Source organism: Lathyrus oleraceus, chromosome 5, assembly GCF_024323335.1.
Source record: "Lathyrus oleraceus cultivar Zhongwan6 chromosome 5, CAAS_Psat_ZW6_1.0, whole genome shotgun sequence".
In the NCBI taxonomy this organism is placed as follows: Eukaryota; Viridiplantae; Streptophyta; class Magnoliopsida; order Fabales; family Fabaceae; genus Lathyrus; species Lathyrus oleraceus.
The window spans coordinates 470,617,385-470,689,473 of record NC_066583.1 but is presented as its reverse complement, the minus strand read 5'-3'; the positions used below and the strand labels follow the sequence as shown (position 1 = coordinate 470,689,473).

The 72,089-nt window shown below is 41.2% G+C and overlaps 1 protein-coding gene across 1 annotated transcript; it reads right to left on the bottom strand.

The window, feature by feature from the left end:
* Positions 1-34,577: 34,577 nt before the first annotated feature.
* Positions 34,578-35,354, bottom strand: LOC127081385 (uncharacterized). The gene has a single exon (XM_051021646.1). The coding sequence runs from the start codon at positions 35,352-35,354 to the stop codon at positions 34,578-34,580; it is 777 nt and encodes a 258-aa protein (XP_050877603.1).
* Positions 35,355-72,089: the final 36,735 nt, after the last annotated feature.

The following is a 72,089-nucleotide window of genomic DNA, read 5'->3' as shown; positions in this document are numbered from 1 at the left end:
AGAGAAATGTTACAAAAAGAACCACTCCATTTGGCCTTATGGTTTGAAAGTTATGCCCTTTTGAAGTTCAAATTTATTTGACCATGATTGATCCATATCTTCTCAACCATACATGAGAAATTCATGTTCTTGGACTTTTTGGAAAGTGAGAGCAAGATCTTCAACTTTCATGTTGGACAAAATTTCATTTGAAGCTTGCTTGATGATGTAATCTTGAGGAGAAAACCTTTCCATTTTTGGCAATTTCAAATTACAGGTCACTTACTATTTTTGGAAACTTTTCATCTGACCTCAAATTCTTCATTGTTGATGTTTGAAATGTCAAATGAGCCTTGAATGGACATGAATGAGGCCTCTCCAACCATCTCCCACCTTCAAATCTATGATTGAATGCATAGTTGACTCTGGTTGACTTTCTAGGGTTTCAGATGAATTGCATCTTGACTGATGATCTCTGAACATCCAACCTTTGGCCAAACCACTTCAAAATGATCCCTAGGTCATATGAACTTAAAGAACCAATCCTAGGGCTTTGCTTCAATAAGAATTGCACTTGCTTGCTTGCACAACTGGATCTCCTGACCAGTCTTGACTGATGACTTGCATTGGACAATGCAATGCTAATGACCTAAACATGAAAATGTATATACAAAATGGGAGGTGCAAATTTGAGGTGCTACAACTGCCCCTATTCAATCAGCTGGGAACCCGAACGGATGAAAGCAACGACTGTCAGACTTTCAGGGTAAACCGGGATTGAATACCAAAGAACCGTAGAAATTTGCACTCTGCGGGGATCTAATAGTAACTTCAAACGGATCTGATATCACAACTAGACGTCAGCGGACGACTAGGAAAAACTCGACGTTTATCGAAACTAACGGAGAGGTAACCAGACATTAATGAATGACTGGAAGAGATACCACCATACGTCAACTGTAACACCCCAATTAAACTAAGCTAATTATTTAATTTAAATTAATATTTTATTTATTAATTTAATTGAATAATTGGAAGTTTGGATTATTATTATTTTATTATTATTTTGGAATAATAATTATTGGGATAATTATTTAGTGGAATAATATTATTGGAGTATATAAGTTGGAATAATAAAAAGTCCCAATTTTTGGAAAAAAAGTTTTCACGTGAAAGGGGAAAAGAGGCAGAAAGGGCAAAAAGAGAACCAGAGAACGAAGGTTGAAGGAAGGAGAAGCTTGGAGCTCAGAGGCTGCCGGATTAACTCAGGTAAGGGGGGTTTATCATCAATTAACGAGTATTATGGGGTGATATGTACTAGGTAGTAATAGACCATTTGTTTTACCTCTGATTGGATGATATATGCTGAATTGTGAAACTTTTGGGATGAACGAAAATTTGATTATAATTGACGAAATTCGTAGGAATTTGAGATGGAAAGGTTAGCAAATTGTGAAAATCGAAAGTGTATGATTAGTGATAGATGATAGGAATGAATTGTGTGTAAAATTTGGACTGTAGAAGGTTGAATTGGGTAGATCTCGTAGCAGAGAAAGCCATAGCAGATCTGAGAGTTCTGGTTTCTGGTCATACGCGTATGACACTAGGCAATACGCGTATGAGCTGGCTGATACGCGTATGGAGGAGGCCTTACGCGTATGGGAGAAAAAGATGATATTTTGAACGTAAATTGGTCTCTGTTGGTACGCGTAATGGGAAGTTGTTACGCGTAGCGTACGCGTATGGGATAGGTGGTACGCGTATGAGTTGGGCGAGGAAATGCGCAATACGCGTAAGAGAGTAGGCATTACGCGTATGGAGTTGGCCAGGTTTAGGCAATACGCGTATGGCATGGACAGTACGCGTATGGGCAGAGTTGGGATTTTCCTGAACTGTTGTTGTGCAGTTTTTGGTTGTTTAGGCTGAGTGATGTACTTAGCTGAGATATGATGTTGTAGGGATCATTTCCCGTTATTTTGAGTGGTATAGGTATTAGTAGAGCGGGCTAATACTGTGGTCGATCATGTGGCATGATATGATGTGCTTTTGTGATTAATTATAATGTGTGATGGTATACATGATGATGTGAATGTATACGTTTGTGAATAGACTGTATTATGGCTTAGAGTGTGAGCATGTGTCTATTCTTGATTATTGTTGATGTTGCATTGCTAGGTGATTAGCATGCATGTTGTGGCCCATTTGGGGTGGTAGCTAATTCCCATGGTGAGGAATTAGTGAGTATATCATTTGATTGTTGTTGTTGATGTTTGCATGCTAGGTGATTAGCGTGCATTTCATGGCCCATTTGGGGTGGTAGCTAATTCCCATGGTGAGGAATTAGTGAGTGAGTCACTATGTCTCAAATGAGTGGGACTAGTGAGCTTGGTAGCCGTGCCTGGATTTGGACGGTGAGGTTGAACTATATGTTCACAAATAGTCGGTACCGCATGCATAGAGTCTCATTGCATAATGAATGTATGGCATATAATATGAATGGATGTATTCCAGTATTATATGTGTATTGTGTGTTGTGTTATTGATGTTGAATATGGTTGAGAATCTACTGTTGAGTATGATATTTGAACGAATATTGCTGTTGCTGAATGCGTAGTCTAATTAGGGTGAATTAATGTGTTAATTACTTGGCATTACATGTTGTTCTATAATGCTTATTATATTGATTGAGGAACTCACCCTTACGCCTATTTTTCAGGTAACGAGAAATGAGTTGAGTAGAAGCTTATGCTTGGAGTCTAGAGTAGTTCTTATGGGTCATGCTCTGATAGATGTAACATCGGGAGGGGATGTTTTAATTAAATTGATATTGATTGTTGAATGATTTACATGTATTGTGTTACATGTTTTACATTGATGTTGAAATATTCCGCTGCGAATTATGCAAAAGAACCTTATTTTGATTTAAGTAAATGAGCATGACAGGAGGCTTGATAATTTTGTTAAATGATTGTGTGACACCCTTCGGGGCATAATTACTCTGATGAATATATTGTTATTTTAATTATAATAATTTGGGGTATTTTAGAAGGGTGTTACATTAGTGGTATCAGAGCATAGTCGGTCGTGTCGAGTCGTAATTATTCTGTTTCCCCTGTACGGGATAGGTGTTGTGTAACCCTATCAGTACTTATTTGTTTAGCTTGTTTGGGTTTTCAGAATAGAGATGGCTGGAAGAGGTAGAGATGATGCTGCGATTGCTGAGGCTCTGGGTATGCTAGCTGGAGTACTTGGAGGAAATCCGAATGTTATGGGAATGGGGGCTGCTCGTCAGTTGAGTGAGTTCCAGAAGAACAATCCTCCAATGTTCAAGGGAGCATACGATCCAGATGGTGCTCAGAAGTGGTTGAAGGAGATAGAAAGGATCTTCAGAGTAACTGAGTGTGCTGATAACCAGAAGGTCAGGTTCGGTACACATATGCTGTCAGAAGAAGCTGATGATTGGTGGGTTGCCACCCGCACTGAGTTGGAAGCTGCTGGAGATGCTGAGATTTCTTGGGCTGTGTTCAGAGAGAGATTTCTGAGGAAGTATTTTCCCGAGGATGTCAGAGGAAAGAAGGAGATAGAGTTCTTGGAATTGAAGCAGGGTAACAGGTCCGTTACGGAGTATGCTGCTAAGTTCACAGAACTGTCGAAGTATTATACTCCCTATGCTGAGGCTGCTGGGGAATTTTCAAAGTGTGTGAAGTTTGAGAACGGGTTGCGTCCCGAGATCAAGCAGGCGATTGGATATCAGAGGATTAGAGTGTTTTCTGATTTGGTTGACTGTTGCAGGATTTTTGAACAGGATTCCAAAGCCAGAGCAGAGAGCTATCAGCAGAGGGTTGATAGGAAGGGTAAGAATCAGATTGATCGTGGAAAACCGTATGCAGCTGGCAAAGGTTTTCAGAGGCTGAGTGGGATGAAGAGGCCTAGTGGGGGAGACTCTAGTGCTCCTGCTAAGTGTTACAGATGTGGTCAGGCTGGACATCGTATCCATGAGTGTACTAGTAATGAGAAGAAGTGTTTCAAATGTGGAAAAGGTGGTCATTTGGCTGCGGATTGCCGGTTGAAGACTGTGACTTGCTTCAACTGTGGAGAGGTGGGTCACATCAGTCCACAGTGCCCTAAGCCGAAGAAAGAGAATCAGTCGGGAGGCAAGGTTTTTGCTTTATCAGGTTCTGAGACTTTTGCAGATGAGCGTTTGATCCGAGGTACGTGTTATATTAATGGCTTTCCTCTTATAGCTATTATTGACACAGGTGCGACTCATTCTTTTATATCGTTGGATTGTGCTGTGAAACTTAAGCTAGAGATATCTGAGATGCTTGGTAGTATGGTGATTGATACTCCTGCGAAGGGTTCAGTGACTACTACTTCTGTTTGTCTGAGTTGCCCTTTGAGTATTTTTGGTAGGGATTTTGGGATAGACCTTGTGTGTCTTCCATTAGTGCAGATCGATGTTATTCTGGGTATGAACTGGTTGGTGTTTAACCGAGTTTCCATCAACTGTTTTGATAAGACTGTGATCTTTCCTGAGATTGAGGAAGGCAAGAGTTTGTTTCTATCAGCCAGGCAGGTGAATGAGGAAGTGGCAGATGGGGCAGAGTTGTTTATGCTGTTAGCGACTTTGGAGGCTAAAGATAAACTGGTGATTGGCGATCTAGCTGTGGTGTGTGATTTCCCTGATGTGTTTCCGGAAGAAGTGAATGAATTACCGCCAGAGCGTGAAGTTGAGTTCTCGATCGATTTGGTACCTGGTACTAGACCGATATCGATGGCTCCTTATCGTATGTCTGCTGTTGAGCTAGCTGAATTGAAAAGTCAGTTGGAAGATTTGTTGGATAAGAAATTTATTCGTCCGAGTGTGTCACCGTGGGGTGCACCAGTGTTGTTGGTTAAGAAGAAAGAAGGTACTATGAGGTTGTGTGTGGACTACAGGCAACTGAATAAAGTGACGATCAAGAATCGGTATCCTTTACCGAGGATTGATGATTTGATGGATCAGTTGGTTGGTGCAAGTGTGTTCAGCAAGATAGACTTGAGATCTGGGTATCATCAGATCCGTGTGAAAACTGAAGATATTCAGAAGACTGCTTTCAGAACAAGGTATGGACATTATGAGTATTCTGTAATGCCTTTTGGTGTGACTAATGCGCCTGGAGTATTCATGGAGTATATGAATAGGATTTTCCATCCGTACCTAGACAAGTTTGTGGTGGTGTTTATCGATGACATTTTGGTGTATTCGAAATCTGAAGAAGAGCATGTTGAGCATTTGAGAGTGGTTTTGGGAGTTCTACGAGAAAAGAAGCTATTTGCTAAACTGTCTAAGTGTGAATTTTGGTTAGAAGAAGTTAGTTTTCTTGGGCATGTGATTTCAAGAGGTGGTGTTGCTGTTGATCCTTCTAAGATAGAAGCGGTATCTAAGTGGGAAGCTCCGAAGTCAGTTTCTGAGATAAGGAGTTTTCTTGGACTTGCAGGTTACTATAGGAAGTTTATTGAGGGATTTTCTAAGTTGGCGTTACCGTTGACGATGTTGACTAGAAAGGGGCAAGCGTTTGTTTGGGATTCAAAATGTGAAGAAGGTTTCCAAGAGTTAAAGAGAAGGTTGACTACTGCTCCTATTCTGATATTACCGAGTTCGTCGGAACTATTTGAGGTTTACTGTGATGCTTCATTGTTGGGTTTAGGTGGTGTGTTGATGCAGAATAAGCAGGTTATAGCTTATGCTTCGAGACAGCTGAGGGTTCATGAGAGGAACTATCCGACACATGATTTAGAGTTGGCAGCTGTGGTATTTGTTCTGAAGTTGTGGAGGCATTATTTGTATGGATCAAGATTTGAAGTTTTCAGTGACCATAAAAGTTTGAAGTATTTGTTTGATCAGAAAGAGCTGAATATGAGACAGAGGAGATGGTTAGAATTTCTGAAGGATTATGACTTTGGTTTGAATTACCATCCGGGTAAAGCAAACGTGGTGGTTGATGCATTGAGTCGGAAATCATTGCATATGTCTATGTTAATGGTTAAGGAATTGGATTTAATTGAGCAGTTCAGAGACTTGAGTTTGGTGTGTGAGAGTACTCACAATAGTGTTAAATTGGGAATGCTGAAGTTAACGAGTGGTATTCTGGATGAGATTAGAGAGGGTCAGAAATCCGATGTGCTTTTGGTTGATAAGTTGACTCTAGTGAATCAAGGTCAAGGTGGTGAATTCAGAGTTGATGAGAACGGTGTTTTGAAATTTGGTAATCGGGTGTGTATTCCGGATGTTACCGAACTTAAGAAGAGTATTCTTGAAGAAGGACATCGTAGTGGTTTGAGTATTCATCCTGGGGCTACGAAGATGTATCATGATTTGAAAAGATTATTTTGGTGGCCGGGAATGAAAAGAGAAATTGCAAGTTTTGTGTATTCCTGTTTGACTTGTCAGAAGTCAAAGATTGAGCACCAGAAGCCGTCTGGGCTAATGCAACCGTTGGCTATTCCAGAGTGGAAGTGGGATAGTATCAGTATGGATTTTGTTTCTGGGTTACCGAGGACAATTAAGAATTTTGAAGCTATTTGGGTGATTGTCGACAGATTGACGAAATCGGCTCATTTCATTCCGATCAGAATGGATTATCCGTTAGAGAGATTAGCCGAGTTGTATATTGAGAAGATTGTAAGTTTGCATGGTATTCCGTCTAGTATTGTTTCGGACAGAGATCCTAGATTTACATCGAAGTTTTGGGAAGGTTTGCAGAGGGCTTTGGGAACTAAGCTGAGATTGAGTTCTGCATATCATCCGCAGACTGATGGTCAGACTGAGAGGACGATTCAGTCATTAGAGGATCTTTTGAGAGCTTGTGTTTTGGAAAAAAGAGGTGCTTGGGATTGTTATTTGCCTTTGATTGAGTTTACCTACAACAATAGTTTTCATTCGAGCATTGGTATGGCACCGTTTGAAGCTTTGTATGGTAGGAGATGTCGGACACCTCTATGTTGGTATGAGTCCGGTGAGAGTGTTGTGGTTGGACCGGAGATCGTTCAACAGACTACAGAAAGGATTAAGATGATTCAGGAGAAGATGAGGATTGCTCAGAGTCGTCAGAAAAGTTATCATGACAAGAGAAGGAAGTCACTTGAGTTTCAAGAGGGAGACCATGTGTTTCTTCGTGTTACTCCGATAACTGGTGTTGGTCGAGCTTTGAAGTCGAAGAAGTTGACACCTCGATTTATTGGTCCTTATCAGATTTTGGAGAGGATAGGAGAGGTAGCCTATCGTATCGCTTTACCGCCGTCGCTTGCGAATTTGCATGAGGTTTTTCATGTGTCTCAGTTGAGGAGGTACATTCATGATCCGTCACATGTGGTCCAAATAGATGATGTACAGGTGCGAGATAACCTGACTGTTGAAACATCACCTATGAGGATCGAGGATCGAGAGTTGAAGCAGTTGCGGGGTAAAGAGATTGCCTTGGTGAAGGTAGCTTGGGGAGGACCAGCAGGTGGCAATGTGACTTGGGAACTGGAGAGCCAGATGAAGGAGGCTTATCCGGAGTTGTTCGATTGAGGTATGTTTTCGAGGACGAAAACTCTTTTAGTGGGGGAGAGTTGTAACACCCCAATTAAACTAAGCTAATTATTTAATTTAAATTAATATTTTATTTATTAATTTAATTGAATAATTGGAAGTTTGGATTATTATTATTTTATTATTATTTTGGAATAATAATTATTGGGATAATTATTTAGTGGAATAATATTATTGGAGTATATAAGTTGGAATAATAAAAAGTCCCAATTTTTGGAAAAAAAGTTTTCACGTGAAAGGGGAAAAGAGGCAGAAAGGGCAAAAAGAGAACCAGAGAACGAAGGTTGAAGGAAGGAGAAGCTTGGAGCTCAGAGGCTGCCGGATTAACTCAGGTAAGGGGGGTTTATCATCAATTAACGGGTATTATGGGATGATATGTACTGGGTAGTAATAGACCATTTGTTTTACCTCTGATTGGATGATATATGCTGAATTGTGAAACTTTTGGGATGAACGAAAATTTGATTATAATTGACGAAATTCGTAGGAATTTGAGATGGAAAGGTTAGCAAATTGTGAAAATCGAAAGTGTATGATTAGTGATAGATGATAGGAATGAATTGTGTGTAAAATTTGGACTGTAGAAGGTTGAATTGGGTAGATCTCGTAGCAGAGAAAGCCATAGCAGATCTGAGAGTTCTGGTTTCTGGTCATACGCGTATGGCACTAGGCAATACGCGTATGAGCTGGCTGATACGCGTATGGAGGAGGCCTTACGCGTATGGGAGAAAAAGATGATATTTTGAACGTAAATTGGTCTCTGTTGGTACGCGTAATGGGAAGTTGTTACGCGTAGCGTACGCGTATGGGATAGGTGGTACGCGTATGAGTTGGGCGAGGAAATGCGCAATACGCGTAAGAGAGTAGGCATTACGCGTATGGAGTTGGCCAGGTTTAGGCAATACGCGTATGGCATGGACAGTACGCGTATGGGCAGAGTTGGGATTTTCCTGAACTGTTGTTGTGCAGTTTTTGGTTGTTTAGGCTGAGTGATGTACTTAGCTGAGATATGATGTTGTAGGGATCATTTCCCGTTATTTTGAGTGGTATAGGTATTAGTAGAGCGGGCTAATACTGTGGTCGATCATGTGGCATGATATGATGTGCTTTTGTGATTAATTATAATGTGTGATGGTATACATGATGATGTGAATGTATACGTTTGTGAATAGACTGTATTATGGCTTAGAGTGTGAGCATGTGTCTATTCTTGATTATTGTTGATGTTGCATTGCTAGGTGATTAGCATGCATGTTGTGGCCCATTTGGGGTGGTAGCTAATTCCCATGGTGAGGAATTAGTGAGTATATCATTTGATTGTTGTTGTTGATGTTTGCATGCTAGGTGATTAGCGTGTATTTCATGGCCCATTTGGGGTGGTAGCTAATTCCCATGGTGAGGAATTAGTGAGTGAGTCACTATGTCTCAAATGAGTGGGACTAGTGAGCTTGGTAGCCGTGCCTGGATTTGGACGGTGAGGTTGAACTATATGTTCACAAATAGTCGGTACCGCATGCATAGAGTCTCATTGCATAATGAATGTATGGCATATAATATGAATGGATGTATTCCAGTATTATATGTGTATTGTGTGTTGTGTTATTGATGTTGAATATGGTTGAGAATCTACTGTTGAGTATGATATTTGAACGAATATTGCTGTTGCTGAATGCGTAGTCTAATTAGGGTGAATTAATGTGTTAATTACTTGGCATTACATGTTGTTCTATAATGCTTATTATATTGATTGAGGAACTCACCCTTACGCCTATTTTTCAAGTAACGAGAAATGAGTTGAGTAGAAGCTTATGCTTGGAGTCTAGAGTAGTTCTTATGGGTCATGCTCTGATAGATGTAACATCGGGAGGGGATGTTTTAATTAAATTGATATTGATTGTTGAATGATTTACATGTATTGTGTTACATGTTTTACATTGATGTTGAAATATTCCGCTGCGAATTATGCAAAAGAACCTTATTTTGATTTAAGTAAATGAGCATGACAGGAGGCTTGATAATTTTGTTAAATGATTGTGTGACACCCTTCGGGGCATAATTACTCTGATAAATATATTGTTATTTTAATTATAATAATTTGGGGTATTTTAGAAGGGTGTTACATCAACGGACGAAATGGGAAAAACTCATCATTTACCAAAACCAACGGAGAGGTAACTCTACTGGGGACGACCAGGAAAAACTCGACGTTTATCGACACCAACGGAGAAAGGTGACCAGACATCAACGGATGAATGGGAAGACTCGACCAGACGTCAACGGACGTACGGGAGAAGCTCGACGTTTATCGACACCAACGGAGAAAGGTGACAGACAGGACGTTTACCGACGACTCTACTGGGGAACTCTGACTGGGGATCGACCAGACATTAATGAATGACTGGGGAATAGGATATACAATCAGACGTCAACGGACGAATGAAAAAAACTCAACGTTTATCGAAACCAACAAAGAGGTAAACTGGACATCAACGGATGACCTGCGGGGCAGGGTACAACTATACGCCAACGGACGCATAGGAACAAACTCAAACGTTTATCGAAACCAACGGAGAGGTAAATTGGACATCAACGGATGACCTGCGGGGAAGGGTACAACTATACGCCAACGGACGCAAAGGAACAAACTCAAACGTTTATCCAAACCAACGGAGAGGTAACTCTGAGGGGAAAGAAAATATAACTCAACCAAACGTCAACGGACGACTGGGAAAAACTCAACGTTTATCGAAACCAACGGAGAGGTGAACTGCTTGGGGAGTCAATAGGCATTAACAAATGATCTGTGGGGAATATACAACTATACGTCAACGGACAAATAGGAAAAACTCAGCGTTTATCGACACCAACAGGGAGGTGACTCTTCTGGGGAAGGATAAGGGTATTACGAACATCGAAAGATGATGTTTACCGACATCAAAAGAAGACCAGACATTGACCAATGACTGGGGTAGAACTCGATGTTTACCGACACCGAAAGATGGTGTTTACCGACACCAAAGAAGACCAGACATTAACGATGACTGTGGTGAGACTCGATGTTTACCGACACCGAAAGATGGTGTTTACCGACACCAAAGAAGAACACACGCGGGTTCTAACATGACACTGATCGTTATCACAAGATGACATCTACATATGTCGAGACAAGGTTAAACGCTTGCTGGGAATCTCACTGGGGAGAGACAGGCTTTCCTTTCACCAACGGACGAGGAAATAAACCTCTTTGGGGAAATGTCAATCCTGAATGCTGTCAGGAGCAACTGTAGCAAACGTGCCACACAGATGCTGAACAAAGATCCGCCTCTGTCGGGGATATGGTCTGATTGGTTTCAACACATGAATGCATATGTTTGAATTTTTCTATGGCGTAATGCTCCATATTGAATGGAAATGCTACGCGTTTTTGGGGATGTAATGATTACTATATGCCAAATGCAAAATGATGAACTCCACTGGGGAGCCAAACTGATCCGATACTCCAACTCTGTGGGGAGACTCTGCTTGAGGAATACTCTGCGGGGAGAGCACCGACTTCTCACTCACGCTGGAGAATAAAACTACTGTTGCTGGGGAAAGGATCCCAATCCACTCGGGTACTCCACTCGGGGAACAAACAATGCGACTTTGCTGAGGACTACCCAAGGCGACTTCACTGGGGAGTAAACAAGGCAACTCGCTGGGGACGACCCATCCAATCCACAAGTAGGATATACTCTGCTGGAGATAATATGATCCACGCGGGGAGCATGCTGGGAAAAACCATCAACACAAACCTCTGCTCGGGAGATCTGCTAGGGAAAGCAACTCTGTTAGGGATAACACACCAGATCATGTTGGGAATAGCCCACAACCTTGTTGAGGAACGGCATACTCTGGTGGGGAAAGGTACACCAGACTGCGCCGGAGATAGACATCCACAACCCTACTGGGGAAAAACACTCACGACCACGCTGGGGATGACAGTACTTCAAACCCAACTGCTGGGGAATAACACCATTCCAACTGACACCTCCGCTGGGGATACAACATCCTTCCAACTCAGTGGGGATCTCAACTGGGGAAATATTCGCTGGGGGATAAACCCACTTCCACGCCTGCTGGGGATAGGCAATTCTTAGATCTGCTGGGGATAGAAGGCATTATCCAAAGGCGTCTCTGCAGGGGAGAATAACTCTGAAAGCTCTCATACTTGCTTGGGAAATGTCTGCCGTGGAATCGTCCTCACAGATGACAACCTGCAAAAGAGCACAACATACATGCCCCCATGGTTGCATGGACAAGATATACTCAAGTGTCCTCGACATTCAAAATGATTTTCAAATGTTTTATCTTTCTGCAAGTTATTGTGTAGCCTTCATGCTTTTATATGCAATGTTTATCAAAAATTCGGACGTTTTTGCAAACAAAACAGTAAAATAAAAACAAGAGAGCTATTTATCTGAATAACGACTTTTATTGATTTGAAAATCGTCCTGAAAAGGCGAATACATTGGGAAGCAATTCCTAGAAAGAGGTAATTGCGCACAAAAGGAAAAACATCTATCCTAATGGCAACGTGAACACGGCATCCACTATTTCCCAATTCTGTTATAACTAACAGATCATCAGTTTTCCTCCCAAATCCTTTGCTTTCTGAGAAGAATGACTGGACTGATCACATCTTTCGAGATGGCAGACGACGAAGCGCGATGAAGTACAGATAACTCAGACTGTAGTCTTCGCTTTAATCCCTCTTTTGCCTGGATCGCCCTTTCAGGTTTTCAATCCACCGGGATACCCATTTTTGCCTAAGCCGCCCTTGTGGGTTTTCGACTTACCGGGTGTACAAATTCTTTTCATTTTATCCCTAATTTTTGCCTGAACCTTTTCTTTCTGTTTTTTTGATTCGTCGGGATGCCCCTTTTTGCCTGGACTCTTTTATTCTTTTTGTCCAGCGGGTCAATTTACGCGAAGTATTTTTTGACTACATCTGAGTTAACAGGGGACGGGAAATCTTCACCATCCATAGTTGTAAGCATCAAGGCTCCACCGGAGAAGACCTTCTTCACAACATATGGACCTTCATAATTAGGGGTCCACTTGCCCCTGTTATCTGTACCGGGAGGAAGGATCCTCTTCAAAACTAGATCACCAGTTTGATAGCTTCGAGGACGCACTTTCTGATCAAAGGCTCTCTTCATCCTTCTCTGATACAACTGCCCATGGCACATAGCTGCTAGCCGTCTCTCCTCGATAAGGCTCAACTCGTTAAACCTTGTTCGAATCCACTCGGCTTCGTCCAACTTGACATCTAGCAAAACTCTCAGAGAAGGGATCTCCACTTCAACAGGTAGGATTGCTTCCATACCATACACCAGGGAGTACGGGGTTGCCCCGGTCGACGTACGTACTGAAGTACGATACCCATGCAAAGCGAAAGGCAGCATCTCATGCCAATCCTTGTACGTAACAACCATCTTCTGCACAATCTTCTTGATATTCTTATTTGCCGCCTCTACAGCACCATTCATCTTCGGTCTGTGAGGAGAAGAATTGTGATGTTCAATCTTGAAATCTTTGCAAAGCTCTTTCATCATCTTGTTGGTACATGCACCTTATCAGCATAGATTTGACACTTATGGCACTTCCAAGCGTACTTGAAACAATCGGATTCCATAGTCATCCAGTAATAACCGGCTCTCAACAATTTCTTTGACATTGCATGACCACCAACATGGGTACCAAACGAACCTTCATGCACTTCTTGTATCAACATGTCTGCTTCGTGTCTATCCACACATCTGAGCAAGACCATGTCAAAGTTTCTCTTGTACAGCACATCATCCTGATTCAAATAAAAGCTTCCAGCTAGCCTTCTCAGGGTTTTCTTGTCATTCTTAGACGCACCTTCAGGATACTCCTGGCTCTTGAGGAAGTTCTTGATATCATAGTACCATGGTTTCTCATGAACAACAGACTCGGCTGCAAACACATACGCTGGCCTCTCGAGTCGATTCACCGCAACATGTGGCACATGATTCCACCAATGAACTTTGATCATAGAAGATAAAGAAGCCAAGGCATCAGCCATCAGATTCTCATCCCGGGGTACATGATACAGCTTCACCTTCTTGAAGAACGTCAGTATTCTTCTGGTGTAATCTCTATACGGAATCAGATGCGGCTGGTTCGTATTCCAATCTCCATTAACCTGATTGATCACTAGAGCAGAATCTGCATAAATGTCAAGCGTTTTGATCCTCAGATCAATGGCTTCTTCTATCCCAATGATACAAGCCTCATACTCAGCTTCATTGTTGGTGACGTCAAAAGTCAGTCTGGCAGAAAAAGGTATATGAGCACCTTTTGGATTGATCAGCACCGCACCAACACCGTTACCGTTCACATTCACAACCCCATCAAACATCAGTGTCCACTTGTCATCAGGATCCGGTCCTTCCTCGACAAGAGGCTCTTCACAATCTTTCATCTTAAGATACATGATGTCTTCATCAGGGAATTCAAACATCATCGGCTGATAATCATCAATCGGTTGCTCGACGAGATAGTCTGACAGAATACTACCTTTGATGGCTTTCTGCGAAGTGTACTGAATATCATATTCAGTTAAGATCATCGGCCAACGGGCAACACGTCCGGTGAGAGTCGGCTTCTCAAAGATGTACTTTACTGGATCCATCTTAGAAATCAACAAGGTAGTATGGTTCAACATATACTGCCTGAGTCGGCGAGCATCCCAGGCCAAAGCACAGCAAGTTTTCTCGAGCTGTGAATATTTGATTTCACAGTCGGTAAAATTTTTGCTAAGGTAGTATATGGCATGCTCTTTTCGACCAGACTCGTCATGCTGTCCCAATACACACCCCATCGAGTTCTCAGTCACTGACAGGTACATTATCAGGGGTCTCCCAGGGACTGGAGGTATAAGGATTGGAGGTTTCTGTAAATACTCTTTTATCTTGTCAAAAGCTTTCTGACAGTCATCATTCCACCTGATTGCTTGATTCTTTCTTAGCAATTTGAATATCGGTTCACACGTGGCCGTTAGGTGAGATACAAACCTTGCAATGTAGTTCAATCTCCCTAAAAACCCGCGAACCTGCTTTTCAGTTTTCGGTTCAGGCATTTCTTGAATAGCTTTGACTTTTGCTGGATCAACCTCAATCCCTTTCTCACTGACAATGAAACCTAACAGCTTCCCTGATCTCACCCCAAACGTACACTTATTTGGGTTCAGCCTCAGTTTGAACTTTCTCAGCCTGTCAAACAACTTCTGCAAATTTACCAGGTGCTCCTCTTCTGTCTGCGACTTTGCAATCATATCATCCACGTACACTTCAATCTCTTTGTGCATCATGTCATGAAAGAGAGTCCTCATAGCCCTCTGATAGGTAGCACCGGCATTCTTCAGCCCAAATGGCATCACCTTATAGCAGAACGTGCCCCAAGGTGTAATGAATGTTGTCTTTTCCATGTCCTCTGGCGCCATCTTGATCTGATTATAGCCCGAGAAACCATCCGTGAAAGAGAAAACCGAGGATTGAGCCGTATTATCCACCAATACATCAATGTGAGGTAATGGGAAATCATCTTTCGGACTCGCTCTATTCAAATCCCGGTAATCGACACACATTCTGACTTTGCCGTCCTTCTTCGGCACGGGAACGATGCGGGCCACCCACGGGGGATAAGTTGTTACTGACAAGAAACCCGCATCGAACTGCTTCTGAACCTCTTCCTTGATTTTAACAGCCATATCAGGACTCGTTCTCCGAAGCTTCTGCTTGACCGAAGGACAATCTTCTCTGAGAGGTAGTCTATGCACCACAATATCGGTATCCAACCCAGGCATATCTTGATAAGACCAGGCGAATATCTCCACGTACTCTCTCAGCATCGCAATCAACCTGCTCTTGACCTCTGTCTTCAAAGCAGCCCCGATCTTAATATCTCTTCTGGCGTCCGCAGTACCAAGATTAACAATCTCCAACTCCTCCTGATGAGGTTGGATGACCCTTTCCTCTTGCTTCAACAATCTGACCAATTCTGTAGGGAGTTCACAGTCTTCCTCACTCTCCTCTTCAGCTTGGTAGATGGGACTATTGAAATCATACTGAGCCATAACAGAACTGCTCATAGTGGATGCCGTGAGGTCACTTCTGCATGTTTAATGCTTTGTTTTAGAAACTGAGTTCAATAAAGTCACAAAAACAAAAACATTGCCATTTTTATTTTTTGAAAAAATGAAAAAACAAAAATAAAAAGACAGGGATCACAAAATTGTTTGCAAAACGTCCTTTATTAATGATAATCATTGAAAACATGATGAGGTCCTACAATGAACCACTACGCCTTGGGCAGAACGTAGGGTTTTGTGCAGAATGAAAAAACAAAAGAAAATTACTCTGTTTGAAGAGTAACTTGGACCACATCTTCTGCTGTCCAGTTGTTGATCAACTCCCCTGTTTCACGCGGGCGAACCCAGTTGTCGAGATCACAATCACTGTCACCATCTTCACTGCCGACCGCAAAGACGTCACCGTGATTCATCAGCCCAGCGCTGGTAAAGGTACTCGGACCTGCTTGTACACCCTGCTCCGCTTTTGCAGAGGTTGATAGCCAATACCAAACTTATCTTCCTTGATAGGCAAATCCACCATTTTGCCCCAGCCTTCAGCCTTACCCGAGTCAACAACCTCCTTGGCCTGCTTATAAGATGCAATTGAGGCACCCGGCTTTTTCTGATCAGCGAACGCCACCCTCTCAATAGCAACAGTCTCAAATTCCTGGCATAAGGTTTCGTGGATCTCACCATCCACCTCTACGTATTTGAAAGAGGATAGGTGACTCACCAAGATATCTTCTTCACCACACACGGTCACAATCTGACCATTCCGGACATATTTCAACTTCTGGTGGAGAGTTGACGAAACTGCCCCTGCTGCATGAATCCAAGGACGCCCCAACAAACAACTGTAGGCGGGCTGGATGTCCATAACATAGAAGATGATATCGAAGACCTCCGGACCTATCTTCACTGGCAAGGTGACTTCACCAAAAACAGAACGTTTGGATCCGTCGAATGCACGAACTATCAGGTCACTCGGAGTAAGCACAACCCCTTCAACAGATATCTTCTTCAAAATTTGCTTGGGCAATACATTCAGCGACGAGCCAGTGTCTACCAACACGTGAGACTAAACAACAACCTTGCATTCCATGGTGATATGCAAGCCCTTATTATGATTACGTCCCTCAGGCGTCAAGTCTAGGTCAGTGAATCCCAAACCATGCCTGGTGCTCACGTTGGCAATCACACCCTCCAGTTGGTTGACGGAAATCTCCTGAGGCACGTAAGCCATATTCAGCATCTTCAACAAGGCATTACGATGTGCCTCAGAGCACAGAAGCAAAGAGAGTATCGAAATTTTGGACGGAGTCTGATTAAGCTGATCTACATTCTTGTAGTCACTTTTCTTGATTATCCTCATGAACTCCTCCACATATTTTTCGAACGAACCCTCAGGCACCTCCTTCTGAGCCGGTTCTTCGTCAACCACTGCTTATTTGCCCTTAGCCTTGGCGAGAGCCTCAGCGTTGTTGTCTCTTAACGGTTGTGGAGCAAACAAACGTCCACTTTGAGTAAAACCTCCCGGTCCACCAACATTGTCCACAACTGGACTTGCAACCACAGGAGTTCTACTGGGCATACCAATTGTCACGGGCGCTTGATTAACCGGTCTGACCTGATTCTCAGCCCTCCGATTGCTGCGATACGCGTTGTCATACCTCCACGGCACAGCCCTGCCATCAACAACCCTTCTGACTGGAGCGACAATGGTAGTTGGATTACTGGCAGTTACATGTGCGTAAATGGTAACAGGAGTACCATTTGTTGTAGACGCATTCATGACCCTCTGACCACGTCCTTCAGACGGTTTGAAGTAGATAGTGACAGTTGACACTGACCCACAATCTCTAACAGCCCGACTGAATTGCAAACTGCCTTCGTCCATCAAACCCTAGATATCGGCCCTTAACTGACCATATCCATTCTCTGATTCGGCACAAACAACACAATTCTGATCACAGCCCGGGTAGACACCCACACTCAGCAAACGGCCCTTCACAACTGAAAGAGAAGTCTGAACATCCTCCACATTGACAACCAAATCCTCAGCTTCTTCCCCTTCAATGTTGTTCACTCGGTGAGCACCATGCGGCGGCATAGGGTTATTTACAACATTCGGCACAAGAGCAAAATTGATAGTTTTAGCATCAATCAGGTCCTGGACTTTATGGTGGAAAGCCCTGCAGTTTTCAATGTGGTGCCCCGGCGCACCAGAGTGAAAGTCACAACGCACGTTGGCATCATACCCAGGTGGTATCTTTGTCAACGGTGCCATGGTCCTCAATTCAACAAACCCTAGTCTGAGCAACTCAGGCAGCAACTCAGCATAGGTCATTGGCAATGGGTCAAAACGTCGATCAGGCATCCTCTGCCTCGGTTGATACGGACGTTGCTGCTGTTGTTGTTGTGGTGGTTGAACCCTCTGTTGTTGCGGTTGTTGACGTTGTTGAGGTGCTGGAATGGTTACAGCAGCAACCTGGCGATATTGATTTCTATTCCCAACTCTTCGACCATGTTGCACCGCACTGGCTTCACCCTCTCTCCGACGAGGTGCCCCAGCAAACGGTTTCTTGGAAGATGAGGACCCAACATCTTGAATCTTACCAGCCTTGATCAAGCTCTCTGTCCTCTCTCCGCAAATGACCACATCAGAAAAACTACCGAATGGGCAGCTTCCCATCCGGTCCATAAAAACACCTTGTAAAGTGCCAATGAACATGTCAGTTAACTCCCTCTCCAGCATAGGGGGTTGTACTCTAGCAGCCAATTCACGCCACCTCTGGGCGTACTCTTTGAAGCTTTCACCTGATTTCTGACAAAGACTCTGCAACTGAGTCCGGCTCGGCGCCATGTCCATGTTGTGTTTGTACTGCCTCAAGAAGGCCTCACCCAGATCCCTCCAACATCGGATAGAATCTCTCTTGAGCTCCATGTACCAATCCAAGGAAGCCCCATATAAGCTATCCTGGAAGAAATACATCCACATTTTCTCATCATCTGTGTAAGCAGAGATTTTCCGATAATACGCCTGCACGTGGGTGCGAGGACAGGAAGTACCATTATACTTGTCAAAAGAGGGTGCTTTGAATTTATAAGGAATCCTCAACCCTTCTACCAAACCCATGTTGGTCACATCAAAACCCAGGGAATTCTGACATTCCATGGCTCTTATTTTCTCAGCCAGGGCATCCACCTTACGATCCCTATCTTCGACTCTTCCAACAACTTCATCATCTTCACTCAGCAGCGTGAACATGTCCTCTTGTCTATCAACAATCGGAGCCGGATGACGAACAGGAGCCCGGGTAGCTCTGGCATTGACAGTCTCTGCAGCAAGAGGCTGTCCGTTAATTCTTATCCCCCTTAACTCTTCACCCACAGCATAGTCGTTGGCGGGAGCAGCAGCATTAACATTATCCTGAACAGGCACACCCACCGGCGACGCGCGGTTGGACTGCGGAATCACGGTCTCTAGTCTCTGAACCAGGGCTCGAAGTTCTTCCTGACCTTGCGCAATCCCTTGCATCATCGTCATAAACTGGGCCATGTTCGCCCTCATCTCAGCCAACTCCGTCTGAACTTGATCCATACTTCTCTGTTGATTGAGTCTGGTTGAATACCGGTGCGGTCTCTGATCAGCTATCCTACCTGACACAGGAACCAGAGTGAGAAGTCACGAACAAGAACACCTGTTATGCAAAATGATATGAGTATGATGTGTGTGATGTGTATGCAGGTTAACTTTTTTCATGCATTATTATATTTTTCTTTGAAAATAAACATGCTATGATGCAAATGATGGAGCCATGACTGGTCGGCTGAGTATCACGTGACACGGGATCAAAGCTTCGGCCTGAACTCAGAATCACAAATCATCTGAAACCCAAAGTCATCTGAGCCCAAGTCAACATCTGAGCAAGTACCCTCAAATTCAGCCCAGGGATCCGAAATAAACGGAACCCTCTGATCAATACCAGGGTCAAACCTCCGACGTCCAGAAATAAAGATCCATAAACCGGCTTAAGATCATCAACACAACATCACTGGCAGAAACCTGTACTTGCAAGAATCAAACCCTCCCCTCATAGGTGAATCCTAACAAGGTCATCCTAAGGCGGACAATGGTCTCGACAATCGGGCAAAGATACTCAACGGGTTTGCCCTTTCGGGTGTGCCGTTGCAGCTCTCTTAAGATCGTCTAAACCAAAGATCCGGGAAAGATCGGTCACCGAAGTCAATAGCTCAGATGAGGTGACTCAACCAAAGTGGATACTCCACAAAGGAAGAGCACTCTCAAATAAACCTTGTCCGGCTTGTGGTATGTCACGTCGCCAAAAACATGTTGACCTAACATGAGAGGCAACATGAGACCACACTAATCCTAGGTGTATACTCGGGCCTGGGTTTTAGCCCCACTCCGAACACCCACCCCACATCAGAGGAACAACCTGTACAGAAGACAACTCAATGACAGTATGATGCATGCAAACATATAATGCACATATATACAACATAATAATCATGAATGCAATAAATAGAGCAACACAAGCAACCTAAACCCTAACCTAGAGAGCGCTAGGAGAGACTCGCTTAGGGAAGATGGACCAGCAAGAGGTCAACTTCTCTATCGTCCCCAGCAGAGTCTCCAGCTGTCGCATTACGCGAAAAAACCGGCGGGAAAACGAAACAACAGAGCCGCCACCGTGCGTTATTTATCCCAAAAGAGGGAAAGGAAACGCTCGAAGTAAACCTGGAAAAGACATGGTCTCGCGACCAAAGAGAGATGGGATCGGGAGTCGGTTATGCGAAGGGAAGGTATTAGCACCCCTACGCATTCGTCGTACTCGACGGGATCCACGCACAAAAGGAAGGATAACGGTTGCTAAAAAACTGCTCAAACATCAAACACATACTGGCTGAAAAGAGATACAGAAAACAAGAGAGACTAACTCGGCAGGATATCGCATCCTGGGCCTACGTAGTCTTTCAGGCACAGACATCAAAGTCGACGTAGTTCGGGACAGGGGGAAACGTGCTCGCTAGGATGTCGCATCCTATGCATATGTATCTTCTCGGACTAAAGAAGAATCAGAGCACTCGTAGCTCGGCTAACGCACGCCAAACAAAACCACACAGGAAACCGACTGCCAATCGCTGGAATTACGTCAGACTCTACACAAACAGGCAAACATGGAGACCGAATGCCAATCGCTGGACTTACATCAGACTCCGAACCAACAAACACACACTGGAAACCAACTGCCAATCGCTGGACTTACGTCAGACTCCAACAAAGAAACTGGAAACCGAATGCCAATCGCTGGACTTACATCGGACTCCAACCAGAAAAGGAGAAACAACTCACACAAACAAATCAAAAGGGCGCCTAGAGAGATCAACTCATCTCCTACCTACGTACCTCACCTGGCATGAGGATCAGGGCGACGTAGTTCCTCTACACAGGGAAAGAACTTCTAACCTAACTAGAGACTGGGAAATGACCAACTAGAAGGGAGACTAACTCGAGCCTAATAGTTATCATGCAAATTCACCATGGTCCTAGGTTGAAGTTTCTATCTAACTTGCACAGGGAGCAAGCTATCCTAAACAGCAACTGAGTAAACACAATCACAAATAGCACACACTATATACAAGCAAAGTAGGCTCACACAAGGTTAAGCTTTAGTCGAGGGGACATGTCAACCTCGACAAACAAGCCACTCTAACAGGGTGATGTTAGCTCTTAACCCTAACATTGAGAGTTAGGGTGAAGCAGATGAAATGGGACGTGAGAGTAAGATCTCACAGCTCTTATCCCTGGCCTGGGAGAGCTTCAGACAAATGAAGGTGTGGGAGTTCAGAAAGTTGGAACTCTTCTATCCACATGACTGACACAACAAAGATCTTGGGCTATTATCCACAATGCATCAACACAAGGTGTGTGAGCAAAGTGGATGACACACTGAGTAGCAGGAGATGGACTACACATCTCTTTTATCTGCCAATGGCCTCTTAGAGGTCTTTTCCTGCTTGGCACAAAGATAAACAAACACAAGCATTGCCTCTTAAGGAGGACTTCAGACAGGTGCCTGCCCAAGTAACAGGACAGGTCTTCCAGACTACATGAAGTCAGTGAGTTATACCTAAAATGGTTAAGCAACCAAGCAACAACAAAAGCAAGTTCAAAAGAACTTAAGCAACTAATGTACCTTGAAAACAATCCAACTTAATCAGTACACAACCCAAAAAAGTCAAACAGACAGTTAATAGTCAACAGTCCACAAACAATGCACCAATGTGCAAGGCACAAACTCAACTCAAATGAGCTAAAAGCCACCTACAAAACAAGTCAAGATTAGTCAACATTCAACAACCAACCAACTCAAGCAATGTGAATCAATCTCCCCAAGGCCATATGCTTCTCTAACCTGAAACCAAAGCTCAAACATAAGCATAAACCACTAGGACAAGGCCTAGGGTCAAAGTGGGAGAAATAATCCAAAACAGAACATGAAAATTGACATGAATCAAGCTCAATCAATTAAGAACAATATCCAAGTGGTTCCATATCCATATCATACACCAAAATCATTTCGCAAGTCAAATAAGGCAAAGCATGCAAGTTGAAAGCCCATAGAAGCAACAGAATGAACAAATCCACATTAATTCCAAAATGGTTTAATAAATCTCAAGAAAAATCATGGCTAAACAGAACACACCACATGATCAACACACCAAAAATCAAGGCATTTGGACAAGTTTAAGCATGGCAATCAAATTCCCTAAGGCAAGGCAAGCACAAACAAGCTCAATTGAGACACAAAATGCTACACCAACTTAGCACAAGCCTAAAACAGAATTGACAAATGATAAATGTCTCAAACCAAAGCCACAACAAACTTAAAAGTGTCTATAAACAATGTACAAAATTTCAAGTTCATATGATAAAGCATAAGCATTTCACAAATCATTGAAGTTTATGACTATTCAAAAGTCCACAAATGGTCATCCAGCAAGAAAAATACCAAACAAATCAGAAATGAATCCAAAAATTCCACAAAAATTCATGATCATTCCTGACATCCAGAAGAAGCATCATGCAAAAAATCACATCAATTGGCATTTAATTGGCATGGTAAATAAATTCAACAAGTTGAGAAAGCAATGGTGTGACACACATTGTCACACCTACATTAACTAGATCATATCTCAATAACCAGAAATGCTAAAAATTCAAACTCAACACCAAAAGGTCCCTAAAGATGTCTAGTTTAAACACACAAAGTTTCAAGAGCATTGGATTAAAATCCATCATTTCATGAAGCAAATGGCAAGCAAGGTCAAGAAAAGCACACATGTGCACAATCCCTAAGCCAAATTAGATTCCATCCGTGCATAATTTCTGGAAAAATAGTCATAAAATACTAGACATCATGAGGAACAACATGCAAAAATTCCCAGGTCATTAGGATCAATATTCATGGAGTTATGATTTTTGAAATGAATGGAAAAATAAGAAACACATGAACAAGCATACATGAATGACATGGAATAACATGAAATAAAATGCAAAGGCCTATCATGGAAATGTCTCAGCCAAGGATCGATCCGTGTTGGAATTTAAACTAAGGCGCATTTACAATGAAACTCTGCGTTTCATTTAAACCTATGTGGCAATGCGAAGCGCTCTGGACCAATCATCTTGACACGCCGGACACACGTGGACCATTACATACTTACTAACATGAAAATGCATGCAAACCAACGCCAGGCAAGATCAAACACGGTTTCTGGACAGAAACCCTAACATTCATACAATGTTCATACGTGTTCTTGAGCTCAAGAACAAAAGTGCTCAGAAAATCACAACCAGCATTCCATTGGACTCGTCTTTCATCATACATCAACAATCAATGATCAATTTGTTCTAAATCAACATGTATCAAAAGATTCGAAGCCATACATTTTCATGTATCAAACCTAAAATCAACATAACTATTTCATTTCTGCATGGATTTCATGGATCTAAAGTTCAGTGTGACCAACATTAAAGGATCTACAACATGCATACATCAATTTCATGAATCGTGACATTCGAAATCTAACCTTGTTGGAAGTGCAGAAGTGAAACAGGTAGATTCAAGTTCTGAAATGCAGAAACAGTTGCTCCTCAGCTCTTGAATGAATGAATGGAGGAAAGTTTGAGTGTTAATCGTGCTTGATTTGGCCAGAAAATCCAACTGCCATTGATGGAGGTGAGCTTCAACAGTTCCAAATCAGCTCGAAAATTGATGGATCTTGCTTCCAAAAATGTCCAATTATGCTTGTGGATCAAGGATTGATCAAGAACAAGGCAAGGTTTATGCAGAAATTTGATGAAAAAATGAGAGAACCAAATGAAGAAAATTGTGCAAATGGATCTAGATCTGAGAATTTTGATGTGTTAATCCAATTTCTGTTATGATTATGCTTATATATGAGCTGCTAATGGTGTTTACTAATCATGCTTAGCAATGCAATTAGAATTAGTGGAAATGAAGGTGTAATGCCAATTTTGTAAATTCACCCTATATGCATGAAGACCAATGCTACAGTGCTCGAATTTGCTTGGAAATGCACTTAAAAACCCAATTTGGAGCCAAATGCATGTGTTAGAAGTATGGACAATGCATAATTTTTGAATTTGGAATTTCCCTCCAAAATTCAAATGAAAATGTCAATATTTTTGTGATCAAAATGCATGGCTTATGATGCATGAATTGGATAGTAGATATCAAGAGAGAAATGTTACAAAAAGAACCACTCCATTTGGCCTTATGGTTTGAAAGTTATGCCCTTTTGAAGTTCAAATTTATTTGACCAAGATTGATCCATATCTTCTCAACCATACATGAGAAATTCACGTTTTTGGACTTTTTGGAAAGGTGAGAGCAAGATCTTCAACTTTCATGTTGGACAAAATTTCATTTGAAGCTTGCTTGATGATGTAATCTTGAGAAGAAAACCTTTCCATTTTTGGCAATTTCAAATTACAGGTCACTTACTATTTTTGGAAACTTTTCATCTGACCTCAAATTCTTCATTGTTGATGTTTGAAATGTCAAATGAGCCTTGTATGGACATGAATGAGGCCTCTCCAACCATCTCCCACCTTCAAATCCATGATTGAATGCACAGTTGACTCTGGTTGACTTTCTAGGGTTTCAGATGAATTGCATCTTGACTGATGATCCCTGAACATCCAACCTTTGGCCAAACCACCTCAAAATGAACCCTAGGTCATATGAACTCAAAGAACCAACCCTAGGGCTTTGCTTCAACAAGAATTGCACTTGCTTGCTTGCACAACTGGATCTCCTGACCAGTCTTGACTGATGACTTGCACTGGACAATGCAATGCTATGCAGTGGACAATGCAATGCTAATGACCTAAAAATGAAAATGTATATACAAAATGGGAGGTGCAAATTTGAGGTGCTACAGGATGCCCCACGATAGGGCTCAAACAACACTCTACTGGGGATGCACCACAATAGGGGCTAACAGAGACTTGGAGGAAGAATGCTGCACTGCCGGGGACACGAAGATGAACAACTTCTACCAACACGGCACTGAGCAACCTCGCTGAGGAGAAACCATAAGAGGTTCTACAGGAAAAAGATACAGTTATGCTCGAGATACGAACAAATGTCTTACCTGTTGGTAATCATACCACCCTTGGGAGAGCACTGCGGATCTCCTAAGTTTACTTCCATCATTGTGAATGTTCACTTTGTTTAAGAACAATTTGTGAAAAATTTGTTTATTTTGAAAACAATGATACTTTATCAATTAAAACATGCAAAACATTTGTTGAGTCGAAACAAATAAGAGTGCAAATAATTGGATAAAAGCTCAAATTGATGCGATGGAATGGTAGTCTGCAAATGGTAAGACTCCATAGATCTGTACATGTTTGAAATCGGTGATATATATTGGAAGAGGGCTACATTGAACATAATGACCTTTTCTCTACCATTCTGAATTTCGATGTATCCGAAGCTTCAGTCGACGACGAATCGAGAATTCCTGGCGGATGACAGATGTAGAACACAGTCTTGTCAGGATGCAGTTACTTGCCAAATCCCTAATTTTTGCCTAGATTGCCCCAGTGTGAGGTGCTCAATCTAGCGGGATGCAAATTCTTTTTTTTTTCAATGTCTCTGACTTTTGCCTGGATCGCCCTTTCGGGTTTTGAATCCACCGAGACGCTCCTTTTTGTCTAAATCGCCCTTTGGGGTGTTCGACTTAGCGAGCTATTCTGCTTTTTTTTTTTAGGCGAAGTATTTCTTGACTGCATCGGAATTGACATGACGAGTGAACTTCTCCATCCATTGTTGTAAGTGTCAAAGCACCACCTGAAAAGGCTCTCTTGACAACATATGGACATTCATAGCTTGGGGTTCACTTGCCCCTGGAATCGGGCGCGAAAGACAAGACTTTCTTGAGCACAAGGTCACCTTCTCGGAACACACGAGGCTTGACCTTCTTATCGAATGCTTTCTTTACTCTCTGCTGATATAACTGACCATGCCACATGGCCGTTAATCTCTTCTTTTCGATCAGATTCACTTGGTCGTAACGACTCTGAATCCATTCAGCATCAGTCAACTTGGGACTTTGAGGGTGCTATTTCTCTTTTGTTTCTTTCTTTCTTTTGATTTTTGATTTGATTTCTTTTGATTTCTTTTGATTTTGATCTTAATTTGATTTCTTTTGATTTCTTTTGATTTTGCATCCTCCTCTTTCTTTCTTTTTTGTAATGCCCCAGTTGGTTATTCTGCTGATTCTCGAGATGCAGCTGAGTGGTCTTCTTTGCTTGCTCAAGAAATCGGGAAATCTCGTCAGGAATCCCTTCAACATCATCTTCTTCCGCTTCGAATACAGGGAATTCAAAATTGGGAGATGACGTCGGATCGTTATGTTCAATGGGTTTAAGAAACAACCTGCATAATGATTTTGATATGAAAAGCTTTTTGGAAAACAAACAAGACAATCATTATGCAGATGAAAAGATTGCTTTTATTCTTGTTTTTGGGTTTTTTGTGATCACCAATTTCATGCAAAAAACGAAAAGGGAAAACAAATGGAAAAACAAATGTTTTAACATGCTTTTATTTGAATGAAAATATCATTGCACAAAATGTTGCCAACAATGTCATCACTTCTCCTTTTGGCATGGGAGAAGGGTTTTTAAATAAAGTGATTATTACTCTGACTTATGAACAACTGTAGGAACGCCCACAGTGACCCAATTGCGATAGATCCCTCCAGGGATGACAAATGTCATTATCCTTTGCATTAGCAGCTTCTGCTCTTGAACAACCCTCTTCGTTGAAGACCTCAGAAGAAAAGCCAACGCCAGCCTGGGGCTTGTTATCTTCAAGCTTGATTAAACCTGAGACCTAAGTCCTCGAAGCTCAGAATTCCTGATCTCACAAGGTCCTGCACCTTATTCTTCAACTGAAAACAGCTCTCCACATCATGACCAGGAGCACCCGAATGATACACACAATGCTGATCAGGCCTATACCACCACCGAGGGTTGACGGGTATAGCCGGCGGGTCTCTGGGAGTAATCAAGTTCCGCTCTATCAAAGAGGGATACAGTTCTGCATACGACATAGGGATCGGATCAAAAATGATCTTCCTCCTCTCATTACTCGTACTTGCTTGATTACCATTGTGAGGCTGGTAAGCCTGCTGTTGAGGACGATGTTGTTGATGCTGATATGGCTGAGTTGGTCTTCTTGGCTGGTGTTGAGGTTGAGTTGCTGGAATAGTCACAGCAGCAGCCTGACGATACTGTCCTCTGTTCACATTCCTTCGACGGTGCACAACATTTGTTTCACTCTCTCCCCTTCTGGGTGCCCCAGAGAATGGCTTCTTAGAATTCGAAGAACTTGAAGAGTCGGGATCTTGTATCTTTCTTGCTTTAATGAGACTCTCAGTCCTCTCCCCACAGACAACAACATCAGAAAAGCTACTGAACGGGCAACTCCCCATGTGGTCCATGAACACACCCTGCAAGGTCCCGATGAACATGTCAGTCAGCTCTCTCTCCAACACAGGAGGTTGTACTCTTGCGGCTAACTCACGCCACCTCTGGGCGTACCCTTTGAAGCTTTCCCCAGTCTTCTGACACAAACTCTGCAGTTGGGTTCGGCTCGGAGCCATATCCATGTTGTGCTTGTATTGCCTCAGAAAGGCTTTACCCAGATCTCTCCAGCTTCTGACTGATTCTTTCTTCAGATCCATGTACCAGTCCAAAGACGCTCCAGACAAACTGTCTTGGAAAAAGTACATCCACATCTTCCCATCGTCAGTGTATGCAGAAATCTTTCTGTAATAAGCCTGCACATGGGTGCGAGGACAAGAAGTGCCATTGTATTTGTCAAAGGACGGCGCCTTGAACTTGTAAGGGATCTTCAACCCATCAACCAAACCCATATCGGTTACATCGAATCCCAAAGAGTTCTGACACTCCATGGCACGGATTTTCTCAGCAAGGGCATCCACTTTTCGATCCCTCTCTTTGACTCTTGCAACCTCGTCATCATCACTGAGGAGAGTGAACATATCCTCCTGTCTGTCAACCAACGGAGCAGGATGGCGAACCGGAGCACGGGTTTCTCTGGCATTAACAGTCTCTGCAGCAAGAGGCTGTCCATTAATCCTGATACCCCTCAATTCATCCCCTATAGCGTAGTCATTGACGGGAGCAGCAACAACATTCTCATGAACAGGCACACCCACTAGTGACGCACGGTTGGACGGCGGAATCACGGTTTCCTGTCTCTGGGCTAAGGCACGCAGCTCCTCTTTCCCCTGAACAACACCCTACATCATGCTCATAAATTGGGCCATTTTTGCCCTCATCTCAGCCAACTCAGCCTGAACTTGATTCATACCTCTCTGTTGATTCAGTCTGGTTGAGTAACGGTGCGGTCGACGATCAGCAATCCTGTCTCGGTCAGGAACCAAAGTGAGAAGTCTCTCCCAAGCATGTCTGTAATGCAAGGATGATATGTGCATGATATGCATGATATGGGTACTATATTTTATCATGAATGATCCTGAGAAAGGATATGCACATGTGGGTTAACTTTTTCTTTTTTTCATGCATTATTATTTTTTTTTAAAATAAACATGCTATGATGCAAATGATGCGAACATGACTGGTTGGCTGTGCATCACAAGGCACAGGATCACAGCTTCGGCCTGAATTCGGAATCACGAGTTCATCTGAAACCCAAAGTCATCTGAACCCATACTTCTGAACCACATCCACATCTGAGCAAGTACCCTCAAATTCAGCCCAGGGATCCGAAATAAACGGAACCCTCTGATCAATACCAGGGTCAAACCTCCGGCGTCCAGAAATAAAGAACACAACATCCCTGGCAGAAACTGTACTTGCAAGAATCAAACCCTCCCCTCACAGGTGAATTCTAACAAGGTCATCCTAAGGCGGACAATGGTCTCGACAATCGGGCAAAGATACTCAACGGGTTTGCGCTTTCGGTTGTGTCGTTGCAGCTCTCTTGAGATCGTCTAAACCAAAGATCTGGGAAAGAACGGTCACCAAAGTCAATAGCCCAAAAGAGATAATCCGACCTAAGCGGAATAACTCCACCCGGAAGGACTCTCTCAAATGAACCTCGTCCGGCTGTGGTGACACGTCTCCTCATCATGTCGTACAACATGTGAAGAAACATGAGACCACGCTAATCCTAGGTGTATGCTCAGGCCTGGGTATTGGGCCTCACTCAAAACACCCACCCCAAATCAGAGGAACCAACCTGTACAGAATCCAACATGATGACAGTATGATGTATGCAAACAGATATGCACATATATACAACATAATAATCATAAATGCAATAAATAGAGCAACACAAGCAACCTAACCCTATCCTAGAGAGCGCTAGGACTGAATCGCTTAGGGAAGATGGACCAGCAAGAGGTCAACTTCTCTAAGTCCCCAGCAGAGTCGCCAGCTGTCGCATTACGCGAAAACCCGGCAGGAAAACAAAATAACAGAGCTGCCACCGTGCGTTATTTATCCCAAAAGAGGGAAAGGAAACGCTCGAAGTAAACCTGGAAAAGACATGGTCTAGCGACCAAAGAGAGATGGGATCGGGAGTCGGTTATGCGAAGGGAAGGTATTAGCACCCCTACGCATCCGTCGTACTCGACGGGATCCACGCACAAAAGGAAGGATAAGGTTGCTAAAAACTGCTCAAACATCAAACACTGACTGAAAGAGACACAGGAAGACAAAAGAAACTAACTCGGCAAGATATCGCATCCTGGGCCTACGTAGTCTGTCAGGCACAGACATCAGAGTTGACGTAGTTCGGGACTAGGGAAACGTGCTCGCTAGGATGTCGCACCCTATGCATACGTATCTTCTCTGACAGGAGAAGAATCAGAGCACTCGTAGCTCGGCTAACGCACGCCAAACAAAACCACACAGGAAACTGACTGCCAATCGTTGGACTTATGTCAGACTCCACACAAAACAGGCAAACATGGAAACCGAATGCCAATCGCTAGACTTACATCAGACTCCGAACCAACAAACACACACAAGAAACCGACTGCCAATCGCTGGACTTATGTCAGACTCCAACAAGCAAACAAGACACAGGAAACCAACTGCCAATCGCTGGACTTATGTCAGACTCCAACAAGCAAACAAAACACAGGAAACCAACTGCCAATCGCTGGACTTATGTCGGACTCCTAACACACACAAAGGAGACAAAAGAAAAAGGGGCGCCCGGAGAGATCAGCTCATCTCCTTCCTACGTACCTCATCTGGTATGAGGATCAGGGCGACGTAGTTCCCCTACGCAGGGAAAGAACTTCTAACCTAACCAGAGACTGGGAAATGACAAACTAGAAGGGAGACTAACTCGAGCCTAAGAGTTATCATGTAAATTCACCATGGTCCTAGGTTGAAGTTTCTATCTAACTTGCACAGGGAGCAAGCTATCCTAAACAGCACAGGCAAATACACAAGCACACAATTAGCACACACTATATACAAACAAAGTGGGCTCACACAAGGTTAGGCTGTGAAACACAAGCCAGCTGGAATCGGGTGTAGTTAGCTCTTAACCCTAACATTGAGAGTTAGGGTGAAGCAGATGAAATGAGAAGTGAGGGTAAGACCTCACAGCTCTTATCCCTGGCCTGGGAGAGCTTCAGACAAATGAAAGTGTGGGAGTTCAGAAAGTTGGAACTCTTCTCCACATATGACTGACTCAACAAAGATCTTGGGTTAATATTGACAATGCATCAACACAAGGTGTGTGAGCAAGGTGAATGACACACTGAATAGCAGGAGATGGATTGCACATCTCTTTTATCTGCCAATTGCCTCATAGAGGTCTTTTCCTGCTTGGCACAAAAGTAAACAAACACAAGCATTGCCTCTTAAGGAGGGCTTCAGACAGGTGCCTGCCCAAGTAACAGGACAGGTCTTCCAGACTACATGAAGTCAGAGAAATTATACCTCAATGCTTAAGCAACCAAGCAAAAGCAAAAGCAAGTTCAAAAGAACTTAAGCAACTTATGTACCTGAAAAAAATCTAACTCAATCAGTATACAACTCAAAAAGTCAAACAGACAACCAATAGTCAACAGTCAACAGTACACAGTCAAACAATCAATGCAACAAGGTGCAAGCCACAAGCTCAACTCAAATGAGCTAAAGTCCACCTACAAAACAACTCAAGGTTAACCAATATCAACCAATTAATCAATCCAAATGAGTGAGCATCATCAACTATGGCAAATGTGCTTCTTAACCTGAAAACAAAGCTCAACTGTGAGAGGCAAACCACTAGGGCAAGGCCTAGGGTCAAAGAGGGAGAAAAAATTCAAAACAGAACATGAAATTCAACATGGATCAACCTCAATCATTTAAGAACATAATCCAAAAAGTCTTATGTCAATATCATCAACCAAATTCATTTCATAAACGAAATATGGCAAAGTATGCAAGTTGAAAGCACATTGTGACAACAGAATGAACAAATGCACATTAATTCAAGAATGATTCAATTAATCTCAACAAAATTCATGGCTAAACAGAACAAACAACATGATCATCACACAAAAAATTAGGGCAATTGGACATGATTAGGCATGGTAATCAAATCGTGTAAGGCAAGGCAACCAAAACAAGCTCAAATAGGGCTCCAAATGTTACACCAACTTAGCACAAGCCTAAAACAGAAATGAAACATGGTAAAGACCTCAAACCAAAGCCAAGACAAACTTCAACAAGTCTAGACACAATGTGCAAAATTTCACATCCATATGATAAAGCACAAGCATTTCACAAACCAATGAAATTCAAGACCATTCAAAAGTGCACAAATGACCATCCAGAATGAAAAATCTCAAACAAATCAGAAATAAATCCAAAAATCCCAACAAAATTCATGATCAATCATAACATGCATAGCAAGCATCATACAAAAAATCACATAATCAAGTTGAGCAAGCAAAGGTGTGACACACATTGTCACACCTACATTCACATGATCATATCTCATCAATGGCAATTGATAAAAATGCAAACTCAACACCAAAATGTCCAGCATGAAGTCTAGTTTAAGCATGTAAAATTTCATAGGCATTGGATAAACAACCATCATTTCACAAATGAAATAGTAATGCAAGGTACAAAAAAACATGTATGTTCACAATCCCTAGCACCAATTAATTTCCAGCCATACACAAATTGGGGGAAAATAATAAAAAAAAACTAGAAACAATAAGGAGCATGATGCAAAAATTCCCACATTATTTGGATCAATATTCATTTATTTATGAATTTTTAAAGTGAAAGGAAAAATAAAAATGCATGAAAAGTATGTATACAATATCATGGAGGGAAAACAAATAAAATGCAATGCCATTTGAAAAAGTGTGTAAGCCAAGAATCGAACAGAGCACAATTTTGAAATGAGGCGCACTTAGAGTGAAACGCGCCGTTTCACTAAAAGGATGTGGCAAGGCGCATCAACCATGACCAATCAATTTGCCCTGTAAGCGCTACGTGGTCTAATACATGTTGAGCTTTTCAAAAACACATGCAACACAACAGAAACACGCTGCAATGGATCAAACATGGTTCTGGAAACAAAACCCTATCACCTTCATACGATTTCATCATGTTCTTCATGCTCAAGAACAAAAGTTCACAGAAACACAAAATAATCACATCATCGTGTTCATCTTTCAACATACATCAACAATCCATGCCTGATTTAACTCCATTCTCAATAACATGACCAAATCGAAGCAATTAAGTTTTACATGTCAATCTTTAAATCCTCATAACTAGTTCAATTCTACATGGAATTCAGTGAAACAAAGCTCAGCCTAACCAGTGTTCAAAGATCTACAATAATCACATCACAATTTCATGAATTAAGAGATGCGATTTCTGACCTTGATGAAGATGCAGAACTGGAACAGCTTGATTCAGGCCATGAAATGCACAAACAGATGCTCCAGAGTGTTTGTATGGATGAATGGATGAAGAATCAAAGCTTAATCGTGCTTGATCTCTCCAGAAATTGCAACTGCCATGGATGATCTTCAAGTTCTAAACAACTTCCAACTGCACGAAATCCTCTGGATCTTGCTTCAACAATGCTCCACAATGCTTCTAGATGATGAAGGAATCAAGAACCATGCAATGTTTTTGGAGAAAATTGAAGAAAAAAGTGAGAGCAAAAGTGTGAGAAACTAGATCTAGATCTGAATTTTGGTTGTGTTAGCAGAAAAACAGTTACGCTTAGCTATATATATGTTGTGTTAATCATGTTGTTAATCACAATTAAGCATTTGGCAAGTGGATTAGGGAAAACAAGGTGTGGATGCAAATTTGGATAATGCACCTTATGCATGAAAGCTCAATGGAACAGTGCACGAATTGCCTTGGAATTTCACTTGAAATATTCTTTTGGAGCCAATGCAAGTGTTGGAATGATCAAACAATGCTTCATTTTCAAATTTGAACTTTTCCCTCCGAAATTCAAATGAAAAACCAAAAAATTATGTGATGAGAATGCATGGCATGTGATGCATAATTTGGATAGTAGAGGTCAAAACATGAATGTACAAAAAAGAACCACTCCATTTGGCCTTATGGTTTGAAAGTTATGCATGTTTGATGTTCCATGTTCACTTGGCCATGATTGATCCATATCGTTTCAACCATACATGAGAAATTCATGATCTTGGACTTTTTGGAAATGGGAGAACAAGATATTCAACTTTCATGTTGGACAAAATTTCATTTGAAGCTTTCATGATGATGTAATCTTGCGGAGAAAACCTTTCCATTTTTGGCAATTTCAAATTACAGGTCACTTACTATTTTTGGAAAGTTTTGATCTGACCTCAAATCCTTCAATGTTGATGTTTGAAATGTCAAATGAGACTTGTATGGACATGAATGAGGCCTCTCTAACCATCTCCCACCTTCAAATCCATGATTGAATTGACAGTTGACTTTGGTTGACTTTCTAGGGTTTCAGATGAATTGCATCTTGACTGATGAGCTTTACACATCCAATCTTTGACCAAACCACTTCAAAATGATCCTTGAATCATATGAACTCAATGAACCAACCCTAGGGCTTTGATTCCATAGGAAATTCCCTTGCTTGCTTGCACAACTGAATCTCCTGACCAGTTGGCTAATGACTTGGTGGACTATGCAAATGATAATGCAATGAGCTATGCAACACTAATGCAATGTTAATGACCTAAACATGAAAATGTATATACAAAATGGGAGGTTCAAATTTGAGGTGCTACACCTACTAGCTTTTGAGACCACTCGTATCCATCCATCCCCTCAATCGTATCTACATCTTTGAACACATGAGAGACAAACCATTGGTAAAGGAGCGGTATGCAGCATAACATCAATCCTCCTACCTTCTCGAAGCGTAAGTGTAAGGTGTGATAAACATCTGCCAGGAGTGCGGGCACTGGATCTTCGTTCTTAACCTTGAAGGCCCAAAACACGCTAATAGCTGTTTCGTCCACCAACTTCTCCACATTAGGAAATAACACCCATCCAAAAATAAGTAAATCCATAATAGTATCACGGGCTTCCCACTTTCGGGCTTTAGCAAAGTTTTGAGCAGTCTTCTCCAAGTATTCTTGAGGAATTCCTTGTACCTTCCCCCAAATTTTGACTTTAGGGGTTAGATCTTCGACTGGAATGTCTAATACTTCTGCCAGCTCTTTGGGTTTTGGGATTTGACCCAATCGCCTATAAGGTCCCTTCTTCTGTTTGGGAGAGTCCAATATTCTTCCGAATTCTTCCAAAGTCGGGGCCAACTGGAAATCTCTAAAGAGGAAGCTTCTGAGTGTTGGATCATAAAACTGGGCTAGTACGGTAATAACGTCCTTTTGTACTGGTATGGATAACAAGTGTAGAATCTTCTCATATTTGAGTGTGAATGTGTCTCGATGGATATTAGTCAACCCATCTCTGAATGCAATGAACCCCTTCACACACGATACTTTGGCTTTAATTTGGAATGTTTTTCTCTTTCCTGGCTCCATTTGATCTTGAATGCTTAATTAACTGAAAATTTTGAAATTCCCTGAAAATAGAAAGTGTGTAAATGATTTTGTTATGCTCATAATGAATGCAATATGATGTTTATGCAATGACAGGGATCCAGTGTTTCACATATATCACAAGGTTCAACTTATACGACGGTTATATGTCCTTTACCCCCCACATAAAGGATTGCTCCTAGGGTTTCCCGTTTTCATGACAAGAACTTAGAGTCATGGACCGAGTTCAGTCTTCCATCGTAATAATGGGCTAGCCACATCGAAATGGAAGTTTTGAATCAATCTACTCTAAGTGGGATCCTCGTATTGTTCAAACAGGGTGTAGACTCTTCAGTTCAATACTACACGATCGCCAATCATGAAGACAGACTTCTGTTTAAGATGAGGTTCCTAGAGTCATGGACCATGTTCAAAGTTTCCTCGCAAAATGGGCTAGCCATATTATGATGGAAATTTCGAACAGATCTACTCTAGGTGGATTCTTCTTATTGTCCCAACGAGGTGTATACCCCTCGGTTCAATACTACATAACTCCGGGTTCTAAGTTCTTCTCAAAGCTCGAGTACGGAGCTTATCTCACAACATGTCTTAAACACCAGATATCACCCAACATAATAGAGGAATAAATTACATAGCATAAATAATACATCAAGATATAGAGAAGCAAATAATGAAGAAAAACAGTATTTTAACATTCATAGCAAATTGACTAAGTTAGGCTTGACTCTCTCTAGCTTGGAGCTATATTCCTCAGCAGAGTTGCCTCTGTCGCATCTCGAAAAATACGATTCCACGCGATGGTCGCGGAAAAATTATGTTCGAACAGAGTCGCCTCAAACTTTATTTATCCTAAAGAAGGAATAGGAAAATATCGCTAAAACCTTTCGAAAACTAGAATAATGGTCGTAGCAACCATATTCGAGTTCGGGAGTCGATTACGCAAGGGGAAGGTATTAGCACCCCTCACGTCTGTTGTACTCAACGGGAACCTTTTAGTCTAATTTGCTACTTGAATGTTAGTTGAATTTTATTCGCTTTGTTCGAGTGATTAGGGTAGATAATAGATATGGATGAAGACCTTAGAAGGGGGACAAGGGAGGTTTTTTATTAGTGTGCTCGCCAAGATCCCGCAATCTCGAGCCTACATATCCTTATGGTACAATAAGGAAATCAGAGCATTCGTAGTTCGGGGAACTACGGTTTGTTGGTGTTTTTTATGAACGACTGTTTAGATCCCGTTCTAAAGGCTAAACGTTGGCTTGTCTACTCTCGGCGAAGGCTTAACACTAGTTTGTTGTGCGCGTTAGAAAGGATTAACAGTCTTCTTTATGAAAAGATTTAGGTTGTTGGTCGCACGAGGGCGATAAATAAGATTTAATATGTTTAGTATTTTTAGAAGAACGACAAAACATTGAGCGATGTGGTGCAGACCAATCATTCAATTCTTTCAAGGAATAACAAGGCGAGTGCCTTCTACCCCTTTTTTCGTTTGAATTATTATTGAATGTTTATTTGCAGAAATTGAATTTCCGCAGTAGTGAGGTGTGCGCCTCCCACTTGCTTATTCAAGGAACAATAAGGTGTGCGCCACTCATTCCTTTATCCAAGTTTATTTAGTGTCTTTTAATCGGAAGTCGATAACTTGAGTAATATGATGAGCGCCAATCATTTAATTATTCGAGAGATGGTGAGGTGAACACCTCCCATTATTTCTCATCCGGAGTTTAAATTGTAAAATATTTATATTAATTTGGGAAAATGATTTTTGAATTCGTACGATTGATATTTTAATTGGATGACAAGGATTCGAGCAATATGGTGTGCGCCAATCGTTTGAGTACTTGGGAAAAGTGAAGCGAACGCTTATTGTATTCTTTTTCATCCAAAGTTTTAAAAGAAAATATATTTTTGAGTATTACATTAATTTATGAAAATGATTTGTATTTGTAAGTTTTTTAGGGTTTTAACTGAATGACGAAGATTCGAGCAATGTGGCGAACGCCAATTATTCGAGTAATCGAGAGATAGTGAAGCGGACGCTTACCATTCTCCTTTTCATTCAAAGATTAATTATTAAAATAAAGCTTTTAAAATTTATAATTAATTTGGGGAAGTGATTTTAATTTTATGGAGTTTTATGACGAAAATTCGAGCAATATGGCGAACGCCAGTTATTCGAATAATCGAGAGATAATAAAGCGGATGCTCATTATTCCCCTCTTCATCCAAAAATCAAATTACATAGTTTTAAAGATTATGTTAATCAAAATATGTTTAATTTGAATTTATTAGAACTAATATGTTTTGGGAAAAAATATTTGGTGTTTGAATTGGTATTTAGATGTATTGGATTTTTTTATTAGTGGATCAATCATTTATTCGATTAATAAAGAAATCAAATAGGTCTCATTGTAAGAAAGCCCAAGAGCAAGCTATGTGAGGTCGACGACGATGCTTAAAAGCAATCGACTTACAAGGGTATTCGGGCAATGGGCTCGACATTGAATCGCGAAGTAAGTGGTTTAACGGGATTATAATGCTTGGACTAATTACCAACCGTACATCCAAAAAAAATGATTTTTAAATAATTGGTATGAATAGATTAATCAAGCAAATGCAACATGAATAAACCCTATGAACAAACGATCAATAGGATAAGTAAAATAATTATAAATAATTATAAAAAAATGAAAAAGATTAGTTACACAAATAGTCAAAATAGAACTTCAATTATTTGATCAAATATTAATTAGTTATATAACCTAAAATGGCATAATTAATTTTCATAGAACAAGTCATGTACAAACAATAAAAAAACAAAGTGATTTCAAAAGGAAATGTGCCTTCCTCAGGCCCAATCAAAATATACAACAAAAAAAGTGCCTCCCATCTGAAGATGGGGATGTGGAGATCAAAGGAATGGACTGGTCCCAGACTGGAGGCCCACCTCCTGAAATAATTCTATACACGTCCAAAAATGGGAAAGAGAAAAAAAACTGACCTAGGGTCCCCAAACGTGACCGCCCGATTCCTAGGACCTAATCTGGTCAAACCCAAATCGAAGGCCATGATACGCTGGAATATCATAATGTTGTGGGCCTTCGCACATGCTACCAAGGGACCAGGTAACAAACCCGGTGACAAGTTCCCCATTGGTGAGGACACTTGTCACCACCGCATTGGGCCAACAAGAACTACATAACTCCCTGTAGAAGGCCCCAAGTCTCATTTCTTAAAACAAAACCTCTCTCTAACTCTCAGAGGAAATATGCACTCTTTAACTCCTTCAACCTTCCCCGGCGAACCTATAGGAGAAGACGGCGGTTGCCGGCCAACGACGGCGGAGCCAACTTCTTCTCCGGCGAACCCTCAACCAAACCACTGAAACCTAAACACTAACCCCCCCTATTTTTGGCCCGGGAACACGGATTCGGCCTTGTGTTACTCTAAAAATCCCTCAAATAACCCGATCGGAACTCACCCACACCAAACAAACAAACTTAAACAAAAGATCAAAGCCTTCTGGCCAATGCAACGAGCTCAAAATGGATAAAGAGGAATCTTAAAAAGAAACAAACCAAAGGTATTCGAAGCTATGACGAGGGTCTTTTGGGACGATTATATTGGTCTCGTTCAGAGAAAAATCGTCGGTGATGCTTTCTCCTTCACTTTCAAGATAAGTTTCCTCCTTCAAGCTTCGATTCACTCTCCTCTTTCGATTTTTTTTACTGGGTTTCTGGGTCTGTGCTCGTTTAGGTTAGAGTTTTAGTATGAATCTCTAGCTTAAACCTGGAAATTCTTGAGCTTTAGTGAAAAAGGTTCTTAGGGATTTTTTAGCAAAGTTACCGTAGGTCTCGCTTGGCGTAATCATTTTGTATTTATAAGGTGACTGTGAAGGATATTCTGTGAATGATGAGTGGGTAATATTTGGATAAATCCGTTAGGAAATCCTTTGTGTATCCTAGATTTTGTGGGGACCATAGTCGTACCTCTCATGGCAAATTCCTTCATATCTTTCCGTTGGCTGATTTCGTTTTGCTGGATTCGTTTTAGATTTATGTGGTCCCCTCATCCTTGATCGTAATCTACTTGTTAATCTTCTTAAAACTTTAATTCTTTTTAAGGTTTTGATGCTAATGCTTTGTTTTCCTACAAGTTGTTTTGATCCAAGAAATGATTTGGTAATAGTTCTACAAAGGCTTTGTCTTCAACGGCTGGATTTGCAGCATAACACCTTGGTCATAAATTAGGATATTCTTAAATTAGGATGTAATACTTTGTATTTTCGGACAGTATGTGTAAGACTTTTGGATTAAGTTATTCACATAGCATTTGTAAGATCCTGGATTTAAACTTGTGTTGTGTAACAAATTATTTTTTAAAAAATGCTCAAGTCTAGAGTAGTATCTCATTGAAATATGTTTGGAACACAATAAATAAAAGAATGAATATTTTATTTTTGGTTGACCTAGTATACAATTATTGGTCAAAAAATTATAACAAAAAAGGAATAAAATAACAAGACGTCATAGTGTTGAGAGCTTATCTCCAGCATGAAGTCAACAAGGACCATGGCACATAAATATGAGTATAATGTAAAAGACGAGAGCTTCAAAATGTTATCAATCATAGTGGTTCTCACCTATAATTAACTTTGGATTAAACCATTCACATGCATGCTTCAAAATGCAACCATTCATATACATGCTTCAAAATGCAACTATTCACATACATGTTTCAAAATGCACCTTTAATTTAGAAACTCATGATGGATTAAAACTTTGCATAATTATTTGGGAGATGAAAAAAATGGTGAGCTTGCAAACTTGGCTTAATAGGCAATTATCAAAATGCAAAATATCACTTAACATTGATCAACAAAAACAACAAAATGAATTTACATCATTTATTTCCTGCCAATAAGAAAAATGGATCAATAAAAAAATGTACTTGGTTTGTGTCAGTGTTATGACTGAATGTTTGACCATGGTTGCAACCTGGGCCCAAAGGCCCACGAATGAAAGAGGCATGACCAATTTAAACTTTATGTTTTTAGCAAAAGCCATACAAAAAAACCGGCATAAATCATCAAACTAAGCACAAACCGCGTACTTGAAGTAGTTAGATGAAATGTGCATAGATGGGGAAAACAGGTGGAACTCTTATGGGACCAAGGGCTTAGATTGGAATGAATGGTCATGAATAAATGAAGGTTCAATCACCCTACATAACTGAAAACGAGTTATTAAGGATGAAAAGTTTAAGGCTTGAGCGACTACTCAAAGAAGGCTTGAACATGATTAGGGTTGATGAAGTTTTGATCAAGTAAAAGTCCCTCAATTTGAGTCTATGTATCATGCCCTCTCGTTATGAATGCTAATAAAAAAAAATTAAACTAACCAGACAAAATTGGGGTATGACAACTAGCTCAATTTTCTCTTTGAACGGTTGAATGGTCTTTTCATCATGCTCAAGAAGATGAGACAACTCGTCATTCACTTCTTCATCAAATTTTTCCTTGGCCTCAAACACAGGGAATTCAAAATTTGGAGAAGGAAAAGGATCATTGTATTCAATGGGGTTAGAAACCAACCTGTATAATGATTTGATATTTTGATTTTTGAGAAGTGAATTTGTGACTAAATATTATGCAGATGGACAATTATATTGTTTATTTATGTTTTTTGTGATTACCATTTTCAGAATAAAGCAAAAAGTAAAAACAAAACATCACAGATATGGATGAATAAAATTAATTTTATTAATGATCATTTTCAAAATGCCCAACAATGTTCACTTCTCCCTTAGGCATAGGAGAAGGATTTTTAAAACATGTAAAAAGCAATTACTTAGATCGATGCAAAATAACAAGAACATCAACAGCAGTCCAATTGTTGCAAGCCTTTCCATGCGTCACAAAATTGGTGCAATCTTCCTCTTCGTCATCCTCTAGCATAACAACTAAGTGTTGTTCATTGCCATGAATGAACCCTCAACTACGGAAGCTAAGTTGCATATCCTCAAACCTTGCAGTTGATAATCCTAGCTGAAAACTCATACCGCTTCTTCCTTCATTGTCGGAGACCTCTACCATGCGCCTCCATTTATCAACATTACCTTCTTCAACAATCTTCTTTGCTTCTTTCAATGAGGACATAGGTGCCCCAACTCTCTTTTAAGCAGCAATAGATAAGGCTTGGAACGGAGTTCCAACCTCATCCTCAGCTTCAACATAAGAGAAAGATGACAGGTGGATAACCAACATCACCTTTTCCCCGCCAACGATTAAAAGCTTTCCATTCTTGACAAATTTGATCTTCTGATGCAATATGGAGGTAACATTTCCCGCCTCATGGATCCATGGCCTTCCCAATAGACATTTATAGGCCGTGTGGATATCCATTACTTGAAAAGTAATATGAAAATCACTCGGACCTATCTTCACTGGAAGGTCAACTTCACCTATCACTGTTTTGCATGAGCTGTCAAAAGCTTTGACGATTACACCTATATACCTCATGGGCGCTCCTTGATATGATAGCTTTGACAATGTTGACTTTGGCAGCATATTCAAAGAAGATCCGATGTCAACTAGCACATTTGATAAAGCGTCATCTTTGCAGTTCATAGAGATATGCAAAGCCAAGTTATGGTTCCTTCCCTCCTCAGGGAGTTCTTCATCACATAAGCTGAGATTATTGCAGGAAATGATGTTAGCTACAATATGATCGAACTGATTCACCTTAACATCATGTTCCATAAACGCTTGCTCAAGAACTCTTTGCAGTGCTTCTCTGTGCGCATCGCAATTCATTAATAGAGACAACCCTGAAATTTTTGAGGGGGTTTGGAGCAGCTGCTCCACCATATTGAACTCACTTTTCTTGATCAGACGAAGTACCTCATCATTATCATTAGCCTTCAAATCGCCGGATTCAACAGATTTACATTTTGAAGTACTAACCGGATCTAGAGCAGGCACTTCCACCTTCTTACTGAAAATTGATTCTTCTCTATCTTTTAGGAACATCATCCTAAACATACGACCACTGCGGGTCACCTTGGTAACATCAGCAATGCTCACTACTGACCTGGTCGTAGGCAACGTGACCTCTTGACCATTCTTCATCATTGTTGCATTGTACTGATACGGAACAGCCTCATCGGATGAATACAGGACTGGGCCTGTTAACCTTATGACCAACGGTGATACCGATCTTTGAATGATGTTGTTACTATTACTGTTGTTGTACTGAATCACCACTCTCTCCGGTTGCTTGAAAATGGGCACTATGATATTCACATCGTCATCTACATGACAGGATTGAACAATTTGGATCATGCCTTTATCCATCAATCACTGGATGTCCCTTTTCACAATCTCACAACCTCTTGAATAACACTGGAGACAGCACAACCATCATGGTCGTGCTCACAATCACTCACCATACAAATGTCCTTATGCATTGCCACTAAGGACCTCCGGATGAAACGAACATCAAACACTTTAAACTCCCCAAGACAACCGTCCACCATATTAATTGAATAATTCCCATGAGCGGGCAATGGATTTGCTTTTCCGTTCGGCGCACATTCCTCAAAGGACACCATTCCACTCTTTACTAACTTTTGAACCTCATACTTGAGCGGATAGTAGTTCTCAAGGTCATGTCCGGGTGCTCCTTGGTGAAAAGCACAACGGAGTTCAGGCTTGTACCACCATGGAAGTGGTTCTCGAATTTGTTGCGGGTTTCTTGGTTGGAGTAGGTTCTTGAGAACCAAAGACGGATACAGTTTTGCATAAGTCATAGGAATCCGGTCGAAAGAGACCTTTTTCTTCTCGATATTTTGTAGATGGTGATTGCTGGTATTTTTGTTGTTGTTGTAAGTGTTTGTTCATTGTTGTGGTTGTTGCTGTTGACATTGTTGTTGTTGAATTGGTACTGATTAATTGTTCGAAAATACTGGAATTACATTAGCTTCGGTATCTTTCTTCTTTCCGAATCTGCTGCCATATCTCTTACTCGATGACGCTTCCTCCTTTGACAATCATCCTTCTCGGACACCTTCCTCAAGTGTCATCCCCATATTTACCATTTCTGTAAAGTCACTAGGGGCACTGGAAATCATACATTCATAATAAAATGAACCCAGGGTCTTGAAAAAGATCTTTGTCATCTCCTTCTCCTCTAAAGGAGGAGTGATTTGAGCAGCCAATTCTCTTCACCTCTGCGCATATTCTTTGAATGTCTCTTTGTCCTTCTGAGACATAGACCTCAGCTGGTCTCTATCAGGCGCCATATCGACGTTGTACGTATACTGTTTGACAAAAGCTTCTCCTAAGTCGTTGAAAGTGAGAATGCTTGCACTATCCAACCCCATATACCATCGGAGCACAGCACCGGCCAGGCTATCTTGGAAGTAGTGGATCAACAACTGATCATTGTCAGTTTGGGTAGACATCTTGCGGGCATACATCACTAGATGACTGAGAGGACATGTGTTCCCTCTGTATTTTTCAAAGTCAGGCACTTTGAATTTCATCAGAATCTTCACATTCTTCACCAGACATAATTCAGTAGCACTCTCCCTAAAAAGGTCATTACCTCTCAATGTCTTCAATTCCTTATGCAGCTCAAGAAACTGATCCTTCATTTCGTCCATTTTCTCTAAACATCTGGGCCCTCAGATGGCTCGGATTGATAAATGATGTCCTCCAGACGAGGTAAGGTATGCACGACGGGAGGTGACACAGACATGACGGGGCTAGATGCCGGCATGGAAGCAAATGTAGGTGCAAAGCCTTCAGGCATGAAGTTCGGCGGCATTCCAACGGGAATTCGACAGGGATGGTAGGCGCAAATTGAGCAGTAATAGCAGGCATGGTAGAGGTAGCCACCTCTGAAATTACAGTCCTCTTGGGAGGAGGTGTTGCGGGTGTTGGAGAAGACTGGCTCTAAGCAACCAACACTGACTCCATCATGGCAGTCAGTCGAGCGATCTCGTCCTTCAGCTCTCTGTTCTCTTCCTCAAGATGTTCCATGATTCTCATATGATTGGCGTGAGTGTTGTATCGATGAGTCAGCTTGGCTGAAGCACATAAGCGACACCAATGAGACATCTGGCGAAAGAGAAACCTGCTCATGCAAATGATGCATGAAATGCAATGCTTGTTTATTTATTTTTATTTTCAAGGAACCTACTACATTATTTGCAAATATATAAATTTTTAACACCAATTGCAACAATTTGATATGACCATAAGAAATCTCTTTTCATTTACATAATTGAAAGGATTACACTGAGTACAATTTCAGAAACCAAATAAAAATACAAGAGAAAATGACACTAGTCATCCTAAGGATCCCTAACAACAATGTCAGAAGATCTGGCTGCAGGCGCGTACTTCCTTTGAATGCGTCGAATCTCGGTCTCAAAAGAAGCCTTCATCCGAGTCTTCTCGAGGACAAGTTGATAAACAATCTTCTTCCAAGCAACGGAAGGTTGAGGCATGCTAGAGGAAGATGAAACCTCTGGCTATCTCTGTCTCTTTGTCACTTGATCTTCAAGTAGCTCAATAAGTGCATCTTTGTCCTTAGATTCAAGCTATAACTCCTCATGCTTTTGGCTCAAAGCATGGAAATGCTCTTCCCGCAAATCCTTCTCTCGCTTCATCTTAGCGAGCGCATCTTCCAACTCCTCTACATATTTGTTAGGGAGAGTTGATGGCTCAACCACAACCATAGACATAGGTCTTTCACAAGGATCAGGCATCTTCGATTCCAAAGCTATCTTCTTCACCTAAAGGGTGTAAGCTTCCAAAGCTAAAAAATGCACGGACCTAGCTCGGATCTTCCATTTCTATGCACATTATGCCAAGCATGCACAATCATCTGCTTCAAATGTTGGGGATGTTTACCCTCTTGATAGAAAAAACCTTCTAACAAAATCTTATTAGGTTTGTCTCTCAAGGGGAACCCAAGTTAATGACGAGCCAAAGCAGGGTTGTAGTTAATTCCTCCTTGTGTACCAATGAGAGGCACATTAGAGAATTCACCATAATAATCAATAATATCCTAACTGCCCAAAGAAGGATCATACCAAACTATATCATCATCAGTGAGAGACATAAGTCTCTAAGACCACCGTCGACATTGTTTGTTCTCCATAAAAGCAGGTGTCTGAGGCAAGTGCAAAATAATCCACTTGTACAGAAGAGGAATGCAACAGACAATAGTTCCACCACCCATAGAATTCCTTAGATGCAAATAGAAGTACATATCACCCAACAAAGTAGGCACAAGATTCCCAATCAAGAAAAGTCTAATGGCGTTAATATCAACAAAACCGTCAATGTTAGGGAACAAAGCTAATCCATAGATGAGCAATATAAAGATAGCTTTAAAAGCGTCCACACTACCGGCTTGAGCAAATGCAGTAGCTTCCTTGATGAGGAAATCAGATGGCAATCCAAATAACCCTCATTGCTTCACCCAATGAGCCTCTATGTCAAACTTCTTCAAGTGAAGAGCTTCAGCAATAAGATTAGATCGGGGAATCTCCTCCAATCCACTAAAAGGCAATCTACTAGAAATGGGTATCCCCAAGAGATGAGAATACTCCTCCAATGTAGGCACAAGTTGATAATATGGAAAAGTGAAGCAACGGTAGAGAGGATCATAAAATTGCACTAGCACACTCAAAATTCCTTCAACCACATCAGCAGATAAGATGGACAATAGCTTCCCATGACGTTGTTTGAATTCCAAGGGATAAAATACAAAAGATGCTAGCTTCCTTAACTCTTTCAAGTCGGGGCATCTGAAACTGTACTTCTCAGTGTTCCTTGATCCATAATCCATGGTCTGGAAATATTTGCAAATAATACCTCAGTTCCTTGAAATTATTGTGTGATGAATGTTATGATGCGCATGAATGCATGAATGCAACAATCATAGATAAGGGATCACACACAAGGGAAGCAAACAAAGGTCAGGGGATGAATCAAGTTATTGTCACGATCAATCATCCATTTTGGTGGATTATGGTTTACACCTTATCAACTCCCAAGTTCCATTGATATTGACAAGACTTGATTGGATCAACCAAGAATCAAGGGTTTGTTGTGAGTCACGAGCATGACATCCAGGTTAGAACCATCCCAAAAGAGTGAACTAAGGATAAAAACGTGTAGATCATGTTCTAAAAATTACCCTGAGTCTCAATTCCATCTATTAGATATTACAGGTTAATATGACTGACTCATCAACCGATAATATTATCAAGAGAAACTTGTTTGAGTGTAGTATCGCGTAACAACTCTTATCATGTCTACACTTGAACAGTCTCCGCACTACGTCCTAAATAGGCCAAGAGGGGGTAAATTTTCTACGGTCCGCAGCTTCTAGGACCCAAATTAGAGATAGTAAGGCCCAACTGTAGCACCTCAAATTTGCACCCCCCATTCATGCATTCATTTCATTTTTAAGTCATTAACATTACATAGTGCATTGCATCCTATCAATAAGCATTGGTATCAAGAGGATTCTTCTGTACAAAGAGAGCAAGTTTTCCCTGAGTTGAAAGCCACATGATTGTTCTAAAGAGCTTATATGAACCAAAGGTTCATTTTGAAGCTATTGTACCAAGTGTTGAAGGCTCAAAAGTCATCCGTGCATTGCCAGGTCATCTAGGGCACATAAAAGTCAACTGAAAGTCAACTAAGGGCTAGGAGGTGGAGAAATGGTTTGAGACACTTCATTCATGTCCAAAAGAGGCTTATTCATCATGTCAAATATCTACCTTGAAGGTTTTGAAGCCAGATCAAAAATTTCCCAAAATGGAAAGTGACCTGTAATTTCAAGTTTCCAAAAAGGGCATGTTTTTGGACTATATTCAACCTGACTTTCCAACATCAAATAAGCTTCAAATGAAATTTTAGTCAACATGAAAGTTGAAGATCTTTCTCTCCCATTTCCAAAAAGTCCAAGATCATGAGCATCTGATGAATGGTTGAGGAGTTATGAGCAAATGATCACCAAGTGTGCATGAAACTTCAAAGTGCCATAACTTTTGATTCAATGCTCCAATTTGAGTGCCTCTTTTTGCATTATGCTCGTTATGACTCATATTTTCCAAATCCATCATTGCACTACATGAAATTATCTCATATAATCATTTGTTCATGCATGTCCATTTTGGAGGGAAAATACCAAATTAAAATTTGGTTGATCATGTGAGTTTTTAACCATTCCAACATGTGCATGAGATGATTTTAAGTGATTTTGAGCATGCATGCTACTGTTCACGTTCATATTTGCCATGCATAGGGTGAATTTTCCAATTGTGCATAACACCTCATTTTGCATTAAAATTTCATTAGCCATTGCAAATGATCATTAGCAAAGTAATTAGGAGGTAGTATAAAGCCTTAATCATAACAGAATTTTCATTCTAACACATTATAGATCTAGATTTGAGTTTTCCCTCCATTTTTGCTCTCAATTGAATCTTCAATTTTCTTCACATAAGCCATTGATTTTATTGCATATTCGTATTCATTGAGCTTCATTGAGTATGGATCAAGCATTGGATTGAAGGTTTTGGTGGAGAATCAAGTCGTGCAAGTACATGAAGGTGAACATGGAAGCTTTGAATTGATCAAGATCCATGCCATTTCAAGGGAGATTTCGTGCACAAAGCCTCATAACATCAATATAGGAGTGAATCTGGAGATTGCTAGCCTTTGAATCCACTGTTTTCATCCCCTACTCTCCAAGAAGGTTGGAAATCGAACCTCTTAATTCTTGATTTTATGCACATAATGTTGTAGATCTTTCCATGCTGATCATTCTGATATAAAATTCATTGAAAATGGTGGAATATTGAGTGAGATATGAATGTTTAAAGTTTGATGCATGATAATGTTTTCATTCGATTCTCAAGATTCATTGAGTTATAGGCTTAGAAAATGCTCAATCCGTGTTCCTCATGAAATAAGCTTTCCAACGGTATAAGCCACGCGAAATTCTGCAAAAAAAAATATGTGATGCACTGTAGCGCCACCGTCTTCACGAAGAAGACGGTGGAAACAACCGCCTTCCGCCGCGCCATGAATAGTGTCTGGATGTCACTGGTTCAGCACCTAGGTTTTACTGTATGCGCGCTGTTCACCCTTGCCTCGCACGTTCGATTCCCACACGGTGACATTTTAATTTCCTTAATTCCCCAGTCCATGCTAAACGACCGTGTTTCATGCTAGCGCGCACCACCCTTCGATCCTTGGCTTTGAACCTTTGTGAATTTAATTTTCATGAGCGCCCATATTTTCAAGCATACATGGTTCGATTCTTGCCTGTAGCATTTCTCCAATTTCCTAACATTTTCACATTATTGATTCACATTATTCCATATTTTCATGCTAATTCAAAAAATCATAAAAATTGAAAACTAATCCAAATAATTCCAAATTTTTTCTCACATATTCCTTGAAGTGTCTATTATTTTATGATGTGATTTTCTGATTTTTATCATTGCTGGAATTTTAATTATGTTGGCTTCTTTGAACATGTATGCAAATGTGACATGTTGTACCAATTCTTTTGTGGAATGCTCATACATTGGCCAATTGATTTGAAATTTGGTATGCTGATTCCCAATATGTTGCATGATTTTTGAGGCTTGGTTGTGCATTTTTAGCATTTTTCATTTCTGTTTTAGACACATGAATGCATGGTGTGACAATGTGTGTCACACAATTTGATGTCATACTTGTTCATTTTCATTTCCATGTCAATTGAGCTCTGTTGATTCTAATTTTTGGCATGATGATTGTGTTTGACATGTTGTGTGCACATAAAATTTTTCATGATTGTTTGATTCATTTCTGTTTTGATTTTGATTCTTGATGTCCAATTGTGAGCGTTGTAATTGCCTTTGCCATATCTTGCTCATGAGATGACTTTGCCATTTCATTTGAGTTTGGTTCTTTTTAGGACATGTTCTTACTTGAATAAATATGCTTCATGTTGAATATTGGTTGATGTTTTGACTTTTTGCTTTGCCTTTGACCCTAGTCTTGGACTAGTGGTTTGTACTCATCTTTTGAGCTTTGTATTTTCGGTTCAAGTTTCTACTCCTAATGGTTGAGGTTGATCTCATGACTTGAGATGCAAATTACTTTGTACACTAACCTTGGTTTTGTTGCAGGTTCCTTGGTGATGAACTCACTTGGGTTGTTTGCTTGTTGGCTTGCATTGTGTACATATTGGTTATCACACTGTTGACTGTCTGTCGAGGTTGATATGACCCCTTGACTAAAGCCCGGCTTGTTTATCGAGGTTGATATGACCCCTTGACTAAAGCCCTACCCTTGATGTTTGAGCCCCTTGTTGGTGTGTTTACTTCATGTTGTATATGTTGTGTGTGGTGTGATAGACTTCGTATAGTCTCTCGTTTGCATGTCAATTAAGGTAGCACGGTTCCTTTGTCTAGGACTTCCTTTCTTGCATGAGCTTTCCTAAAACACAAACCAACTTTATCCCCCCTTAAGGACACGTTAACTCCTTCTACTACAGGTGAGTAAGTCTCCCAAGGTCGAGCATCCGGTAGATTGCGTAGTGACGTTGTTCACCTAAAAAACACAAAACAAATAGAAATAGTTTAGCCGAACTACGGCAACTCTGATTCTCATGTCCAGATGAGATACGTAGGCACGAGATACGATGTCTTGTCGAGTTTGACTGACAACTAACTTTAATTCTTTTCTCTCACCCTCGTTGTGATTGAGACCTTCCCTTTCTCTTGCCCTGGTTGCAATCGAGACCCTTCTGCTTTGTGTGTGTGTTTGGAGTCTGATGTAAGCCCAGCGATTGGCATTCGGTTTCCTGTGTTCTTTTGTGGAGTTGGATGTAAGACCAGCGATTGGCATTCCGTTTCCAGTTTTGTGTTTGCTCTGACGTCTCAGCATCTTTGGTTTAGTGTTTTGTTTCGGCGTGCGTTAGCCGAGCTACGAGTGCTCTGATTCTTACTCTGGTTAGAGAAGATATGTATGCATAGGATGCAATGTCCTAGCGAGCACGTTTCTCGTTCCCCCCGAACTACGTCGACTCTGATGTTTGTGCCTGACAAACTACGTAGGCCCAGGATGCGACATCCTGCCGAGTCCGCTTTCTCCGTCTTCGTTCTCCTGTGTTCTAGTCCAGTGTGTGTAGTTTTGAGCAATTATTTTAGCAACCTCTTTCTATTCTTTTTGAGCGTGGATCCCGTCGAGTACGACGAACGTGAGGGGGTGCTAATACCTTCCCCTTGCGTAACCGACTCCCGATCCTAGCAATCTGTGGTCGTAAGACCATTTCCTTTCCAGGTTTACTTCGAGCGTTTCCTTTCCCTCCTTTGGGATAAATAACGCACGGTGGCGGCTCTGTGTCTTTTTCCCATCTATTGTTTTTCGCGTATGCGACAGCTAGCGACTCTGCTGGGGACTATAAGAAGTTGACCTCTAGATGGTCCATCTTCCCTAAGCGAGTCAATCCTAGCGCTCTCTAGGATAATTTTGGGTTTCTTTTACTGCTTTATTTATGGCATTTATGATTATTATGCTGTGATTGTATATATTTGCATATATGTTTGCATGCATCATATTATCATTGAGTTGGACTCTATACAGGTTGTTCCTCTGATTTGGGGTGGGTGTTCTGAGTGGGGCTAAAACCCAGGCCCGAGTATACACCTAGGATTAGTGTGGTCTCACGTTTCCTCACATGTTGGATCAGCATGTTGTTGCGACGTGACATACCACAGCCGGACGAGGTTCATTTGAGAGAGTCCTTCCGTTTGGAGTATTCCACTCAGGTTGGGTTATCTCTTTTGAGATGTTGACTTCGGTGACCGTTCTTTCCCGGATCTTTGGTTTAGATGATCTTATGAGAGCTACAACGACACACCCGAAAGGGCAAACCCGTTGAGTATCTTGTCCGATTGTCGAGATCATTATCCGCTTTAGGATGACCTTATTAGAATTCACCTGTGAGGGGAGGGTCTGATTCCTACAAGTACAGGTTCCGGCAGTGTTTCTGTGATGGTGACTTTGGTACAGTGGATTTTTGGATCTTTATTTCTGGACGCCGGAGGTTTGTCCGTGGAACTTATCAGTGGGTTCCGTTTATTTCGGATCCCCGAGTTGAATCTGTTGGTACTTGTTCAGACGATGACTTGCTCTATTGATGACCGAGGGTTCTGATGCCGAAGTTCTGAACCTATTCCTTGTGATCCACACCCAACCTGCCATGGCTTCATCATTTTGCATCATAGCATGTTTATTTTCAAAAAAATAAAAGGCATAAAAAAGAGAAAAAGTTAACCCTCATACGCATATCCTTTTTCAGGATCAGTCATGATAACACAGCATCCGCATCATACACATATCATTCTTGCATTACAGGTGTTCTCGACGAAGATTTCTCATTCTGGTTCCTGTTTTAGGCAGGATTGCTGATCGTCGTCCGCACCGCTACGCGACAAGACTGAATCAACAGAGAAGCATGGATCAAGTTCAGGCTGAATTAGCAGAGATGAGGGCTAACATGGCCCAATTTATGAATATGATGCAAGGGGTTGTACAAGGGCAAGAGGAGCTGCGAGCCTTGGCCCAGAGACAGGAAGCTGTGATTCCACCTGTCAACCGTAATTCGCCAGAGGGAATCCCTGTTAATGACAATGTTGCTGCTACCATTCCCGTCAATAACTATGTTGTGGGTGATGAATTGAGGGGTATCAGAATCAACAGACAACCTATCGCTCCAGAGAATGCTATTGTTCGAGCGGCCCGTGCTCCGGCTCGCCATCCTGCTCCGTTGGTTGATAGACAAGAGGATATATTCACCCTCCTTAGTGATGATGTTAAGGTGGGAAGGACTGAAGAGAGGGATAGAAAAGTTGATGCCCTTGCTGAGAAAATCCGTGCCATCCTTGGGGTTTGATGTTACCAATATGGGTTTGGTTGATGGGTTGAGGATCCCTTACAAATTCAAGGCGCCATCCTTGGACAAATATAATGGCAATTCTTGTCCTCGCACCCATGTGCAGGCTTATTACAGAAAGATATCCGCATACACTGATGATGAGAAGATGTGGATATACTTTTTCCAAGACAGCTTGTCTGGAGCGTCTTTGGACTGGTACATAGACCTGAAAAGAGAATCCGTTAGAAGCTGGAGGGATTTGGGTGAAGCCTTCCTGAGACAGTATAAGCACAATATGGATATGGCTCCGTGCAGAACCCAACTGTAGAGCTTGTTCCAAAAGTATGGTGAGAGCTTCAAAGAGTACGCCTAGAGGTGGCGTGAATTAGCGGCAAGGGTGCAACCTCCGATGTTGGAGAGAGAGCTGACCGATATGTTCATTGGAACACTACAGGGTATGTTTATGGACCGTATGGGAAGTTGCCCGTTCGGTAGTTTTTCTGATGTTGTTATCTGCGGAGAGAGGACTGAAAGTCTTATCAAAGCAGGTAAGATTCAAGATTCCGGTTCTTCATCTTCGATTTCTAAGAAACCGTTTTCTGGGGCACCCCGAAGGAGAGAGGGTGAGACTAATGTTGTCCACAGTCGGAGAAATACAAATAGAGGACAACAGTATCCTCAGGTTGCTGCTGTGACTATTCCAGCACCCCTACCTCAACAACAACAACATCCAAGACAACAACAACAACAACAACGATCGTTTCAGCCAAGACAGAGAATGTCGGATCATCGTTTCGACCCGTTGTCGATGACATATGCTGAATTGCTTCCTGAACTGCTCAGGTTGGGGTTTGTTGAACTTCACATTATGGCTCCGCTAACGAAGATACCTGTTGGGTATGATGCCAATGTCCGGTGTGACTTTCATTCCGGTGCACCGGGGCATCACATTGAAAATTGTCGGGCTTTCCATCATAAGGTCTAGGATTTGATTGATGCCAAGACAATCAACTTTGCTCCTATCCCGAATGTTGTGAGTAACCCTATGCCTCAGCATGGTGGGCCTAGGGTGAACAATGTGGAAGATGGGGAAGCTGTAGATTTGGTAGTCGATGTTGATGATGTTCAGACTTCCCTGTTGGTGGTAAAAGAACGTCTGTTGAAAGGGGGAGTGTTCCCGGGTTGTGATGAAAGTTGTTCCGATTGTGACCGTCAAGAGAATGGTTGTGAAAAGTTGAAAAGAGGTATCCAGGGTCTGATGGATGAGGGTTGCCTACAGTTTGGTCGTGTTGTGAAAGATCGTGGGGTGGTATCAACTGTTACCATTTACTTCAAACCGTCCGAGGGTCCTGGACGTGCTCCAAGAACCGTTAATGCACCTGTAACTATTGGTGCTCCTGCGACCATATCTGCACCTGTAATTGTTGGTACTCCTACCACCATTGCTTCTTCTGGTGGAAGACCTGTTGAGAATAGTAGAGTGGTTCCGTGGAAGTATGATAATGTTTTTCGCAGTAACCGAAGGTCGGAGAATCAGACCAGACCAGTGAATCAGGCCCCAGTGACCATTGGTGTGCCAAATAGAACTCCTGTAACTATTGGTCCGGCTATGGACAATGTGGGAGGACCTGGAGGGTTCACAAGGTGTGGTCGTCTGTTTGCACCACAAACTCTGAGGGATAGCAATGCCAAGGCTCTTGCTAAGGCAAAAGGGAAGCAAGCTGTGGTTGAGGAAGGACCAGTGCAAAAGGAGGTGCCTGAGGGTTCTTTTGAGAAAGACGTAGAGGAGTTCATGAAAATCATCAAGAAAAGTGATTATAAGATTGTGGATCAACTGAACCAGACTCCTTCGAAAATCTCTATTCTGTCTCTGTTGTTGTGTTCTGGGCACACCGTAACGCCTTGCTGAAAATGTTGAATTTGGCTTACGTGCCTCAAGAGATTTCGGTCAACCAGCTCGAGGGTGTTATTGCAAATGTAAGTATGAGACATGGTTTGGGGTTCACAGACCTGGATCTGACACCTGAGGGTCGCAATCATAACAAAGCCCTACATATCACTATGGAGTGCAAAGGCGCAGTGCTGTCGCACATGTTGGTTGATACTGGCTCTTCTTTGAACGTGTTGCCCAAGAAGGCTCTGATTAAGCTTGATGTTGAAGGGGTTCTCCTCACCCCAAGTGATCTTGTGGTTCGTTCTTTCGATGGATCCAAACGATCTGTTTTTGGTGAAGTCACGTTGCCCGTAAATATCGGCCCAGAAGTGTTTGATATCATCTTCTATGTGATGGATATTCAACCAGCATATAGTTGTCTATTGGGGCGTCCCTGGATACATGGGGCTGGGGCAGTTTCGTCAACTCTCCATCAAAAGCTGAAGTATGTGTGGAATGGTCAGGTGGTGACTGTGTGCGGCGAGGAGGACATTCTTGTGAGTCATCTATCCTCTTTAAAGTATGTGGAAATGGATGGCGAGATTCATGAAACTCTGTGCCAAGCTTTCGAGACCATTGAGATTGAGAAGGTGGCTTTTGTTGAGCAGAAGAAGCCAGGTGCCTCAATTGCGTCCTACAAGCAAGCTTTGGAGGTTGTCAACTCAGGCAATGCAGAAGGCTGGGGAAAGATGGTTGACATGCCCGTGAAAGAAGACAAATTTGGTATCGATTATCAGCCTCTTCAGTCAGAGCAGGGTGTTCAGAAAAGGCCGAATACCTTCACCAGCGCTGGGTTGATGAATCATGGTGATGTCTATGCGGCAGGCAGTGAAGACGATGACAGTGATTATGATTGGGACAACTGGGTGCGCCCGTGTGCTCCAGGGGAGATAGTCAACAGTTGGACAGCCGAAGAAATAGTCCAAGTTACTCTTCAGACAGAGTAATTTTCTTTTGTTTTTCATTCTGCACAAAAAAACATACGCTTTGCCCGAGGCGTAGTGGTTCATTGTAGGGCCACATCATGTTTAAACTTTCAATGATTATCATTAATAAAGGACGTTTTGCAAACAAATTTTGTGCTCACTGTCTTTCTGTTTTTGTTTTCACTTTCAAAACAATAAAATGGCAATGTTTTTTTTGTTTTTGTGACTTTCTTGAACTCTTTTCTAAAATAAAGCATTAAACATCGTTCATGCAGAATCGATCTCGCGGACTCCATTAAAAACAGTTCTGTTATGACTCAGTATGATTTCGATAAGCCCATTTACCAAGCCGAAGAGGAGAGTGAAGAAGATTGTGAACTCCCCAAAGAATTGGTCAGATTATTGAAGCAGGAGGAAAGGGTCATCCAACCTCATCAGGAAGAGTTGGAGATTATTAACCTTGGTACTGAGGACGCCCGGAAAGAGATCAAGATCGGGGCTGCTTTGAAGGAAAATGTCAAGAGAGGCCTGATTGAAATGCTGCGTGAATATGTGGAGATATTCGCATGGTCGTATCAAGATATGCCTGGGTTGGATACAGAAATCGTGGTGCACAGGCTACCTCTCAAAGAAGATTGTCCTTCGGTAAAGCAGAAGCTTCACAGAACTAGTCCTGAAATGGCTGTCAAGATCAAAGAGGAGGTTTAGAAGCAGTTGGATGCCGGTTTTCTGGCAGTTGGATGCCGGTTTTCTGGCAGTTACCAATTATCCCCCGTGGGTGGCCAACATCGTACCTGTGCCGAAGAAGGATGGTAAAGTCAGGATGTGTGTCGATTACAGGGATTTAAACCGAGCCAGTCCGAAAGACGACTTCCCATTACCTCACATTGATGTATTGGTTGATAACACTGCTCAATCCTCGGTTTTCTCTTTCATGGATGAATTCTCTGGCTATAATCAGATCAAGATGGCGCCAGAAGACATGGAAAGACGACATTCATTACACCTTGGGGCAGGTTCTGCTATAAAGTGATGCCATTTGGGCTGAAGAATGTCGGTGCTACCTATCAGAGGGCTATGATGACTCTCTTTCATGACATGATGCACAAAGAAATTAAAGTGTACGTGGATGATATGATTGCGAAGTCTCAGACAGAAGAGGAGCACTTGGTAAACTTGCAGAAGTTGTTTGAAAGGCTGAGAAAATTCAAACTGAGGCTAAATCCAAACAAGTGTACGTTTGGAGTGAGATCCAGAAAGCTGTTGGGTTTCATTGTCAGTGAGAAAGGGATTGAGGTTGATCCAGCAAAAGTAAAAGCTATTCAAGAAATGCCTGAACCAAGAACATAAAAGCAGGTCCGTGGGTTTTTAGGGAGATTGAACTACATTGCACGGTTCGTATCTCACCTAACAGCCACGTGAGAACCAATCTTCAAATTGCTAAGAAAAGATCAAGCAATCAGGTGGAACGATGATTGTTAGAAAGTTTTTGACAAGATAAAAGGCTATTTGCAGAAACCTCCAATCCTTATACCTCCAGTTCCTGGGAGGCCTCTGATAATGGACCTTTCAGTGACTGAGAACTCGATGGGGGTGTGTATTGGGACAGCATGACGAGTCTGGTCGAAAAGAGCATGCAATATACTACCTTAGCAAAAAGTTTACCTACTGTGAAACAAGATATTCACTGCTCGAGAAAACTTACTGCACTTTGGCATGGGCTGCTCGCCGACTAAGACAGTATATGCTGAACCATACTACCTTGTTGATTTCTAAGATGGATCCAGTGAAGTACATCTTTGAAAAGCCGACTCTTACAGGACGAGTGGCTCGGTGGCAGATGATTTTAACTGAGTATGACATCCAGTATACGTCGCAAAAGGCCATCAAGGGTAGTATTCTGTCTGATTACCTTGCCGAGCAACCGATTGATGACTATCAGCCGATGATGTTTGAATTCCCTGATGAAGACATCATGTACTTAAAGATGAAAGACTGTGAAGAGCCTCTTGTCGAGGAAGGACCGGATCCTGATGACAAGTGGACATTGATGTTTGATGGGCCGGTTAATGTGAATGGAAACGGTGTTGGGGAAGTACTCATCAATCCTAAAGGTGCACACTTACCTTTTTCTGCCAGATTGACGTTTGAGGTAACCAACAATGAGGCTGAGTATGAGGCTTGTATCATGGGGATTGAAGAAGCCATCGAGCTAAGGATCAAAACTCTAGACATCTATGGAGATTCCGCTCTAGTGATTAACCAAGTCAATGGATACTGGAATACTCATCAGCCGCATTTGATTCCTTATCGAGATTACACCAGAAGGATCCTGACTTTCTTCAAGAAAGTGAAGTTGTATCATGTCCCCCGGGATGAAAATCAGATGGCCGACGCCTTTGCTACTTTATCTTCCATGATTAGAGTCCATTTGTGGAATCATGTGCCACACGTTGCTGTGAATCGACTCGAGAGGCCTGCGTATGTGTTTGCAGCCGAGTCTGTTGTTGATGAGAAGTCGTGGTACTATGATATTAAGAATTTCCTCAAAAGCTAGGAGTATCCTGAGGGAGCGTCAAAGAATGACAAGAAGACCCTGAGAAGGCTAGCTGGAAGCTTTTATTTGAATCAGGATGATGTGTTGTACAAGAGGAACTTTGACATGGTTCTGCTCAGATGCGTGGATAGACACGAAGCAGACATGTTAATGCAGGAAGTACACGAGGGGTCTTTCGGTACTCATGCTGGTGGTCATGCAATGGCCAAGAAGTTGTTAAGAGCCGGCTATTACTGGATAACCATGGAATCCGATTGTTTCAAATACGCTCGGAAGTGCCATAAATGCCAGATCTATGCAGATAAAGTGCATGTACCACCAAGCCCTCTGAATGTCATGAATTCTCCTTGGCCATTCGCGATGTGGGGCATCGATATTATTGGGAAGATTGAACCTACTGCTTCTAATGGACATCGCTTCATCCTGGTTGCGATTGATTACTTCACAAAGTGGGTGGAAGCAGCTTCCTATGTCAATGTCACCAAACCAGTGGTTGCCCGGTTCATTAAGAAGGAGATTATCTGTCGTTATGGGATCCCCGAGAGAATCATCACTGATAATGGTTCGAATCTCAATAACAAGATGATGAAAGAGCTCTGCAGAGATTTCAAGATCGAACACCACAATTCTTCTCCTTACAGACCAAAGATGAATGGTGTTGTAGAGGCGGCTAACAAGAACATTAAGAAGATTGTGCAGAAGATGGTCGTGACGTACAAGGATTGGCATGAGATGTTGCCTTTCACTTTGCATGGGTACCGTACCTCAGTACGTACGTCGACCAGGGCAACCCCTTATTCCCTTGTGTATGGTATGGAGGCAGTCCTACCTGTTGAAGTGGAGATTCCTTCTCTGAGAGTCTTGCTGGATGTCAAGCCAGACGAAGCTGAGTGGATTCGGACAAGGTTCAATGAGTTGAGCCTTATCGAAGAAAAGCGGTTGGCAGCCGTGTGCCATGGGCAACTATATCAGAGAAGGATGAAGAAGGCCTTTGATCAGAAAGTGCGTCCTCGAAGCTATCAGACAGGTGATTTAGTTTTGAAGAGGATCCTTCCTCCCGGTACAGATAACAGGGGCAAGTGGACTCCGAATTATGAAGGTCCATATATTGTTAAGAAGGTTTTCTCTGGTGGAGCCTTGATGCTTACAACTATGGACGGTGAATATTTTCCATCCCCTATGAACTCAGATGTAGTCAAAAAATACTTCGCATAAATCGACCCGCTGGACGAAAAGATTAAAAGAGTCCAGGCAAAAAAGGGCATCCCGGCGAACCAAAAAAAAAGAAAAAGGTTCGGGCAAAAGTTAGGGATAAAGGATAAAAAAGAATATGTACACCCGGTAAGTCGAAAACCTACAAAGGCGGCTTAGGAAAAAATAGGTATCCCGGTGGATTTGAAAACCTGAAAAGGCGATCCAAACAAAAGAGGGATTAAAGCGAAGACTACAGTCTGAGTTATCTGTACTCCATCGCACTTCAGTGTCTACCATCTCGAAGGATATGACTGGTCTAATCATTCTTCTCAGAAAGCAGGGAATTTGGGGGAAATTGAGGATATACGAGTCATAACAGAATTGGAAAATAGTGGATGCCGTGTTCACATTGCCAACAGGATAGTTTATTTCCTTTTTTTGGCGCAATTACCTCTTCCTAGGAATTGCTTCCTGACGTAGTTGCCTTTGTAGGCCATTTTCAATCAATAAAAGTCGTTATTCAGTTAAATTGCTCTCTTGTTTTTATTTTACTGTTTTGTTTGCAAAAACGTCTGAATTTTTGATAAACATTGCATATAAAAAACATGAAGGCTAGACAATAACGTGCAGAAAGATAAAGCATTTGAAAATGATTTTGAATGTTGAGTACACTTGGGTGTATCTTGTCCATACAATCCCCTGGGGCATGTATGTCTTGCTGTTTTGCAGGTTACTATCTTTGATCACTGGCTAAAGTAGATAAGCCACATGTTGTTCAAAGGTGTTTCAACACTGCCCAGTATTGTGAGAGGTGGGGATTGTCCGAAGCAAGTTCAGAACTTGTCTCCCCAACAATTTCGAGATCAGTGTTTCCTCAGCATGTCTGGAGTTTGCTGTAATCCCCAACAGGGTTGAGAATGTCTTTCCCCAGAAAGTCTGAGGACTGTTAGTTCCCAGCGAGCCGGAAGATTGTTATTTCCCCAGCGGATGGGTCTGTGGGTAGTTTGTTCATCAGCAGCTAGGTCTGAAGTGTTGTAATCCCGAGCAGGGTTAAGTTTGCTGTTCCCCAGCAGGGTTGAGAATGTTATGTCCCTAGCACGTCTGTACGTTGCTGTTTCCCCAGCGGAGGTGTGCATTGATGTATTTCCCCAACGAAGTCCCCAAGCGGACCGAGTTCAGTGGAGATCGTCCCTAGTGAGGATTATCCTTTCCCCAGCAGTAGATCATTCCCCAGTTGAGTCGGTTCCTCTGCCGTTCCAAGAATGTCAGATCAGTGAGTATCCACAGCAGAAGTGTTGCATGTCCCCACAGATTTGGAAGACCGAATCAGAATCGTGTGCTCAGCAGAGTGATCATTTGCTCTCCCAGCAGGAGTTTTTCTCCATTTGCATCTTGCATATAGTAATCATTTACATTTCCATCCTCAAATTGCGTAGCATTTCCATTCAGTATGGAGCATTACGCCATGGAAAAACTCAAACATATGCATACATGTGTTAAACCGGATTGGACCGTATCCCCAGCAGAGACGGATCATTTTCAACATGGCACATTTGCGGCAGTTGCTCCTGACAGCATTCAGGATTGGTAATCCCCAGAGAGGTTTATTTCCTCACCCGTCCGTGGAAGGAAAGCTTGACTCCCAACGTAGTCCTCGGCAAGCGTCGACCTTGTTTTGACGCATGTAGATGCCATCCTTACGATACTGGTGAGTGTCGTGTCAACCCCTGTAAGGGCTGTTTTTTGGTGTCCGTAAACATCATCGGTCGATGTCGGTAAACATCGAGTCGTTTGTTAACCATCGGTAAATGGTTTTGTTGTTTCAAATCCCCGGCAGATTTATTATCTGTGGATCCCAGTCATCGGTAAATGTCTGATTGTGATTCTTCTTTTTCCCAGTCATCGGTAAATGTCTGGTTGTGATTCTTCTTTTTCCAGTCATCGGTAAATGTCTGGTCGTTCCTTTTTGGTGTCGGTAAACACCATCTTTCGGTGTCGGTAAACATCGAGTTCCTTCCCAGTCATCGGTAAATGTCTGGTCGTTCCTTTTTTGGTGTCGGTAAACATCATCTTTCGGTGTCGGTAAACATCGAGTTCCTTCCCAGTCATCGGTAAATGTCTGGTCGTCCTTTCTTTTGGTGTCGGTAAACACGATCTTTCGGTGTCGGTAAACATCGAGTTCCTTCCCAGTCATCCGTAAATGTCTGGTCGTCCTTTCTTTTGGTGTCGGTAAACATCATCTTTCGATGTCGGTAAATGTCGAGTTTTTTCCCATTCGTCCATTGACGTCTGGTTGTGTATCTTTTTCCCAGTCATCGGTAAATGTTTGGTCGTCCTTTCTTTTGGTGTCGGTAAACATCATCTTACGATGTCGGTAAACGTCGAGTTTTTTCCCATTCGTCCGTTGACGTCTGGTTGTGTATCTTTTTTCCAGTCATCGGTATATGTCTGGTCGTCCTTTCTTTTGGTGTCGGTAAACATCATCTTTCGGTGTCGGTAAACATCATCTTTCGATGTCGGTAAACATCGAGTCCTTCCCAGTCATCGGTAAATGTCTGGTCGCCTTTTTTTTATGTCGGTAAACATCATCTTTCGATGTCGGTAAACATCGAGTCCTTCCCAGTCATCGGTAAATGTCTCATCGTTCTTTTTGGGTGTCGGTAAACATAATCTTTCGATGTCGGTAAACGTCGAGTTTTTTCCCATTCGTCCGTTGACGTCTGGTTGTGTATCTTTTTTCCAATCATCGGTAAATGTCTGGTCATCCTTTCTTTTGTTGTCGGTAAACATCATCTTTCGATGTCGGTAAACGTCGAGTTTTTTCCCATTCGTCCGTTGACGTCTGGTTGTGTATCTTTTTTCCAATCATCGGTAAATGTCTGGTCATCCTTTCTTTTGTTGTCGGTAAACATCATCTTTCGATGTCGGTAAACGTCGAGTTTTTTCCCATTCGTCCGTTGACGTCTGGTTGTGTATCTTTTTTTCCATTCATAGGTAAATATCTGGTCATGTATATTTTCAAAATCCCCAGTAGAGTCGTCAGTAAACGTCTTGTCTGGTTCCAGTTGTAAACATCTTCTTCTTCCCCAGTCGAAGCCGCCATCGTTAAATGGCCCCGCTTTCCTTGGTATCAGTGTATATCAAGTCGACTGTTCCACCAGCCGCCATCGGTAAATGGCCCCGCTTTCCTTGATATCAATGTATATCAAGTCGACTGTTTGTTTTTGGTTACTCCCCGCAGAGTGCAAATTCTACGGTTCTTTTGGTATTCAATCCCTGTGTACCTTGAAGGTCTGACAGCCGTTGCTCTCATTTGTTCAGGTTCTCAGTTGATTGAATAGGGGCAGCTGTAGCACCTCAAATTTGCACCCCCCATTCATGCATTCATTTCATTTTTAAGTCATTAACATTACATAGTGCATTGCATCATATCAATAAGCATTGGTATCAAGAGGAATCTTTTGTACAAAGAGAGCAAGTTTTCCTTGAGTTGAAAGCCACATGATTGTTCTAAAGAGCTTATATGAACCATAGGTTCATTTTGAAGCTATTGTACCAAGTGTTGAAGGCTCAAAAGTCATCAGTGCATTGCTAGGTCATCTGGGGGCCATAAAAGTCAACTGAAAGTCAACTGAGGGCTAGGAGGTGGAGAAATGGTTTGAGACACTTCATTCATGTCCAAAAGAGGCTTATTCATCATGTCAAATATCTACCTTGAAGGTTTTGAAGCCAGATCAAAAATTTCCCAAAATGGAAAGTGACCTGTAATTTCAAGTTTCCAAAAAGGGCAAGTTTTTGGACCATATTCAACCTGACTTTCCAACATCAAAGAAGCTTCAAATGAAATTTTGGTCAACATGAAAGTTGAAGATCTTTCTCTCCCATTTCCAAAAAGTCCAAGATCATGAGCATATGATGAATGGTTGAGGAGTTATGAGCAAATGATCACCAAGTGTGCATGAAACTTCAAACTGCCATAACTTTTGATTCAAAGCTCCAATTTGAGTGCCTCTTTTTGCATTATGCTCCTTATGACTCATATTTTCCAAATCTATCATTGCATTACATGAAATTATCTCATATAATCATTTGTTCATGCATGTCCATTTTGGAGGGAAAATACCAAATTCAAATTTGGTTGATCATGTGAGTTTTTAACCATTCCAACATGTGCATGAGATGATTTTAAGTGATTTTGAGCATGCATGCTACTGTTCACGTTCATATTTGCCATGCATAGGGTGAATTTTCCAATTGTGCATAACACCTCTTTTTGCATTAAAATTTCATTAGCCATTGCAAATCATCATTAGCAAAGTAGTTAGGAGGAGGTATAAAGCCTTAATCATAGCAGAATTTTCATTCTAACACATTCTAGATCTAGATTTGAGTTTTCCCTCCATTTTTGCTCTCAATTGAATCTTCAATTTTCTTCACATAAGCCATTGATTTTATTGCATATTCGTATTCATTGAGCTTCATTGAGTATGGATCAAGCATTGGATTGAAGGTTTTGGTGGAGAATCAAGCTGTGCAAGTACATGAAGGTGAACATGGAAGCTTTGAATTGATCATGATCCAAGCCATTTCAAGGGAGATTTCGTGCACAAAGCTTCATAACATCAATATAGGAGTGAATCTGGAGATTGCTAGCCTTTGAATCCACTGTTTTCATCCCCTACTCTCCAAGAAGGTTGGAAATCGAACCTCTTAATTCTTGATTTTATGCATATAATGTTGTAGATCTTTCCATGCTCATCATTCTGATATAAAATTCATTGAAAATGGTGGAATATTGAGTGAGATATGAATGTTTAAAGTTTGATGCATGATAATGTTTTCATTCGATTCTCAAGATTCATTGAGTTATAGGCTTAGCAAATGCTCGATCCGTGTTCCTCATGAAATAAGCTTTCCAACGGTATAAGCCACGCGAAATTCTATAAAAAAAATATGTGACGCACTGTAGCGCCACCGTCTTCACGAAGAAGACGGTGGAAACAACCGCCTTCCGCCGCGCCATGAATAGTGTCTAGATGTCACTGGTTCAGCACCTAGGTTTTACTGTATGCGCGCTGTTCACCCTTGCCTCGCCCGTTCGATTCCCACGCGGTGACATTTTAATTTCCTTAATTCCCCAGTCCATGCTAAACGACCGTGTTTCATGCTAGCGCGCACCACCCTTCGATCCTTGGCTCTGAACCTTTGTGAATTTAATTTTCATGAGCGCCCATATTTTCAAGCATACATGGTTCGATTCTTGCCTGTAGCATTTCTCCAATTTCCATTCAATAACATTTTCACATTATTGATTCACATTATTCCATATTTTCATGCTAATTCAAAAAATCATAAAAATTGAAAACTAATCCAAATAATTCCAAATTCTTTCTCACATATTCCTTGAAGTGTCTACTATTTTATGATGTGATTTTCTGATTTTTATCATTGCTGGAATTTTAATTGTGTTGGCTTCTTTGAACATGTATGCAAATGTGACATGTTGTACCAATTCTTTTGTGGAATGCTCATACATTGGCCAATTGATTTGAAATTTGGTATGCTGATTCCCAACATGTTGCATGGTTCTTGAGGTTTGGTTGTGCATTTTTAGCATTTTTCATTTCTGTTTTAGACACATGAATGCATGGTGTGACAATGTGTGTCACACAATTTGATGTCATACTTGTTCATTTTCATTTCTATGTCAATTTAGCTCTGTTGATTCTAATTTTTGGCATGATGATTGTGTTTGACATGCTGTATGCACATAAAAGTTTTCATTATTGTTTGATTTTTTTCTGTTTTAATATGGAATTTTGATTCTTGATGTCCAATTGTGAGCTTTGTAATTGCCTTTGCCATATCTTGCTCATGAGATGACTTTGCCATTTGATTTGAGTTTGGTTCTTTTTAGGACATGTTCTTACTTGAATAAATATGCTTCATGTTGAATATTGGTTGCTGTTTTGACTTTTTGCTTTGCCTTTGACCCTAGTCTTGGACTAGTGGTTTGTACTCATCTTTTGAGCTTTGTATTTTGAGGTTCAAGCTTTTAGTCCTAATGGTTGAGGTTGATCTCATGACTTGAGATGCAAATTACTTTGTACACTAACCTTGGTTTTGTTGTAGGTTCCTTGGTGATGAACTCACTTGGGTTGTTTGCTTGTTGGCTTGCATTGTGTACATATTGGTTATCACACTGTTGACTGTCTGTCTGATTTGTCTGAATGTGAATATTGACTTGTTTGACTTTCTTATAGGTACTTTAGCCGCTTTAACTCATTGCTTGAGTTGCTTTGCTTTGCTTGTGGTTGGCATACCACCTAGGTAATAATTATCTAACTCCATGTAGTCTGGAAGCCCTGTCTTTTCTTTTGGCAGGCATTTGGCTGAAGTCCTCCTTAAGAGGCAATGACTGTGTTTGTTTACTTTTGTGCCATGTACTTCAAGTCCTCCTAAGTGAAGAGGCAATTGGCAGATAGAAGGGACCAGCAGTCAGTCCCCTGCTAATCGTTTGAGTCGTTCATTATGCTCGCACTACGTGCTGAGGCTCTTGAACCTAACCCAAGATCCTTGTATATAAAGTCAGTCAAGTGGTATAGAGTCCCACATTCTGGACTCCCACGTCTTCATTGATTCAAGCTCACCCAGGCCCGGGTTAAGAGCTATGAGGTCTTATCCTCATTACCTTTCATCTGCTCACCCTGACGGTCAATGTCAGTGGTTAAGAGCCTCAGACACCCCTTCCAGTGTTGGCTTGTCTGTCGAGGTTGATATGATCGCTTGACTAAAGCCTGGCTTGTTTGTCGAGGTTGATATGACCCCTTGACTAAAGCCCCACCCTTGATGTTTGAGCCCCTTGTTGGTGTGTTTACTTCATGTTGTATATGTTTGTGTGTGGTGTGATTGTATCCCCATAGGTTTGCTAGACTTCGTATAGTCTCTCGTTTGCATGTCAATTAAGGTAGCACGATTCCTTCGTCTAGGACTTCCTTTCTTGCGTGAGCTTTCCTAAAACACAAACCAACTTTATCCCCCCTTAAGGACACGTTAACTCCTTCTACTACAGAGGAGTAAGTCTCCCAAGGTCGAGCATCCGGTAGATTGCGTAGTGACGTTGTTCACCTAAAAATCACAAAACAAATAGAAATAGTTTAGCCGAACTACGGCAACTCTAATTCTCATGTTCAGATGAGATACGTAGGCACGAGATGCGATGTCTTGTCGAGTTTGACTGACAACTAACTTTAATTCTTTTCTCTCGCCCTCGTTGCGATTGAGACCTTCCCTTTCTCTTGCCCTGGTTGCAATCGAGACCCTTCTGCTTTGTGTGTGTGTTTGGAGTCTGATGTAAGCCCAGCGATTGGCATTCGGTTTCCTGTTTGCGTTCCTTTGTTTGGAGTCTGATGTAAGCCCAGCGATTGGCCTTCGGTTTCCTGTGTTGTTTTGTGGAGTTGGATGTAAGACCAGCGATTGGCATTCCGTTTCCAGTTGTGTGTTTGCTCTGACGTCTCAGCGTCTTTGGTTTAGCGTTTTGTTTCGGCGTGCGTTAGCCGAGCTACGAGTGCTCTGATTCTTACTCTGGTTAGAGAAGATACGTATGCATAGGATGCGATGTCCTAGCGAGCACGTTTCCCTTTTCCCCCGAACTACGTCGACTCTGATATTTGTGCCTGACAAACTACGTAGGCCCATGATGCGACATCCTGCCGAGTCCGCTTTCTCCGTCTTCGTTCTCTTATGTTCTAGTCCAATGTGTGTAGTTTTGAGCAGTTATTTTAGCAACCTCTTTCTATTCTTTTTGAGCGTGGATCTCGTCGAGTACGACGGACGTGAGGGGGTGCTAATACCTTCCCCTTGCGTAACCGACTCCCGATCCTAGCAATCTCTGGTCGTAAGACCATTTCCTTTCCAGGTTTACTTCGAGTGTTTCCTTTCCCTCCTTTGGGATAAATAACGCACGGTGGCGGCTCTGTGTCTTTTTCCCGCCGGTTGTTTTTCACGTATGCGACACCAACCACAAATACTTGTGTGACACTTCCAAATCTAAAAGAGTCTCCACTAAGCAGATGGATCTCAAGCCAACTTATTAAGGACTACTCCACACAAGTCGAACATGACTATACTATCCTCCTATCTTAATTGCACTCAAGTTCGGGTTAGAGCTTATCTCACCACTCAAAATTCACCAAGCACAACAAGCAGATTATATCATACAAACAAATATACAAACATCAAATATACAATTATATACACACAAAAAAAGTAGGCTAAACCCACCAGAGACTACTCCCCAGCAGAGTCGCCACTTAATTTATGTAGCGAACAAAACCCAAAAGTAAGAAGTTTTCAAATCAAAACTAAAAAAATGTCAGAGATTACAGCTAAGGGGGTTGGTTACACAGAGGGAAGGTGTTAGCACCCAAAGCGTCCTAGGTACTTCTAGGGAGCCCTTTTTTTGTGTGCATATGTGTTTTGTACAAAATGATGTTTACAAACAAATGGAATTTGGGGATGAGAAAAGGATTCATTAATTATATTTGTGTGTTTGACAAGTCCTTCGGACTTGTGCCTACGTACCAACATAAAGATGAGGGATCAAAACCTCGTAGTTCGTGGTATAAATTTCAAAGTGAATGCATTGCTTTTAACAAAATTTAAGTTTGAAATAAACCAAGGCCTAAAAATGGTTTGAATGAGTTATTTCTTTTTGGATTTTTGAAAGTTTAAGTCAAGTATAATTAATTTTATTTTCAAGTTTGATTGAGAGAAGAAGTTCTGAATATGGAATGGCATAAGGACAAAGTTTCTAGTTTGCAAAGTGGTCAAAGTTTAGAACAAAACAATAGTACAAGCAAACAATACTTTTGAAATTGAGGGAGAGATTTTGAAATTAAAGAAGTGGGGAGTTGATGAAGAGACTAATCCTAAGCACAAAATTAAAAGTTAAGAGTTGGAAAGATCTGACCAATGGGTAGCAATCCAATAGACAAGAATGTCATATAGAAACCCAAATTCCCTTGGACATTTAGAATCAAGCAACAGACAATGCACAATATATTATCTTGAAGAGCAAGGCATCAAATAAATATAGCCACATCCAAGTGTAGCAACTCCATGATCTTCTTAAAATAAGCCCATGTAGCAGATGAATTCCACAAGGCACAGGTTCAAAATAACAACCTTACAATGACCATGTTGCAGATGAACTCAAACGGGTGTTCAAAGATGTAATAGATGAAGTTTCAAATTGCAAGCACTTGGTTTCACAAAAGTTGGCATTGGCCATTTTCTTTAGCATAGGAAGGTTGCCTAGATTCTATGTCCAAGTGTCCAAGATCACACCAACAGTCCATACAAAAGTTTTTTAGGGTTTTTGTTCTTATTATGTACTTTAACGGTCAAAGACCACACAAACAAACAAAATATACACAAAACAAGATATATCAAAAAATAGGGTCCAAATGGACAAAATGAAAATGGTATTAACATAAACAATTAGAATGGTATGACTAATGGCAAATGATTAAAGACTTGAAATTAAATTGCATTAAAGTAATTGGCTTGAAATTAAATGTTAGTTGTTAATGAGTTAGAAGTTAGTATGGTTTTTCCTTTGCTTTTCATTTTAAGTCATTCTTTGGAGAACGCTTAACACACTTATCACAAGCATGGATCCTTGAACCAAGATATTTTCCAAAGGAAGGAAAAAAGGCCAAGTTTCCACACAATACCATGAAAGGAGGGAGACTTACAATCTAAGTAATGCTAAGTATTTTGTGTAAAAATTTAGCGATATGTTAAGCAATTGTAATTGGACTTATGTAGAAGTCACAACTATTTGAGGCATGATAATAGAATTTTGGTGTTAGTGCATGTTAGAGACATAGTATAATGGACTATGCTCATGAAACGTACCACACACAAAGAGAATATGCAAAAGAGATGGCCTAATCTCATCCACACTTATGTTGACTTTGCAATAAACTAGCCTTTTGATTTAGAGATATCATAGGCCAAATGAAACAGATGCATAAAGAAGGGGAATTACATGAAGAGGGAGGGGAATGGATCAAAACTCAAATTCGTCAAAGGAGGACTTTTACCAAGTTAAGATCATTCGTTCATTTTGGGAGATGGAATGTACATTCCATCAATTACCTAAATTCAATGATCTTAACTAGCAAAGTCAAATCAACCTTGACCAAGGCCCAATAACACAAGTCAAACTTACACAAACCATCACAAGAGGTCAACACAATTATTTAGCATTTATTCAATTTAAAAATACTAAAAATAATGCATTAAATTAAATATGGTTCTTCAAATTCCTAAAACCTCATTAGAACACCAAAGAAATGACCATGGGATTTATCATAGGTCAAACTAGGTCAAAGGACCTTGGAGAAAAAAATTCAGAATTTTGAAAGACTTAAAAGTATATTTAAACAATTAAAAATAATCAGAAAATCAATTAAATCATGAAAAATATTAATAATGATCCAAAAAATAATTTTAATTCAAAATATGAAAGAGGAAATTATTTAAATTTTTTTGGTGAAACTCTCATATTGTTTGGGTCAATATTAAAATTAATATGAATTTGTGAAAAAAAAATGAAATAAAATAAAAATCAGAAAATAAAAAAAATGTGGACCACTTGATCTTCCTCATTAATTTAGGTGGCAAATCAAGTGGATCAGTGATCGCTCTATCTGCAAGTGAACGAATCGCGTCAGAGTAATATAAAAGATTATCGATCCCACAGAGAGCAAATCGTCAATCTATCGATTACTATTGTTACGATGTTTATCTAAGGCGGTACAAATGAGATATTGATGTCGCAAAATAACAGTAAATAAAGAAAATGATAAATACCGTGCAGATAAAGATAGGCTTTAATGTATTTCACGTCAGTTAAACGATGCTTTGATTGTCTAAATAGAACTACTTATAGGGCATTATTTTCTACTCTTGAAAAGAATCCATTTAACTGGACCTGTCGCTTTCGCGTATTCAGAACCGAGTTTACCCTTAAATTAAGGCCTTTTATTGTCATTTATAAAAGGTGCACCGAACACTAAAGTAGTAAACCTATTTTTAATAAATAAGACTCGTAAGCTTAGTTCGAAAGTGATTTTGACTTTGCTTTGTCGACCTCAATGCCTCTTTTAGATATTATATGTCCTAACATTATGCTTCCTTTAACCATAAAGTGGCACTTCTCCCATTTTAATACAAGGTTAACTTCTACGCATCTTTCTAAGATTTTCTCAAGATTAATGAGGAAATTCTCAAAGTCAAACCCACATACCGAGAAATTATCCATGAACACTTCCATAATTTCGTCGAGATAATCTGCAAAGATTGACATCATACAACATTGGAAAGTAGATGGCGCATTACAGAGTCCAAACGACATTCGTCTGTAAGCAAATGTTCTGTAAGGACAGGTGAAGCTTGTTTTCTCTTGATCCTCGGGGTGTATGGGTATTTGTAAAAATCCAGAATATCCATCCAGATAACAAAAGTAAGAGTGTCTGGCAAGACGCTCAAGCATTTGATCTATGAATGGAAGGGGGAAATGGTCTTTCCTAGTTGCCTTATTGAGTTTCCTATAGTCTATGCACGTACGCCATCCGCCTCCTATATGTTTAGTCACATGCTCGCCCTTCTCGTTCTACACGACTTTGATGCCTCCCTTTTTGGGTACCTGTAGCGGGAAATTCATGATCATTAAACTATTGACAAGCTAGAGATCAAATAACAAGAGTCTCCACCGTGCTTTTATTGTTTCCAAGGGAAAAGGGAAAAAGTACAAACAAAACCCAAAAAGTAAGAAGTTTTCAAATAAAAACTAATAAAATTCAGAGATCAGAGGTAAGGGGGTTGGTTACACAGAGGGAAGATGTTAGCACCCAAAGTGTCCTAGGTACTCCCAGGGAGCCCTTATTGTGTGCATATGTGTTTTGTACAAAGTGATTTTTACAAACAAATAGAGTGAGGGGATGAGAAAAGAATTCATTAATTATATTTTTGTGCTTCACAAGACCTTCGGACTTGTGCCTACGTACCAACATAAAAAATGAGGGATAAAAACCTCATAGTTCGTGTTACAAATTTCAAAATGGATGCATTGATTTTAACAAAATTTAAGTTTGAAAGGCACAAAGGCCTAAAACGGTTTGAATGAGTTAGTTCTTTTGGGCTTTTTTTTTAAAGTTTAAGTCAAGTATAGTTAAGTTTATTTACAAGTTTGATTTAGAAAAGAAGTTTGAAAATGCAATGGCATAAGGCCAAAGTTTCTATCTTTTTGCAAAAGTGGTCTAAGTTTAGAACAAAAGTAGTTCACACAAAAAATATTTTGAAAAATGGAGGGAGAGATTTTGAAATTAAAGAAATGGGGAGAAGATGAAGAGACTATCCTTTGTACAAAATTAAAAGTTTAGAGTTGAAAAGATCTGACCAAATGGGTAGCAATCCAATAGACAAGAATGTCAATAGAAACCCAAAATTCCCTTGGACTTTTAGAATCAAGAAACACACAAATGCACAATTCTATCATCTTGAAGAACAAGGCATCAAATAAAGATGGCCACATCCAAGCTTATCCCTTCCATGATCTTCTTTGAAAATAACCTATGTAACAGATGAATTCCACAAGTCATAGGTTCAAAATAACAGCTTCACAATGATCATTTTGTAGATGAATTCAGAGAGGTCTTCAAAGATGTATCAGATGAGTTTCAAATTGCAAGCACTTGGTTCTTCAACAAGTTGGCATTGGCCAAGTCCACTAGCATAGGAAGGTTCCTTAGATTCTAAGTCCATTTATCCAAGATCAAGCCAACGGTCCACTGGAAAAGTTTTATAGGGTTTTTGTTATTATTATGTACATTAATGGTCAAAGACCACTCAAACTAGCAAAGTATACACAAACAAAATATTTCCCTAGGATCTGATACCTCAAAATTCTTTTAACAACTGTTAAATGAGATTCCCTAGGATCTGATTGGAATCTGGCACAGAGACATACACTAAACAGAATATCAGGGCGTGTAGCCATCAGATAGAGAAGGGAGCCTATCATACCACGATAGAGCTTCTGACAAACCTTCTGGCTAATTTCTTCTTTCTCCAGAA

What these genes read in the sequence shown, in the direction of transcription:
- LOC127081385 (XM_051021646.1), bottom strand. Translation starts at nt 35,354, where the DNA reads ATGGAGCCAGGAAAGAGAAAAACATTCCAAATTAAAGCCAAAGTATCG.